The following is a 56,419-nucleotide window of genomic DNA, read 5'->3' on the forward strand; positions in this document are numbered from 1 at the left end:
AGGGTCAGAATTTTTTTTAACAACTGGCAAATACAGGAAAGACTTAATCAGGTCACTGGGGTCAAGAGGCCAAGTGGAAGCACGAGTCATTAGTGTTGAAGTCACATGTGAGTTCCTTTTTTTGTGTGGTTTTGTTAGGTCATGTCTAAAGGCATTAGGATAATGACTTGAGTCCACGTCATGTGACCAGAGTCCACATCCTTGCAGCATATTTGCTAAACCACGTCTTGTCATCACGTGTCACAGAATAGTGACTTTTTCAATGTACCAAAGGTAATATTAACAATTTGATTCAGTTTGTTCTGAAATGAAGTCTCTTCTGTGTATTTCAAATGTTCATCCATTGTGCTTCTCATTATAGTCCCACTGCTGGCTTTGGGAGGGCATATCTCCCTACAATACACATTGTGACACCACCCATTTCTTATTACCTGCCACAGTATTAAAAACAGAATTGCCCTCAACTAAACCAAGGTCCTTGCTAGGGTAAATGTTTGTTCCCTGTGTCTATAATATCTCCCATTGAACAGAAGGAAGTGAACAATCAGACTGAAAGTGAAGAGAATTTTATTTATTTTATTTTATTTTATTTATTCTTTGCTGTTTAATTTCATATATCCAGCTTCAACCTTGATGTTCCATGGTACGGTATTTTTTGGTGGCAAACACATTCACGTCCTCAAAGCCTCGCAGTGGCCATTTGGTGTGTTTACAGCCTGAAGCACTGATTGATTGCAGCTCTCTGTGTTTACTTTTGTTGAGCTGACTCCAGCATTATCAACAGCACCGAGTGGACTCCAGACCTCTGCAAAGCAGCCTCTGGTGAGCATTCAGTTTGTTGCTGTGTTCAGCTGCTGACCAGCATCCAACAAACTGAAGCCTCCTTTCCTCCTCTGTCTCCAGTCCTCCTCTGCGGGCAAAAAGAATTCCTGAACGGAATGCGCTTTATTCATTTCAAATGTTTTGTATCACCATCCTTAAACATCCAACTTTCCTTCACTATATTATATCAATACGTAATGATGTAAACTGTATACCTCTTAGGTATTAGGTCTTCGGTATTAGATGAGACATTCTGATCAAGCAACAATTAAAGCCTAAAAATGATCAGCAAAGAAATGATAACTAAACGTCCCTGTTAAATGTGCAGAGATTTAATCCTTTGCAGTGATGGAATGCAAACTTGGTCGACGTAGGCTGTTTCCAAGGGAAATTACACTGAATAAGACCTTCTGGTTTTAGTTCTACTGAAGAGATGCAATGGCCAAAGCATGCCAACTTGGTCCGAGTAGGCTGCTTTTTGGGGAAATAACACTAAATAACCCTTCTAACATTCTGTGAATCAGGGGTATATCACGAGTAAATTATGCTGTCCGTGGTGCCTCAGGCTTACATTTGAACTCCATAACATATAGATCAATAGTAAACCTTGTAACTTTTTTCAGAGGTCATGGTCATATACATTCTAAAGTGAGACAAAGATCTTCCTGATATGCAGAAAGTAGTGACTTATGTTGATTACTTGCCTCTTGGAAAAACGCACACACTGATTAAACGTTAAATTGCAGCCTGATTAAAACAATTACAAGGTCAGGTTTTGTGGTAAAATGCAAAGGCGAGTAAGAGCGGAGTAGTCTCAACTCACAGCAGAATTAAACAACCAAGGACTTCATATGTACAACATCAGTAATCTTTAATTGTGACTGGGGTGTCAGGGGAGGACTAGCCTTGATTACCTCTGATTGGTGAGGTTGAAATGATTTCCATTCCTCCATCAATTAAGGTCAGTGGTAGCGGGCCCATCTGTTTGTGGTTATAATGCCTTGCTATGAAATATATTCGACCCTCTACTATTATTGTATCTTAATGCTCAATAGGCTTGGTTATTATCAGAGAAAGTTGCGATCCATGCTTTTGGTTATAAAATACCACTCAGTACAGTAAGCATGTATGTGTGGGTGTGCATGTTCATGGATGAAATGAACCTCCTCCTGCATGAGGTTTCATCAAGTGATTATAATGTTTACCATGCTTTACTTTTGCACAGTGCATAAAGCAGTTTGGTTCTGGTCAGAGAAAGATGTCTTGTAAATCAAATACTAGGATTGTTTAAATGAAACAATCCTTGGCTGATAAGAGAGGTCATGGTTTTATTGTGGGAAGGAACATAGCTGTTTCACCGTTTTAAGTTTATTGTGCTTGGATGACGAAAAATAACAATGCAACTTGTTCAGCTAATTGTGAAACTGTACAGAAACAGAATTTAATGGTCAAACATGACGAAAAAGTGTGTAAAACACCAATGTCAATCTACAACTCTATGTCTCCGTGGGTGGGTTTTAAGTTTCCAAGTTTGCTGGAGAGCACACATTGTGTCATTTTGTGTCCAACAACTTTTTCTAACCGCATCTTGTGCCAAACAGAACTTGCTGTTTGTATCAGTAACTTGGAGACAAGAGTCGTGCAAATGGAGATGTTTTGAAAAAGAGCTTAAAGTGATTGAAGTCATGTTATCCCTTTCTACATTCAATGCTACATAAATGCATAAATGCAGAATAAAGGCATGTGACAAGATACAGACATAAGCAATCTTGTGTCTGTTGGTAGTATACGTACTATTGTCTGCAAGCATTTCAGCAGGCATTGGCTGCTGGAAAATAGTCTTTGTGGAGAGCAAAGATCTGCTGTAATGCCATCCCAGCTTCCATAGTTGGTCATCTGAGGATGATTTAGCTTTAATTCATCTATTTAAACGGATATCTTAGTGAAGCAAACAGTTTGCTCATAGACTTTAGTTCTTAACTTCCATGCCATTCTCGCTTCTCAACTTCCTAGTCCAACTGTAAACAATGGCAAAGCAATGGAAAGGAAGTCTTAGTTGTGAGATCTTTCAGGGTAACTGAGGGAAACTGCTGGCAACACCAGAAGTTCCAAAAGGTTGGCAGTCACTCCAAGATGCAATGCTGTCACCAGATCGTATTCACACCTGCCGGCTGAGTGACAATAACCATATTTACTTGGTAGTGTTGTGATCTTTTGGGGATGCTTAGTTGACTTATAGCGAGGTAGTTCTCTAAACAGATGGAGTTTTGCGCATCACTTTTTAATCCTAGGGCCTCTATTTCATACTGAAGTTGGTGTTGTTTTCACGATTTTAAAAGCAGGGTTACATGAGTACATGCTACCAGGAGCACTGATTCACTGGATGAAACACGGCATTTTTGGAATTGTTGGCTCTTCTCCTGAAGGGATGGCTTTCATTTGTATGCACACAATTATATAACTCATTGTTATGTGTCATCAACTAAGCTCCGTGGAGGGGGGTGGGGAAGATTTTTGATTCTGGAGTAGTTTGTGGTTTTCGTCGCTAATATAATAAAGGGAGAATTTCAACAATGGAACTTTTGTAGTCTTACTATTGTTTGTGTCACGGTAGCTCAACTATTTCTGTTTGTTTTTTTTCATATGTAAAGAAGTAAGAACTAAAAGTATTTTTTTCAGCTCATTTTGAGAATCTTTAAACCTACACAACACTTCACATAGTGGCAATTGGGTGTTGAAACACATTTCTGTTGAGCAGATATCACACACATTAATATGTTAACAATTTGCACAAGCACACATCCCCGCAGCTGTTGATTTGCAGCTCATCCATATGGCAGTCATATTGAGTGAGAGAGGGATCATAGCAGTGCAGAGCTGTTATGCTGTGCTTGGCCAGTAGCCTGTGTTAGGAGGAGCTGTATGGTCCTGTAGAAGTGACCAGAGACTCTTTTGCTGCTTTTCATTTGAAATTTGGCTTTTTCATGTGGCTCCAGAGCTTATGTAACAGCCTGGCCAGCAGCTGCCGTTACATCAGCAGCAACAGGACAACGATGTCCTTGGAGTTGAATGCAGAGCTGAAGTCACTCTGAACAGCACATGTCAGGGCAATACACAGGCTAATTGGCACTCGACTGTTTTCTAAAACCATTTGGAGCCATCATTGACGGATTGGATTTGTTTTAGTGGGCATCCACCTCCATCAGATAGGTCCAAAGGTTTAAAAGCCAAAACTAATGGGCTGGCTTTGGTGCTTGGCTTAGTAGAACTTGATGTAACACAGTGATGGAAAGTACAACTTCTGGAAAGCCTTGTCATGGCCCTTGAGTGAGGTTAATAAATAAAATGGCAAATAATCTGGAAAGCCAGGATAGCATCTGGCTTTGTTTGACCAGCAGGCCACAGAGCAATCCTGAACCTCAAGTACCTCTGTTTGTCCGTCCAGTTTGCCCTCATAAACAGCCAGCTGTGTAAATAGTTTGGACTTCTTGTGGCTGGTTATCACTGGCAATGGGTCAACCGGACTCAATAGTGCCAAATGGCTTGATTGTCATGTGAATCGCATTCAATATTATGTGAAAGTACAAGGGAACAATGTTAAAATGGTTTACAAAAAACGCTGTCTTAATCAAAATCTAGACTAGATGTTTATATGAATCCTGGCTTGACACTTTTGTGTAAATTTGACCTTTAAAGCATTGAGTTTAGTCACTTTTCCTGACCTGATGGTGTATTGACAAAGGATATCAGAGGTGGAAAAGGTAAACTGTGATTGTGTTAAATAAAGAGTCGCCATCTATGGTTCCCAGCTGACTGATTCAAACAATGTAAGTAATTAATAAATACATGCATGACACATTGAAGGTAGAATTTAATTATTGGAGTTTGATTGGAGTTCAGTGCATAAAATGCTGTGTTAGAGCAAAACTCAAGAATAAATTAAACATTACAGTAGAGTTTTTGAAACCATTACAAAAATGATAGCTTGGAGCTACATAATCTCACACACACAGATCAAAACACAAGACCTAACTGAGTCATACAAAAAACTAAATTGATTAAGGAAGCCTGTGTCTATTCATGACATATCTGAATCAATTTCATGTTTTAAGGGACAAGTTAAAACCGTTGACACACTACAACATACATAGTCTATAAACACTCCCCGTCCCTAAATTAGTGATAGCGCTGCTGTCCCTTGAAGTTTCTCATTTGCTTTTTGTCTTTCTTTTTTCTTCTAAAAAAGTATGGCACAATGTTGAATTTGTTCAGGCATTCTTTTTATATAACGTCTGACAGTTTTTTTTAGATCTAATCATGCTTAGTCTATCATTGTGGAAACAGCCTCTGATGTCACCTTAGACAGAGCCCCATTGTGAAATATAAGCGCCCAGAATAAGGTTCCCACAAGGAGTACTTCAACGCTGCATTGCCCTCACACTCTATTTAAGAACAGAAGTATACGTCTTCTCCTTTCATCACACAGAAGCCAGGCCTTTCTGACATATTAGATAATGATGAACTGGGGCTCAGTTGATAGTACAGGCCACAGTAAACACTCATTTATCTGAATCCAGTCACTGTTGCCCTGAAACGCAGCACAACAATGAAGCACACCCTAACCGTAACACAAAGGCTGTACGGCCAATATTATTCAAATAACCTCTCCAATGTGCATGCTACCTCCTTTGTGACAGAATATTTACTGTGTGTGTGCACTCAGTCAGACCTCTATCTACTCTGCAGCCTTTCAATCTACACACACATGCATACAGCTTCCCTCACTTTTGCACACACATACTGGAGCTCTTTCTAATCTCATTGAGAATTTGGGAATACAAGCTGAAATAATTAAGTATTCCACTTGGCAAGAGGCTACTCGGATGCAGGAATATAGGATAATTACGTCATCATATACGGGGACTTTCCCTTGATGGACAAGCTTAAAGTCGGACCTCGAAAAAGAGATCACAGAGGAGCATTGCAGTCAGAGAAATTCACACCATAGCAACTCCAAAAAAAGGGGAAAAAGAAGAAAAGCAAAACAAAGGAGTGGCACTCAATTGTCCACCAACAAGGTCAAAACAATAGAAGGCCTTTAAGAAAAAGAGAGAAAAATGATGGCCAGTGACAGAGAAAGGTCAAAGGTTAAATTAAAGGCAATGTAACACCTAAGGTGAAGAGGGACATGCAGGGTGAAGTGTGGGAAAGATAATGAAGACAGAATACACACCAGGGACAAAGGGGAAGTAAGAGAAAGAGAGGAAAGTGGCTAAACTATTAGTCAACATTCAGGTCAAAAGTCAAGACGGTGACTGGACCTTGGTGGTCCCAAACACAGAGAGGGGTGCTCAAGAGGTCATCTCTGTTTGCCATGGAATCCAACATGGCGATTTGCTTTAGTGAATAATTAGAAAAATGAGGTGCATGTGTATGGTTGCAGGGATGTAGAAAGGATTGTCTGACAGATGAAAAAAAACAGCTACTCAGGTCACGAGTTGTTTGTGAGTCAGTGAGCTGTGTGACAGTGAGTCTAATAGCCTCTCTGCAGGACAGGTCTCCACCTGTGACTTTGATATTAAAGCAGCTCAAAGTCATAAAGACTTCTGACCTTTAAGACATTGAGGGAAAGCATAGTAGGAAAATAATAGCGAAATCATTTCTTGCAAGGAAAGGAAACCAATTGGAGGCCTTGGATTCCAGGATTCACTGGGGCTCAAGGAATTGCTGGTTTCTGAAGCGACAGGAAGGTGCAAATCTAGCTCCCTGGCAGGATGTGCATGCAAGTAAAAGAGGGAAATGTGATTTGCATCTAGTGAGTCTATTGTCCTGGCTGTTTTCTTGCCTGCAAAGTGAAATTGATAAATGAATGCTGCAGCTATTGTGCACATTCTCACATTTTCATTATTTTGGGACATATTTGAAGAAATAGACTCTAAGCTTTAAATCTCTGGGTGTGTATTCCCCTTTGTAGGGAGTGCCTGATATTTGATGTCAGATGTTGCTAAGATACGACTGCTGACTTCATGTCTTGACCTGTAAAGCCTTGAAGCGTTGGTTAAATGTTACATTTTTCCCCTTTTACCGTAACAAGTCTTTTAAAGTGTTGGTAGTGAGCCATTTGGTCATTTATCTCTTTGCAAGAGTCAAAACTTTGGAGAATCCATTGTACGGTTTCATAATGAGTCCACTCCTGACTTTCAGAAGGCTAATGAAAAATTAATAAAATTATGTCAATAAAAAGGGTAATTAAGGGGGGGTTTGGGACTTATTGGAATGTTTATGTGTAAAAAGTAATTAGGGATGGTGTGCATATGTACAAAACCCAATGCTGTCACTGTGCCAAAATTGCTTCATGTCCCAGCTTGGTTCCTTGGGGTAATGTCAAAACTCACAACATGAAGTAGACCTAAAACCTCAGCATTCCATACAGTCTCTGAGTATATATGGGGCTTCAAGGACCAAGAAGCAGTGAATGAAACATAATTTTGCTGATATAAACCTTTCTTTTTCTTTTTTTTTTTTTATTGGGGGGGGGGGGGCTCTTTTCTGCCTTTATTTATAGATAGGACAGTGGATAGAGTTAAGAGAGTGCTGAATGACATGCAGGAAAGGAGCCACAGGTTCTGGGTGTGACAATGGCCTCCGTACATGGGGCACGCACAGTAACCACTAGGCTACCGGCGCCCCATGCCAAACTTCTCCATCAAAAGTAAAACATCAACCCCTGTGTCTGTTAAGTCACTCAGGCTTTCTTAGTTGTGCTGACATTGTGTTGGGTGGTCTTGTTATGACACTTACCCAAACAAAAGCCCCCTTCAGCAAGACTTAAACCATACACAGGAATTGCATTGCCTCAGCCTTTTCATTGTTGCAAGTGATTAATATGTACTCCTAGTGAGCTGTTTACACACAAAAACAATGAGTCATCTTATTGGACAGCCTCCTGCCTGAATGATTTTTGATTATTTGGACAGCACGCTGTAACAAAACAGTAATTTGAGAATGACATAATACGTTAATGTATTGTCACCGGAGGGAAAAACGGAGGGAAACTGGAAGATGGGTTGGAGCGCAAATCAGTGTGGGAACCGTAGAGAGTAACAGAGCAGGACGAGGTCAACCAAAAAGAAAAAAAGCTCCCCTATCTTCCTTTATTTCCACAAAAAAAAAAAAAAATGGGGCTGAAGCTGTTTTTCTGCTACATTAGTATCCATGAACTAATTTTATGTTCCAGATTTCATTCGGTAGGCCAACCTAGTAGCCTGTAGTGCAAACAACATTCCACACATAATTTTAGCCTAAGGTACCAGTACCTCAGGGCATTTGTCAAGCATATGGAAGCAGTATGTGAATAAAAAGGCCTTGGATTGTTGGCCAGACATGAGACAATAAGGAGGATGAAATCTGAAACATTAATCTTGCTGTAAAATCAGAGTGCGGATAGGTGGTTGTGAAAGGTCATGAAGTTGAGCTTGGACACCTTCGCCTGGAATCGCTGTGTCACATTTCACACAACGGAGATTTGTGAGAACATATTCAACTTTATACAACAGCAAAAAGATGTATCAGATGTCAGGAAGCAAGGTTTTGTGTATGGAGATATATGTGGTCTTTACTAATGTCTCTTTTTCTCAAGAGACCGCAGACATATGAATCATTGTATTTTGTTCATTTATCCCTGGGTGGATCCTGATTTCTGGCAGGGATCATAAATATTGTTCTCTTAAAAAGACTGAAAGCCAACACCACGATCCCTGACTGGCCACAACTTAAACCCCCTAAAGATGAGAACTGTCCATGTGAACTCCAGCTTGTTGTTTTCTTTTCACAGTAGGACCTGCTGGTTTGGAATTTCTTTTATGTGCCAGAGCAAAATGATATTCTCTGCATGCCCAAAAATGTTAATCAAATTATGTCCACAGTCAACATCATTTGAAACCACGTTAATGCTCATGACATGTCTAACCCCATTTTTGACATTTGGTGTCAGTGTGATGACGCAGCCAACGCAGGTGCAAGTTGACTCTTGGGGGCAGGTGAATTAGTAGTTGGATCTAAAAAAAAACCCAAAAAAACACCAGAGGGCAGAGATTTCTGACACATTTTGAAAAGGCCAAGCGTAAAAGGATTAAAGGGTACAGACATGTCCAAATATCCTCATCATCGCTGTAGGCTCCAGGTGTCAGTCCAAATTTGAGTCAATCCCCTCCTCCACCTATTAAACACATATGTCCCCCTGCATTAGGCTCCAGATCTAACCACAGAGGTTTCCAGGGCATTAGGACAAGCCACACCTGGTTTAACCTGGTCACAGATGTTGACTCTGATTGGGTGATGGAGGAGTTGAAGCTGCTGAAAAGTGAGACTGGACTCATTCATTGGCTGAGTCCCAAAGTTTGACTCTGTAATCTAGCATTCTTCAGCTACTGTCTGAAGGAATTTAAGGGTTCAGTGGCTTCTCTTCTGACTGAAGTTCCTTAGACAAATTAGAATTTAGTTCCAAAGAGGAGGACTTAAGTTCTATTTAATATCCTTGTCAAGTTAATCACTAATGTGTCTGTTTGAACAGAGGAGTTAAATTAGTGGGACTGTCTGTCCTGAAGTCATTTAACCTTAGAGATAAACTGCTTTGAACAGAGCTCCCAGAGGCAAGTTTACTGCAGGACGACTTGGTTTTAATCAAACAAAGCCTTAAGTGGCAGACCTCTCTGTGTTGAGTTTTCATCTTAAGTTCACCTTTAACAGGTATTGGACAGAACGGAATCACGTAGAAACAAGTCCAGTTTACAATTTGTCAATCATTCAATTCATTTTTATGTATAGCCAAAATCGAAAAAAAGGATATCTTCACAGAGCAGGCCTAGACATGCTCTGTACATTTTTTTTTTTTTTTTACAGAGACCCAACATTGATCCACAATGAGAAAGAACTTACAACACTGGAACAAAGATGTTCTTTATAACAGGCAGAGACCTTGAGAAAAAACAGACTAACTGGTAGACAGCCATCTGCCGTTACCAGCATTAAACTACAAATGAGATTACTGCACTTGTATCCTAAATTTGAGGCTCAATTCTGCATTATTTTAGTGTAGTTAAGTGTTCGACTTTTTCCCCCCCTAAAGACAGGATGACTTTAGCACAAACATCCCAGGCAAACATGCAACTCATTATTTCCTGTAAGCTGTCTTAAAACTAGCGCTCTCCCAGTAAATCAAAACACAACAGTTTACTATAGTTTCTAAACAGAATTTTAATCATCACCCCTTCCTGACACCTTGTCGTCATTCCTGTTAGGTATAAGTGGATGAGATTAAACCTGGGGACATTTCGGATTCCATACACACAGAGAACAGATCTACTGATCCTCTTTGCTCAGATGAGTTCCAGCCGCCCCCTCTCTCTCCTCTCTCACGGGTCCGATGCATCCCAGATGTCTCATACTGAATGGCTGGATGGACTCACAGCTGGCGAGAAGCACAGGGTAAGAAAAAAAAAAGAGAGCGAAAAGAAAGAAAGAAAGAAAGAAAGTGAATTGAGTTTACCTGGATAGCTCTGTTGACTTTATGGTTGATCTGTTTCCGCTCAGTGTAAATGAAACACAAACAACACAATATGGCAGATAAGAAGCTTTCACTGTTGTCGTTGTGTACATTTTAACGGCAAACATCTGTCATGAGCAGATAAGTGTGCATACTGTGTTTATTTAACCATGCTTAGTATGAGACAACAATTTGTCATGCATTTTACCACACAGAGAGCCACACATGTGCACAAAACAACACAAATCAACTTTTGTTTCTTCATTACCCATCGCAGATGCTTCCCCATGTCTTTGATTAACTGTGTATGCTTCTGTGGTTTGTGTATTGGCACTGTTTTCTTTAGGGAAAGTAAAGGTAAGTGTTTGAAATACATGCTATCATTGTCCTTGGAAAAACATTTCATTAGTTGTTGCTGCCACAGAGTCTGCAGCTAGCCAGCTAGAAGAAAAGAGATGGACCCCAGAGACCGCCTGCTTCCAGAGTCCCGTCACTACGACACTCCCTCCTCTCCGATCTGCCTCTCCCCTGTGTCACATACAACACACACACACACACACACACACACGCACACGCACACACACACACACACACACACATAGGCAGTCTCTTTCAGGCAGCCTCTGTCCCAAGCGTTTCAGTCAGGAACAATCTATTAAACGGTGGAACACACCTTCAAATTGGTCCTTTGGGGATGGTGAGGCACATTTCATTAAATGTTATGACATGCTGTTTTCTTATTTATTTCGGCAGTCTTACAAAAGTGTTGGTCTGAAAACCTCTTCCAAATGAGAAGGCAGATGTGTGCATGTGTACGTTAGTGCACAATGAATGCATGCGTTTGTGTAGGAAAGAGAAAGTTTCAATATTTCATATTGTGTCATATCATATAGCTCAATTTCCCACTTTTCACAATCCCTTCACTCAAGAAAGTCAAATCAATGTATGCCATTATATTAAACAAGTCTAGGAAAACTGGTTTAAAAACATGGCCTTATTGTTCCATTACAAAACAAAAATTAAAAGATGCTCACTCTTACCCGAGAGTCATTTATAAGATGAATATTTCGCAGAAACAGAAAAAAGATTTGAAGTGAACATATAGGGCTTTCACTCTTGCAGAAAACTCCTGAAAAACTCCTGATATGTTCAGGAGGAGCTGCATGTGTGACCTCAAACAGCCAAATTTTTCACTCGGACTTCACCCCGAGTTTCTCCTGCCAGCCACATCGTAGTATTTTTTCCGCAGCAAGTCCGAGTGAGCTGATGTGAGTACGCCCCAGGATATTATTAGAATTCACCTCGAGCCAGTAGGAGAGGGTGGTGACGTTTTTATACTGTGACTGGAGTCAGTGCGCAGACAGTACAATCTGCATGTAATTAAAAGGCAGCATTATGTTTTCTGTTTGTCAGCGTGTTTGATATAAAGGCAAATATTCTCATTGTAGCATCGTATAGCGGACTCTGTTGCTTCGCCCGCTACTCCGGCATTTAGCGTCACGTCTTACCTCAGGATAAATGTGAAAACGGCTATCGAGGACTTTTTAAACTTGAATCAAATCAATCAATCGATCATTATTCGTATAGTGCCAGTTCATAACAACTGTTATCTCGAGGCTCTTTACAAAAGAGCATGTAGGATAATATGCAGGAAGGATTTCTCCTTTGTATAAAGTTTTGCTGAACCTAAAAATAATTCTCCCTCACAGCTTTTCACACTTCATGTGTTAGAGTTCCTGTGAGGTTTTCTGATAACCACCGTTTTACAACAATGCATACTTCACACGTTAAATCATGTGTTTAGGCTTCGACTAGGTGGTGGTATTCACGTGAGTGTGACTACAGCGCTCCTCCCTGGGATCTCCTGTGGTCTTAAAACAGAAGACATTTGATGTCAGAGGCCCTGTCAAACCAGATGGTCTCTTTGTTACGTCTCCCAAACCAGCTTCAGGACCAGAGATGGCAAAACAAATGACAATTAGCATGAGGTAACAAGAAGGAAAGCAAATCCGTTTCCCCTATTTCATGTTTAAAACAGACTTGTTTATGCCAACATTCTCGCACATTTGGGGAACTCTTGGGTGGCTTCAAGCGTAAGGTTTTAGGAATTCATGTAATAGCAGCAATTCTCTTTTAATGTATCCAAGTTTTAATTTCAACATGAATGCAATAGAACAGAATAAAAGTAAGAAAGTGTTGTATTGTGCCAAATCAGTATCTTTGCTGACCAATCAGAGGATTCATACAAACAAAATCAATTGGAAATTGTAAGAGAGTTCTGCATTTGTTGTTGTTCCTTCCTGAAGTTTGGATTGGACTGAATGTTTCAAAAAAATAAAAAATGTTTGTGAGGTCAGCCTTTTGAAAAGTCATTCGTCGAAAAGAAAAACTATCATCTGAGTTTATGTCTGGCAGCTTCAACTGCCAAGAGGATATGAGGTTTAGAAGATGATGAATCAGACTTTAAGCATCTGACAAAAGGTACCTATTATCAGCTTGAATAATGGGAAGGGAATGATCCAATTACTTTTTAGCTCAACGACCAGGGACTAAAATCAGGATATCTCTCCCTCTGCTGCATACATTTTGACTGTTGTTTTTCAGACAACAAACTTTAATGGAGTGAAATACTAAATCACTAGAGAAAACATGTTTCCTAATCCTGTGATAAATCTTTCTTTTGCAAAGTGTAATTAGAGAGGAGGTTGGTAATAACTGAAGCTTTAGTTTGTGGTTTGGTTCATTGTAAGTAGTAATTTGTTCATCCCTTGTTTATGAGCCAGAACCTGTTTTTCGTGTAAATCTTCTAGAGTCTCGGGAATAGGTGATGACTTTGCAGAAATGTCAGAAAGAAAAACATGATACTATCAAGTCAGAAAAACCGCAGCAGCCTTATCAGAGGAGGCGCGAGAGGGAAACACAAACAGTGAGAAGGAGGGAGGTGGAATGTAGAAGAATGTTTTGTGATGTACAGATTCCTGAGATCACATGTAGCTGTAAGCAGTGGCTGCATGTGTGAAAGAGCTCTTTGTCTGCAGCCCAGGTTCTTGGGTTCAGCTAATCAAATGGATTAGAAACGGCTTTGAAAGTCCGCCCATCGGAATTGGCCATCCGCACAAAAAAACAAACACACTGTAGTAGCTGCAGCAGTCGACTTTCACTTATAGGAGCCTGTTTGTGTTTGTGCATGTGTGTGTCTGCATACCAGTGCACTGGACTGGATGGTTTTTTGTATTCTGGACTGTGTGTAACAGCTTTAAACCGATTGTTTTTGATTACTAGGCTCATGAGATTGTCCTCTAAATGCTTACAGTATAAGAAACTATTTGTGATCACTTTCATCATAGCTTGATAATAACATTGCATGTTTCCCTTTCCAATCACATCTGTACTACAGTCCAATGTGTTTTCTGTTTTATACTATTGCATTTTAATGAGACCCAGATCTAATCTGTTCGTCATGAAATGTCAAACCCAATCAGCGGCTATTTTGCACAGATCAATCATGTGAATCGAAATGTTTCTGGATGTTTTATGCAACTCCTCACCTTGATCCATTTTATATTTGAGAGGAAACACTGAGTTTGTTCCAAATCTAACAACCTAGCACATGCATAGCTAATACAGGTTCAATATGACAACTACTGATAGGCCAGTGGCAGAAAAATACTTCCCAAAATCCGTGATTACTGACACTGTTTGTGAACCAGGAGGTCCAAGCACCGGAAAAGAAAGGCCCTTGCTTATCTGTGGGGATGCAGACGTCTAACACTGACTCTGATCCTGAGGCTTGATTACACAGCCTCCCACACTGGGACACACTTTCCACTTGATACTTCATGTGTGTTCATGTGTGTTTGTATTTTCTTTCCACTGTGTTGAAGAGTTTCCACTGGGTGTTTGCTTAAGAGAATAAAAGGTCAAATCGCCAGGACTCAACTTACCCTCTGGTTTCAGTCCTTGAATCACAGATGTCTTTGTGTCTCTGCTGCCTGCGTTCAACCCTGCTGTGTTTTTACATGCTGGACACCCACACAAAGTGCATGTATACAAGCTCGCAAACGCAAACAAACCGCTCAACGCCACGGAGCTCCCAGGTGGTCAGCTTACTGCCTGGAAGTGATAAAGTTGGGAGGCCCCTGGAGACACTGAGAAGAAGAAAAACAAGTTTTTTTTTCATCCCAGAGATGGACTGATACAACACCAAATCATTATGGTCTCAAAGGAGATCACACACACACTAACAGATTGCCCCTGTGGGAGGTTACAGGTATGGCTCTGTTTACAAACACAACCCTTAAGAGGAAATAGTTGATAAGATAAAGGCAAATGCATGGAACTGAGGATGTGTTTATGTGGTTGATGCAAAGATAAGAAGAGTATATTCACTCGCTTGAGATCCCACCAATAAAACCTGTAAAATTCTGTCTTGACAGTGAATCATTTCATTTGACTACTGGGTCTGTGTCTCATCAACCGCAGTGTTGATACTCATCTTTGTGCAATGGAATGATTTATGTAAGATTTCAATCCAGTGTTTTTTGTTGCCTTGTTTATTTCCCGTACATGATGCAAGATTTTAATAATGAAACCCTGCAGGCACCACAGGCTACAAGTTTCACATGTTTTTACTTTCACTTTCTGTTTGCCCTCCTATTATTGCATTAGGAAATGTAAACGTGTCAACCTGCCTTTCTCCCTGATATTTATGCTGTGTTTACTTGTATGTATTTCTGGTCCACAGATGTGAATATTTGCTGGTTAGGGATTCATTGCCACATATTGCTGTCAACCTGTCAGAGAGCAGAGGCAGGACTAACCAGATTACTGGAATGATAAACTGTTGTCTTGACTTTGTATCCTTATGTGACCACACTGACCTTTCTGCAGAACAACCCTCTGGATGAATGCTGCATTGAATTATGGTTATGTAAAGTTGTGTTTGAAGGGGAGGAGAGAGGACTTTAACTATGATAATAGGCGGAGAGAGTAAATAAATCATCAAAGGTCCGCTAATTTGGAAAATACGTCCCATTCCTTCCAGATGTCTCTGAGGACAAGGAAACAAAAATGAAGATATGGCATCTGGTGTCTCTCGGATGAGCTAAGTCCTCTTTGCGGCATTATGGCTGATATGTTAAGCTCCTGTTCTCGGCCTAAAGGGACAATTAGGCATCAAAAGAGTGCTCAAATTACTCAGACACACATTTAGCAATGATTTAGGCACATGTGACCATGTTTTATTGGAAAATCACATAATTTTTATAACAGAGATGAAAGAGAGACAGATGAAACAGCAATCATTAAATGATTTTGATGATTGTGGCGGCTGTGGCTCAGTTGGTAGAGTCGTCTCCTCTCAACTGGAAGGTCGAGGGTTCGATCCCCAGCTGAGCAACATGTCCGATGTGTCCTTGGGCAAGACACTTAACCCTGCATTGCTCCCGCTGCTTCAGTATCGGTGTTTGAATGGTTTAGTGTTGTACTTACTCTCTGATGGACGTCGCTTTGGATAAAAGCATCTGCTAAGTGAATTGTAGATTTAACCTGACAAACAGATTTTGGTACACATGAATACGAGTCCTAAGCACTCGTGCAAAAACACACTACACAAGTGCACTCAATGACAGACAGTCAGCACTGGGCTTTAGGGGCCCTCAGAGGCGCCAGATGGGACAATCTGCTGTAATTGAGGTCATCTGTAAAGTCGCCCACTGATACTGATGCAGCACTCTGGGTTGGAATCCAGAGCAAGAGCAATAAAATATCATAAAAGCTGTCACTCTTTGGCCTATTGGGCCTGTTTTCTCCAGATTCCATTGGACTTCATATCCCTTTCTAATTAATCTCATGCTGAATTGTCTAGCTTTGTTCCATGCATGGAAATGTTGCCAGCTTATTCAGTAATAACTGACTGTATCCTCAGTTCTCGCAATCAAAGAGGTCCCTAATCCCCTGGATTCTCCGAACTTTGCCTTCGCTGCTACAAATTCTACCAGGAAATCTGTTCACAGGCTCCCTGGCTCGTGTCCCTGTGGTCCCAGTGGCTCCAAAGGCCTCACTGTTTTCAGCTGGCATGACTTTGAAAAAAAGGGACAGCTGAGATAATGACCACCAGGACGACAGCAACCCAATCACCATCATCAACAGCCCATCTAGACAAGAAGGTTTCTTCTTCCAACCCTTTAGAACTCTCTCCAAATTCCCAGTCATCACACCCTCGTTAATTTTTTGGACAAGAAACAGAGCTTTTATCAAATCCTTGACTTTCCATAACTACTCTCTCCAGTAAGTGAATGGTTTGAATGTATTTTTTTTCACAACATTGTTAGCTTCGTTCCCATGAGTAATTGGTTTTGGACTGAAAACCATTTATTGTATATGTTACAGATCAATCAGCTAGTACCCAATAAGTTGGGATATAATGACTATTATTTACTATTATTTGCTTATTACTTAAGCTCTATCCAAGTCAATGTATGCCCACATACACTATAAGACTTGTTCACTTTTAAAAAAGGACAATGTCTGACAACATTTTACACCGAAAGACATTTTAGTGTCATACTTGAGGATTCTGGAAAACCAAGCTTATTTTGCATGGTCACTAAAAGGACACAATAAGATTCCTGTTGAGATTATGTTATTCATATCACGTGGTGTACCGCAAGGTTCAATTTTAGGTCCCATTTTATTTTCTATCTACATCCATACACTTAGCCAATTAATACTTCTCCCTTCATTTCAATGCAGATGATGCATACCGTCTATAAGACATCACAGGAAAACCATCATTGTTGTTTTGAGTTAACAATATATATCAGTGGAGTAACCCTTTAAATGACATCCGTTAGATTAAAGTTACATGAGTACATTATAAGAACGAGAGCAGTAGACAGATAATGTTCCCATCATATATGTCATTATTACTGCTGGAGTCTTTTTGTACACACGTTCCTATTGGTGGTAACACATTGGCAAAAGGGTATAAATGAGGTGACCCCGGGCCCCTGTTTGTTATGAACAGGGGCCTCCCTGTGCAGACAAGCAGACTCCTGCCTTTGATGATTACTGCTCTGTGAGAAAGCCTGACATTCGGGGTCTGAATGTTGACCCTACACGCTAACAGCAAACAACAGCAGAATGCCAAACAAACAAAAGAAAATAACAGCAAAGAGTTCCTAAGCATTTTCTGTAACGGGCCCCTTTGTTTCTATTTTTTTTTTCACTCCGTCTCCTCATGTCCCCAGGAAAGACTGTGCGGTTAGTGTGCTAATTTAACATGGGAACATGGACTGAGAGGCCAGCAATAGAAGAAAACAAAAGATCACTCAAATGTTGAATGGAAATCTGACATAGATTTGTTTGCATTTTCATTCAAGATCTTTTAGCTAAATACCATTACATTTTCTCTTCCATGCTGGGTTTTGTTCACCCTTTCTCCTCCAACTGTGAGTGCTCTGGGAATGATATGGACTTGAACCAAAGCCTCCATCCCTTTGCCTTTTCAACCCTCTCTGTTCCCATGTACACGCTTACACATCAAGATGAATGTGTGGTTCCACAAGCTCGGGCGCAGCTGCTATGGTGGTTAACTTTCCATGACTTTGCCTTTTACCCTTGGTCTCTTTTTCACTCTCTGTTACACACACACTAATCCAATGCCAGGGTAACCAAGTCAAATCCTGGCTATGAGGTAGTCTGTGGCAAGCTTCCATTTGTTTTGGACCAAACGATGCCACTGTGTTCCAGCCTTGACCAAACAACATCGGATCACTGACCTCTGGATCAGTTAGCAGACTAATGCCTTCTGGATTTGCACTGATTGACGAGAGTAACCATACTCTCTCTACATTCCAGTGTTTGCCTGTAACTGACACTAATCCTGTAAGCCTTAATAGATATTATCACTTTACTATGAAAACCACAAGTTATTTAATTGGTCCCGGCTGCTCTGATCCTGCAGCCAAGTAATGGTTTGTTCAAGAGTTTGGGTTTTTGGGTTTCTTATTCAACATGGTGTCATTAATTACCAGCATAGACAAATTTACAGTTGGCAGCACTTCCTTTTGAATAATAAACCGCATTGTATGTTGCTCTTTTCTCTTGTTCTGTCTCCCTTCTTGTTGCTGCCCATTCATAACTTTAAACTGGCCATTCTCTGTCTTCCTCCCAATGTTTTTCTTCTGATGACTACGCCTGCTGTTTGAGAGCTCTGCTTTTCATTGGCTTTATGAGACCAACTGTAAATTCCTGAGTGCGTTGTGTCTCACAGTGGAGGCTACCCAGTTTTTCCTTCACCCCACTAAAATTCTGCCTCCTTTTTACTTAACTGCCTGGCAACTTTCCCTGGTACACCTTTTATATTTTTCTTTTTGGCCCCTTGAAAACCTGGACCACTAATTATGAGGTGATAATTACTGAGCACAGCTGATGAAGGGTGTGCTGGTTGTGGTGAAGGAAGCAGTGTTCCCTTGCTGTCAATTTCCCCTAAAAAGGTGTACAGCCTAATGAGCTCAGACTTACTCAATGTGTTTCACAGACACAATGGCACGACACCATTAATGAATTTTAGTTGATTACTACAATTTAGAAATATTTTGTACTTTGTTAATGTTGAAAGAAGGCATTGATATTCCTCTAAAAGTAAAAAGTTGTACTTATAATACAAAGATAAATAGAAAGAGTCCTTATATGAAGAGATTGTTGAAAACCTCAGCAAGTAATGTAGAATTTAAGAGACCACAAGAAAGTACTTTAGCGAAAGACATATTTTTTTTGTGGAATGGTATTAATCTCTACACACAGGTTCTGCATGTAATAGCAAAATATGTAAACAGGGGACAGGATTTTTGGCTCTCTGGTTTCTATGTGTATTTGGTTTTATTCAGGAAAACAGGCAGAACTCTTCAGATGGAACGCAACCACAAAACCTTCTGCTCTCATTGGATGATGATTTTGCTTTTTGTCAATTTCTTTGAAGACACCTGTATGCAACTGAAGCCAACCATCGGCTCGTTTTAACGTCTCTCAACTATAACTCCAGTCTCACTTTACAAGTTGCTGGCAGGACTGTTAACAACAACCAGCACACAGAGAAATATATCGACTGAATGTCCTTTATCACCAACCACTGGCTACACTGGAGCTCTAAATTCTGAAGAGAAAAATGGGAAAACTGTTTTTCTTCATTTAAAAAAAAACAAAACAAGTGTTTGTGACCTAAGTGCATCAGCATGGCAGCAGTTGATATGCAAAGGAAAATGGCCAGAAATTAGGACTATATAACTGGAATAACAATAGACAGTGAGAAAGAGCTAGAGTGTTTGTGATACGTTGGCCAAAGCAGGCTGTTTAGACATCTGTTAATGATTTTGCAGATGTGTTTTAGGGACAGAGAGGGGTGAGTTTCACTGTAACAACAGAAGCTGCATTGTGCTTTGTCTAAATTAGTTGCATTATATTCTTTTTTTTGTTACCCAGGAGCTCCAAGTGTTGGCTTGCAGTGCTTACTGAATGGTTACCATCAGTCAGAGTAAAATGCACCGTGCTCATATCTGCATTCGAAGCAATGTGCATGTGTGCAAACGTAAAAGATTTTCCGCATGAGCACACATATTAACACAAACAAAACAGTAGCCTTCATATAGAGCTAATGCCAGTAATGCCTTAGGTATGTCCTGTAGCCCTTTGAACTTGCTGCCACAGCTTCTGTCTATTAGAAAGACGTCAAGGGTTTTGCTGAAGTCTTTTAGCAAGAGGATATGACATTTGAACTTAGAGATTACATTTGAAGTCTCTGTTGCAGCAGACGGGGTGTATACTGTGACTTGAAAAGAAGTTTGACCTTTGCTAAATCTGGGCAAAATTACAGCAAAGCTATACATCTTAGGTTGGGTTTAAGCATGAGAACGATGCCGTACTTAACCTTGAAAAAGAGAGGAAGAGGCTTTGAATCGAATTCCACTATCAATGAACTAGAGTCAGCCCTTTCTCTCTACTGCATGCTGAGGAGGAGGAAGGGAGAGCATCAATGAAAGAGGTATAGAAATAGAGGCACAGAAAGAATGTCATAGACAGAGATGGTTGTGGGAGGGTATGAGAGGCGTCAGAAAGCGAAAGGACTCAGCATTTGAAGGGTTGCCAGGTTTAGGTCTGATGGCTCGTTGTGCATCACTGATCAAGTCCACTCTGAGTCCATACACACTTGTCCCACTTTTCCAACTCTGGCATTCAGATGCAATTTCCCACTGCGAAGGTCAAAGACCCACTAAGAGAGCATTTTGCTGCTATTTTGTGATGTTGTGGGGAGACTGACTGGAAAGGCCAGTCTGTTGAAAGAAACACTTACCTTCTGCAGCCTCTCTCACAACAAATTCAGTTTCCACTTTGGCTGTCAATGTGCTTACTAATCAGGATTCTATATTTGTCTGTACAGAGCCAGTTGGTAAGTCCATGTGGAAAGTGAGTCCTCTATTTTAGGGCCATTCTAAAACAAGTAAATAATCAGGCTAAAATGTTTTTATTTTTCTGGATCTATTGTGTCACAATGGTAAGTGAAAGCTGGTTTGTCCAGTCTCAATGCATTTAACATTTAACACAACCTTTCACTTTTGTCTGCCCTTATTGCCACCATGGAAATCACCAAACTCATTTCTTTAACACTAAAAATGTTAACGCCATTGGTTGGGCAATGTGGTGTAACGCTGCAGGCTAGTAACCTCTTTCTTGCTATGAAGCAGACAAGTGCACTGTTAGGGTCTCTTTTTCTAATCTCCATTTAGAGATTCTAAATACAAATCTAGAATCCATACTTGGGGGTGCTGAATTTAGTATGAAAAGTGTCTTTGTTGCTGTTTGTAGAACATTAGCCCTCAACATTAGTATTGACCAACCACGTATAAGCTGGCTTTGGTGTATGCTGGGGAAAAAAGTCTGTATAGAGAGCGAAAGCAGACAGAAAGCATTCTGCCAAAATGACATCGGCTCCCAAAAATGTCAACTGTAGTGACAAATCTGCTTGACGACGTGTCGCTAAAGCCATTCAGCATTTGGGTAACTCGACTTCCTGGAATGCGTACAGAATTATTGAGCCAACTTTTATTCACAAATAAGTATTTTAAAAGTTCATATAATTTCCTATTCAGGACAGAACTGTTAAAGTTTGCAGTTTTACTTGGCCATCTTTCTCAGAAGCATATTGCTGCCAGATGATAGCCAATGGTTTCAGAGAGTAGCTTCTTAATCTAGCCCTGAACTGCAGTGTGTTTCCAGAGACTTCCAGTGTAACCAGTGAATCCATTATCATAAATCCAATACTAGGCGTCTTGTTATAATCATTTATCCATTTTCTGTTTTAAAAATAGTTCTCCGGTGTCTTCAACGACCAATCACAGGCGTTGTTCCTAACTTTCTGCCATCAAGAGGCTTTGTTACTCATGTGGCACAAAGCAGCTTTAGCATGTCTGGGGCTATTATTGTGAATTAATTTAGTTTTGATAAATTTCATTATGCATCTGGATGGGGAAATTGACTGAAAGTGTTTTCAGTAGACAAACAGCTCACTCAGACAATAAATGGCTTTATAGAAGTGTATCCCTTTCGATGGATGTGTTATGTGTTACATATAAAAGCTTAGCAAAAAAACATTGCAATTTTCAAACTTTTAAAAAATCTGCCAAAAAACCATGCATTTAAGGCTGCAACAATAACAGAAAACGCCGGCTAGATCCTGGAAGGACTTGTAAATGTTCAAACATACAGGTATGTGCTGGCATGCGCACACACATATGTACTGATGTTATGCCTCCATGTTTATTGGCACAGGTGCTTGTGCGGTGTAGTCCAAGACTTTGAAGATGCCAGATCAGGAAGTCAGAAGAAGTGGGAGGGGTCCTGATGAAAGGGAAGCGGAGGACCAGTGAAAGGTGTATGTGAATGTTTTACTTACACCAGATGGAACCTACAAGTGGTTTTGAGTATCCATGGTTGAACCTCGTATCGGACTTATTCTATCATTTAACATCAGCATATGACTGCAGACAATTTTATTAAAATGTATGGTTAACAGATCCTCTAACTTGATACCTATTCTGTCTACAGTCATTAGTGTGACTAATAGTATTTTTGTTCGGATGGTAGCTCTGCTGTTTGAACCCCATGCTGTGAAACCGTCTAATTGCAGTTATATTGTGACGGAAAACAGATGCAGCAATTAGACTCACATTGAGTTTAGGTGGAGGAAGAGCTGTGGAGTATTTGGAGTCAAAGTGAGAATGTCTGTTCTGACTGCTGTAAAATCCCCTCAGAATGGGAAGAAAATTATCAGGTCTGTAATCAAAATGTCATAAGTGTCTTAGATCCAGTTTTACTTCCAGAATGCCAATATTTATATTTTGTTATGATATTTTTAAAATTGTGGTCGGAGTTCTCTGTTGCAGCCACTGGAAACAGGAATTGATGGGGCAGAACAGAGGAAGTTCTATATTAGTTGTGGTTTGTGCTTTTTAAACAAATAGACAGAAATACACCCACACCCAAGGACCTTGCTGCAGGAAATGCTGCACGAAAATGATGAAAATGTCATTGCATTCTTAAGAAATGTCAACATGTATGCACGTCCTCTCCCTGGTCTCCATCTCCACTCCTCCCCGGGGTTTTACCTTTATTTTTTTGCAAGCCCCCTGTACCCTTTAAGGTTCCTGTCCTCTCTTTTTACAGTTTTTATTTTCGCTATTCAATCTGTTATATGAATTCTAACAATTCTAACAAAGTCTATAATTAGGTTTGTTAATCTAGTAGCAGTGGTATTCATGCTTCTTTTGTGTGCATAGGTTTGTAATTGTGTATTTCTGCCTGTAATTGCACCCTATCTCTGTTTGTATGGAAGTTCAGATCGAAGGCGAACATCCTGAGATTATGAGAAATAAGGACTTTGATTGCATCTAGGCTCAGCCAGTTTGTTCATCAGTGGTGGACATAAACAAGACTTTGATGTTCTAAACCACATCACCCACTGAAAAACGGTGATATCATTCATTTCACGGACCCAATGCCCTGGTTTTAGAGACATTTTCCACTTTCTCTGGCTCCCTGCTTCAGTCTCTGGGTCACGGTCTCTCTGTGGTAAAACTTAACGTAGCAATAGCTGCTGGCACCAGCCAGTGCGGCCTCTGCAGGGTTTCCTGCTTTTCTTTTTTACCTAATTGCTCACCACATATGTGACAAATGACGCCAGATGCCACAATGGAGAAAAATCCAGCTCTTAGATTTATGGGCTCCAGAGAAACAGTTGGCCTTATTTATAGAGGCCTTTTTTACTAGACTTGGCCCCAGGGAGTGGAGAGAGACTGGACCAAGTGCCAATACAGATTAGGCACGTGTGAGCCATTAAATAGTTGGATAATCCAGTCAGGTGTGTGGAGAAGCAGGTTGTGACTGAGTATATTACAAGTGTGGAAAATGGGAGAGGGGAAGCAAATCCATAAATTTCCAAATCAAAGGAATTTAAATCAAAATGTGCTATGGTTTTAATTAAAAAAAAGTCATTGTCACAGAGCCTATTTGCCCCTTTTCCTTGCTGACTGCAAAACAAATTGCCCTCTAACCGGGATGAGATAGACAACTTTGACCTTGTATTTAATTTCCCAATTTTGCTTAAGTTTTGGTTGATTCCAATTTCATTCTACACTTGATAACCAAATAATCAAATGTACTGTAGGTGTGTAATTTGCATCTAGTAAGGGTTCATTCTCTGAATATTTCAATATTTCAGTCAAAGACCATCTGAGTTTGATTGACCTGCAAACGGGTGGGGGGTGCAGTTGAGAGGATTATAAATGCTTTTGAAGACAACAAACCGGTTGGTCTGTTTTCTCCACTTTCCAGAAAAATGAAGGGGGCAATCTTTCTGTAAATGTTTTTTTTGTAGTAATTGTCTGCAAAGGACCCTTACTCTTTCTCTTTTGAGATTACAATTTTATTTAAGGCTTAAAAAAATCAAAGCCTGCATGCTGGTTAATTCCTGCACTTGTACTACCAACCCTGTTATGATTTTCTCTGTTTCGTTTGATTATTCCTTGTTGTTTCTTAGTTTCATTTTTTTTTCATTTGTATCCTTGTGTTTTAAGGTTTCCTGTGTATTTTTCTGTTGATAGTCCTTAGATTAGTTTTCAGTATTTCCTATTTAAGTTTGTGATTTTTTTTGTCCTCCTGTTTCTGCTTCCTGTCTCACCTGTGTCTGATTACCCCAGTGTCTATTTAGGCTCAGTGTGTCTTTCCTTCTGTGTCAGTTCATATGTCTACCTGTGTTCCCAGTGATTGCTCTTTGTTATTCCTTGTGATTTTGCTCCTCTTCCATTTGGAATTTTCAGTACACCTTTGAATAACTTTGTTTTGGAACATTAGAAACTAAGCTTTTGTTCTGACTTTTGCCTTTAGTAGTTCTGCACTACGGTCCTGTTCCTCGTCATTTAAACCTTGTGACAAACCCTCAAATACAAAATTGTGGATTGTTGCAAAAATAAATCTGAAGTACAAGTTAAAGCATCAGTAACCACCCCACATAAAAATGCTGCCCTATCCCTTTAAGTAAATTTGTCTGAGTTTTCAACATTTTTGTTAAACAATGTTATTATTAGTTTGCTCAACATAGAACACATTATCACGAAACACAAACACAGAAATACTCAAAAATGAACCAACTGAATGAAAGTTCATGAAATGAACTCAATACCCTCAGAATCCTTTGACATTGTCAGTTGTAGATGTTCTTGGAATTTTCCATCTAAAACTGAGTGCATTAGTTAGATTATAACATCAAACTACTTGATAGCTTAATGCTCCATTTCATTATCACCCTTCCATTCGTGGTCATTATTTCCCAGATGACAGTAACCTACTTTAAAGACACACAACACGTACGAAAGATAAGATCAATGCGGCTGTTTCTGCATCAGAGGCTGGTGAGGAGCCTCTGCCTGGTGCATTGTTTCAACTGTCGGGCGGCTTGTTTGATGCTTCTCCCTCGTCTCCTTTATCCTGTCTCAGCTCCTCTTGGTATGCAGGCCAGGGGTTCTTGGCATCCACAGCTAGAGACTGCAGTCCAGATGAGCCCTGCTTTGCTCCATGTCTGCCTTGCTCCGCTAACAGGAAATTATGGGGGGGAAGAAAGTGGGGCATAACCTCAGAGACACTATTTGGACATTTAATTTGAAATTCACTTTCTACGATCTCAGTTGACGGCATTGATGATAAAGTCTTGAAATATTAAACTCCTTCTAAGATAAGTCTTGTTGAACCGAAAATAAACACACTCAGTGTCCAACTTTTGCTTTGAATGCTCAGAGAGTCATTTATGGAACTTGTAAATGTCACTGACGGGAGGTATCTCTTTTCTCTGTTTAAAAAATGCTCGCATATGTTCGAATGTGTGTGTTCTGTGAGTGCTATGTTGGCAGTGAAGGTCAAGAAATAAAAACAGATCACAAGCAGCGATAAAAGCCTTCATCGCGAGCCCAGATCACAGCACGGTAAATCGTCCCCTCTTGGCCTACAGCTCCTGCCAAATGCTCCTCTTTTCTTCTTTCTCTCTTCTCTGTCAGTGGTGTTTGTAAATCATATAGCCTACTCACCACACAGGCAGAGAAGCAGGACTGCTGCACTCCATGGACACTTACGTATGCATCCACTGGGACTCCTCCGTGTCTTCATGCTTGGATGTGACATGTTCACTTTCAAAAAAGGCTAAATGGACCTATCTTGTGCCTAGAGCATGAGCATGGTGGAAATGACATGGTATATCTATTTCTTCGACCAATTGCCTCTTTTCGGTTCTTCTTACATCACTCTGAATGGTGTTTGTCAGACATGGCTCATATTTAACAAGGATCAAAGTCTATACTAGACGGTTGCGAAAACTGAAATCTGCTAGCTGGTGATGTCGCCCGAAGTGGCAATGATTTCCCCAGTAGATGACACAATTGTATGCCTGGTGGTCCTATTCATTGTCTCCTGTCAATGTCCTCAATTTGTCTTGCTTCTTTTATGATTTTCCTTTTTTCAGGCTCTAAGTGGGGGGTGAAGGCTTTATTTATTGGTTTACAATGTGATTGTTGTTAACGCTGTAAGACTGCGACTTTGATTCGAGGCTGTGCATGAGCCTGGCATGAAGGGGCAATGGATTGGGAAGATTGCTCAAAACACATTTTCAGAATACCCTTCACTGCAATTGATGGTCTGTGTGGCTTTTGGGTGGTATTTATTTCTACATCGTTTTATTGTATGCTTGATTTGTATTTAGCAACTTCAATGGCGTGGTTCCAGGGACGGCAATGATGGTCTGTTCGTCGAAAACCATGACATATAGTTCAACAACCGTTGGTCTCATTCCCAGGGAAACTCGGAACAGATACTCTTGGTTCCAAGAGGATGTGACCACTGTCACTGGAGATCCCATGGCTTACCTTAAACACCATCATGGTCTGATTTAGTGGGTATCAGTGAAATGGATTGATCACTATGTTTGGTACAACATGTGTTCCAGCGACACACACATTAAATAAAGTGATAACCTATCATCTCCGGAAGGTGGAATTTAGGGGTGACAGGGATAGTCTCCCGCTGTCAGGTGCATACGCGAACAGCCAGGTCAGGAGAATATCCAGACACACACACTCGTTGACTAAAGTAAAAACCGCTGGGGTGGTGGAGTGAAGACGGACGGAACACGCATTTGCACTTCAACCATGGACTTCATGGCTTCAACTTTGATGGAAAATGTAGCTTGTAAAGATTCCGTGGCACAACTTAATCAATAAAACAGCTAGCCTACTGAAAAGCTGTTTCAACTCTTTCACCAAGCTAGTGTAAAATCTAGTTAAACCACTGACGTTGCTATTTGAAGTGCTGTTACTGGTCAACACTTAATGTAGCAATAGAAAAATGTCTACTAGCTGTTCACCAAGCAGGCCTGTTTCTGTCATCAGTTTTGGAACTTGTGCCTCTCACTATTGCATTTAGAGACCATTAACCATTCGTAATTTGGGCTCCAGTGTTTAGGAACTTAAAGTAAATGGCTGGGTGTCTGAGTTTTGTTGTTTTTGACTGAGAGCTTTTCGAATGAAGGCTTTTTATACAGAAGGGCCTGGAGGAACCAGTTGGCACCAGTCATTGATGCTTTGGAAAAAGTAAAAGCTAATTGTAATTCCCGGAGCCTGGTCTCATTGTAAAGAGTTGTTTTGGACTGTGTCCGAGTGTTTCAGAGGGTGGTGACACCGGCACCAATGGCAGTTAACGCAGTACAGAATCAGCTTAAAGCCAAAGCCAAGCTTGCGGCTGGATAACTCCGCTGGTCGGCCTCAAGAATTAAATTCCTCCATTATGATGGAGCGATGTAGGAGAAAGGGGCGGGGGAGGGAATAAGGAGAGAGATTACTGTCAGTGTTGCACCGTGAGCATTTGTGAACAGCGGAAAAGAAGTGACTGAAGAATGAGACCAAACAGGTTTTTCAGCCGATGAGTGATATTTAAGGATATTTGCAGGGAAAGGCAATGATGGCTTTCGTATTGTGAGTTTATGACCCTTTTAAGTGTTGACCTCACATGAACCATTAACAACCCCCTGGTGAGTGTGGGAAAAACACACACTCACACATTTCAGCTTGCTCAAATGGGGGCACACACAAACACATATCTTTCCACACACACACACACACACACACATACCACACAAAGTTGTAAGAGTGATTGGCTGATTCCTGTTGTTTTCCCCACAAGCCAGAGGAAACAGAACAAACACAAGAACACAAGGCTCCTATTGTATGATCCGGGCTCTACCAAAGATAACACGAGCAGATATCACACCTTTTAGTGCAATAACCTAATCTGAAGTGATATGCGAGTTCATCTTTGAAAAGCAATGCTCAGTTTTTCCTACTTCTCATTCCATCCCAAACTATAAAAATATAGAGAGAAGAAAAATAATGACCAAGAGTTCTTCCAGCCCATCACCCACTTAAGCCCAAGCAAACTAAACCCATTGACCCTAAGTGGGCCAAACGCTGCACCCTGTTTCAAGTCTGTCCAAATAAGATTAATCCTTCCTTTTCATTTGTGTCTATTTTGCTGTTGTAAATTTCTCAGAGGCTGAAAAAAAGTTTTAAGACCTTGTCTCACACAGATGGAGAACGTTATGCCCATTCACACACCCTGCAGTGCTATCATAAGTCACATCAGCCTGATGCAGTATAGTCTCAGCCTGTTCAGTACATACCAGTGCTGTGGATACCAGAAGACTGAAAACTAATATTTAACCTCACACTCAAGAGTCAAAGATTTGCTTTTGTTGTAACACTCATCTTTGTTTGAACTGTTCTTGTTTAGAGAGAGGGATTAAATGTGAGCCCCTCGTTTCTCATAAATTAATGTTTTGCTAAAATGAAAACCTGTGAATCATTTCATCAGTGCATAATAAATAAATGTGTAGAAAGTAAGCAGTAAGACCTTGCATATCAAAAGCCCCTTGGTATATTTTCTCAATATTCTACAATCATTTTAGGGCACATTATTCTGTCTTTTTAGGCCGTGTGTAAAAAAAACAGAAACACAAGAGCAGTTTTTCAAACCTCAGGGCAGAGTAAAATGAAAGAAAAATATGAACAATGAGGTCTTTCAGGAAACATTGTAGAGGAAATGGGGGAGAAGTTTGACTTGGTAAGCGTAATCCTTCGACTGTTTTCTTTTTTATTTATCTACAAAAAAGATTTAACAGGTGGAAGTTGGCTTCACCATAAGAATGACTCCAGCCTAGCTTTTATGTATTTTGCTGCATAAATATAACTCAGGGGTTTGTGTCAATAAACCTATGTTAAATCAACACATTAATGACTGTGACTTCATGGTTAAGTTGCTGTCAGTCATGTTGATGTATTGTCATTGTAAGGTCGCTAAAGCAAGAGCCTGATACAGTGCATGCCTTGTGCAGCAATAACGTAGCAAGTTTACCTTCTGCCAACTCTGGCTAAGCTTAAATGAAGTGTATATGCGCGAGTCCACGTGTGTCTTTGCCTCCCCCTCTGTGTACATGTGCACATGTGCCTGCGATTCTGCTCGCCGGCGTGTGTGCATGCCCATCACTCAGCCATCAGCGAGGCAAACTTGGGAGGATTGCGTCACAGGCAGAGAAAAAGAGCAGCCCTGGCCAGTAAACTAGTCTTTAATTGCTTTGCAACTGAGAACACATTGCTGAGGAAACAAGGGGCTCATTGTGAGTGCGTGTTCATCTTAACACACCTCATATTTTTCTGCAGACCGCTGACCCCCACCAGCTCCAGCACCAACATTTACAATAAAACACAAAGCAGACAATTAAAGTACTAAGTGTTTGCATGCACGTTCACATGCATATGCTATTAACATGTGTGTCTACACTTCTATATGCTGATGTCACCTAACAGCAGGTCAGGATGCTGCGTGTTTAAGCACTGAGGATTAATGTGAAGTCAGTTTGATTGCTGGAGGATGAAGTATAACATCGTGCTGCTGTGTTTCACTCATGATGAGGTATTAAAAATGAGTGAGATTGAACTGTGTGTGCATATATGTGTGTATCTCATGATAGATATGGTTTGGGTGGTGGTGGTGGTCTGGCTATGATGTAGACCAGATGTGGAATGGATGCGGAGTTTTGTACCCACTGCAGGGAGAATAAAGCCTGTGCGTGCATGTGTGTATGTCGGTGCATGCAGAGCGCCAGCATTGATTACAGATCTAATGTAAGTTTGCGTCGCACCAACCACATTTGGCAGAGCTCGGATACTGTGCTGGCCTGGAATGAGCTCATGCTTCATATGACTGAAACATAAATCATATAGACTGCATACAGCCGGCGCTGTCTCAGGGCTCAGGGCTCAGCAATTGGAAAATACTGATATTACTACAGCCATTTAAAAGCTGTATAAGATCAACTTTATGAATACATGGGGGTCTGTTTAACCTGGTAACCTCCAGGCCTTCATGCTGCTTGTTTCAATTGATGTAGAGGTTTTGATGGAGAAATAAGCTTGAGATTTATTTCAAAACCACTTTCCCAGGAAGGAAAAAGTATCTGAAATACTCAACTTATGTAATGAATGGGCTGAAATTGTTTGCAGAACATCTGAATCAGTAAAATCTAATCAATCCACCGCTGAAGGCAGGGAACACTGGGTTCATCTTGCTAGCACAGTCACCAGTGGATACCATGATGTAAATACAAGAAGATCTAATTGCAATCTTTTCAAAAGATGTGTGCTCTTTTATTTAGACTTTCAGAAAATACTTTTGGAGGCCAAAAAAATCAACTCATCTGAGTCAGATGCCTCAAACTTATAACAGGACAAGATAGCATGAATGGATCTGAAGAATTGGATAAGAAGAGGACTTCAGTAAGCAAACTCACTCAAAAGATCTATTTATACCAAAATACAGTCTCTATTAACTATATGTGGAGTCTTTTCTCTGACCTTATCCCCTCCACTAAGCCAATTCTGTGTGGCCTGAGCACAAGTTGATGTGTGGCCAATCTTCAAGCATCTCCTAAGGAAATGAATTGTATACAGAATTAAAAAGGATTAATTTAAACACGCTCCACTAACATGCAAAACCACATAGAGACACATCAGCTTTGGAACATTTCATTATTAACTCACATATATTGGATTAGTCTCTACTTATTAAGTCTTAAGTTGGATTGATAATAAGCAGATGGCCATTACTAAATGGATATGTGCTCAAAGGTAGAGTCAGTAGCAATGGTTGCTGCAGCTTGTAAACACAAAATTCAAATTGGGCCCCTCCTCTTTGGCCCATCGCCACCAGCACCCACTGCAAGACTTTTGAGTGCACATTTACTGCTTGTACCTACACTGCATGCTACCTGAGAACATTGCATTTATTGTAATTTATCAAGCTAGCAAAAGCTAACTTTGGCACCTGCCTCTCCAACAGAAAGCAGGCCAACAACAACGTATTCTTTCCTTTCTTTCTTGAGTGCTTTGGGTTCAGCTTTTCTTGGATACAAGGGTGTGTATGTGTAAAGCCCATTTTCGACCACAGGAACTTTCCCCCAGAACAAGGGACCTTTTGAGGAACTATGTTCTATTCAACCACAGGAACCAGGGTCTAAATTTCGTTCTGGGGTATGAGATCTACCCCTAAAAAAAAGACCCTGCTAGGGGAGTAGTACTTTCTAAACTTGCCTAAAGGCCCTGGGACTTTTTTTGGGGGGGGGGGCCAGGACATGCAGCCCCTGTAGTGCTAGATGTCTCTGATTAGTCAGGCACAGCAGGGTTTTAGATCACCCACTGTGTTAAAAAGACTGCAGCTGAAAGCCCACTGTTTCAAGGCTTTAAGGAAAAAAGATGGGTGCCACTGCAATACATAGCCGATCAAGGAGTGTGTTGTTCTCAAGTGGCAACCTCCGGTCTAGAAAAATGAAGCCAATGTGGAAGTGCAAAATTCTACAAGGATCCAGTGTCCGCTTGAGGCTTGCTCCAAGAGCCCAGCAGGAATTAACTTGTTTACAGCCTGGTAGAAAAAAAAGTAGGTCTGATTAGTTATAGTCTTCATGGGCACACACTGTACAGGGGGAGAATTGTTTTAAACTGCTCCGTTTTGATTTTATGAACAATACTCTTTGCAAGTGCGTGCATGTAAGATGATGTAAAAGCAAGATGGCCAAATTAGAAGAATGGGCATGATTCACTCTCTGATACTTTAAACCGCACAAATGATCGCTATCGTCAATTTAAGTAGAAAGAAGCAGAGGGTACGGCGGATGCTCAGTTTATTTCTACCACAGCATCTGTAGCAGCACATGAAGCAACGATGTTTTTCATTACACAGTGCAGAAGCAGCCCGGGCAGGGCAACCAGTACAATCAGCTCAAGCAACTGGCTCTAATACCAAAACATCAGTTTTTACTGTAAGGCATTCTTGTATGCAAGTTATGCAATCATTTAACTGTTTGCTTGACTTTAACCACAATTAATTTCTCAGATTCCAGCAGAGTAATGCTAGATTGCTGTAAACAAGATGCAACATCAGTAAAACTCAGATTGCTGCTGCGACTGAAAGAATGAGAAGAAATAAGAGAGAAGTAGAAAAAAACAACTGTGAATAACAACCACCACTCACACCTAATGTCCAGTAACCGTGCAGAAAGTAGAATATCCTTTCGAGAGGAACAAAGAGGACGAATGAAAAGAACTGAAGAACTTCTTGAACTGAAGAAGCCTTTTGGAGGAATAGAATAGAACGTTTATTTATAAAGCACATTTCATTACAGATAAGCTCAATGGAGGAGAGATGAAACGTCTTCAAGATCTTCAATCAAGTCCAGTTGCCTTTGGATCAATCTTTGTAGGCGACCAACATACAACTCAGTTTCAGGCGAGGCAATAACACAGTGCCAAAGCAGTCTAATGCCTTAAACGTAACACTGTCGTAACAACTCCTGTTACAGTCTTTAACTTAGAATACTGTCATCTATATGCATATGCGATAACCTGGATGACGGAGAACCTACACAGACAAGTTTGGAGTTTTGCACCTCATCACATACCTGTAACTTAAATATTCCCTTTTGTGTCAATATAATGTTTTGATGCTGTATGTTTTCCTTGCTGGGAGTGGGACTACGTTGCTTAAGTTCCCTTCTCATATCTAAGCCTTCCTAACCACAATCTTTATCTTTACTATTACATAGCTAGATATAACAAGTCACTAAAACACTGTCATTGATGTTATGGTATGGAATTATGCCTTTTGCAAAATTTTGTGCAAGAATTGTGAATGATCAAGTAGCACAGTTGGTTCCAGAGTAAATCAAGCAATTCAAACAAAGAACCACAGATGCAGACAACAACCAGCTTTCTCTTCTTGCCAGGATGAAACAGGAAGTGTGCAGGTCAAATCTTACACTGGGTCTCTGTTTCAGCCGCAACAGTTGTCACATTCTCACGGACAAGATGCTGCTGCCGACGCTGACTCAATGAGATACCTCTCTGTCTCACGAATGGCTCTTCCTCACTCTGTGGAACACCCCTCACCCCCCTTTAGTTCTTCTATGAGGCCCTGGTTAGACAGTAAACACCGGCATACCTGACATGAAGTGACAGCGACATTGAGAAGAGCTTTGGGACTTGTGTGGCTGCAAAACCAAGAGGAAAAAGTGACGGCAGAGCGTTCATGTGTACATACTGAAAGGCCATTCCATTCCCACACCTACGTCTTTATGAGCGCACATCCTTTTAGCCCTATTGTGGAAAAAAGAAGCCGTTTCCATCACAGGAAGGCCCATATGACCTTTGTGAAAATCCTGTGTTTGTCCCCTTTATTTTAGGGTCTATAACAACCCATTCTATTACTGCTACACTTTGTGGAAATGTTAAATAAGAAGTTATCTTAACAACACGCAGAAATCGTGTTAAGAGTTACATTTTTGCAACATTTAAGATTATTTTTATTGAATGGATATTACATAATAAGAATCAGCAATAATCTGATTCACACTTGAGGTATCATCTTCTAAATAGGTATAAAATCCCGTGAAATCCAATGTGATCAAGTTATTCATGACACCTATAACTAGGGTCTGTCAACAATGACAAAAAAAGTTGTTTCTTGACGGATATCGAAGTGTTTACATTTCTAAAAAAAACATAATAAAAAGTTGATGACTCATCTTGCACTCAAGCAAACCATTTTTTTTGTTTTATGGATCATCACAGTATACGTGTTTGAATGTAAGAATAAGAGTTTTTGCAGTGTGGCTGCTGTAGGCCACTTTTACACGAGAGCGATTCACTGACAACTGAATCGTTTGTTGTTTCTTTTTTTTTTTTTTTTAAACGTTTGATTAACCGCTGTGCACACTGATTCGAAAAAATGACTGAAAATGCTGTAGTATACAGGCCAGTCCAGTAGTTGGTGGTGTGACTTTCTAATGAAACAACACATGCGCACATACTCTTCCTTCTAGATATAAAGTTTAAATATACAAAAATGGTAAATGCACAAACATTTGTGTGGAAGAAAGATCAGTTTAATTTTTACTCCGAGTGACCCTCAACGACAAAGAGAGTAAATTAAGTAAAATAAACATGTCGACTAGACATTTTCAAAAACAGATCTCGGGAATCCACTATTGTTGTTGTAGTCCACCTACTCGCACCTGGCTATTGACTGGAAATTTGATGTTTACACAGCGACTGAAATGTTGCAGTTTTCAAAACTTGCAATCTGGTACTGATTTTCAAAACTTTACATTTTCAAGCACCCAAAACGCAGATATGGAACAGCCAAAAAACAAAAGGAGTTTACCGTTTTTGGATGAAATCATTGTCGTGTAAATGGGGCCTTATGTGCCTATCATATAAGACCATACAAGGAAACTTGTATGGTCATATCTTGTATGGAAAATCATAAAGTAGTTTTCATCCTTCATCAAGACTACATGTGTATGGTTGTCTTCAGATTCTGACTGATGCACAAAAGTATATGACATAAGATTGTCCAAGTAAGGCCCGCCCACTTCCGATCACTGAGAAAAAAAAAAGTATGAAAATCAAGTAATACAGACACTTTGAATGTGAAACAACCAGAATTGTCAGGCGAACAATAATTATGAGTTTGTGTAGTAGTGCATCAAATACCATCGACACTAAAGAGAAAACAAGTTTCAGCACCTTTAAGTTCAAACTGTGTTCCTCATGTATGTTCATGAAAGCCTCTCTCATTTACAGGCCACGTTTTCTCTGCTCTCCACATGAAATCTACACACACAGAATACTTCCCTCCTCCTTTGGTCAGAAACCACCGGTGGGTCTTTAATGCCCGCAGAGTGGAGAGAAAGTGTAATTTATCACCGTCCGTGATGAATTGTTGTAGATGGAGGTCTGATTTTACTGCTGGTGTCACATGTTAACGAGCAGAGTTTATGGTGGAAGTGATGGAGGGTCACACCACGTGAGAGATTAACATGCCAAGTGGCCTAAATGGAAATTAATGTACTTTCATATGGGTTTGTTTTTGGGTGGTTTTAGATCAAACTTGCAAGATACATAAGGAATCTGTTGTTAATATGAACATCTTATTGCTTCTTTTAGCTTTTCTTAAAAACTTGGAATTATTTAGTTTACAAAGCAAAAGAGACAAAACTTTCTCTGTCTCACCTTGGGAAATAGGAAATAAATGACAGCTATTCTCCCTGGCTTTATGTCTTTATGTCTTATGAAGTTTGGGTCACTTCCCAGGTCACTACTGTAAAGAAGGATTGAGTTTCTTTCTAGCTGCTAAATAGCTGATGTCACTGAACTGGAATCTTTCCAGTTTTTCACTACTTCTCCCCCACTCTGTCTGTGCCCTGGTGTCTAAATCTGATAGAAGTGTGTCCTGTGAAATCCCAGGAGGACATTGATATATAGGACAGGTTTAGTTCATTTAGAGGTTAGTGCAATGAAACTTATTGAGTGGTGTCTTGTTTTGCTAAAGTGTATCCATTAACTTCTGCAGGACTTGTTGCAGAGACTCTACAGATTGATAGCTCCTATCAGGAGGGACAAAACGGACCCAGACTGTTTCTCAAGTGGAAGAATGTATGACATGTTGTATTCAAAACCGTGTTAAATTGAGTAAATTGCACAATGTGTGCTTAATTTTTTGTCTCTGTTACTGTCTTGTATTCAGTATGAAGTCCAAGCGCTCAACAGGCTGCAGACTTTCAAATCTTTGCATGAACTTCACATCAGATATTCACTCAGAATATGGAATCAGTCAGGAGCAGATAGAGATACATATCTGAAACTACTCACAGATGTAGCACAGTAGACATAAAGTCTTATATTGGCAAGTCTGGCCATTTATACATAAAACACAAGTAAACTGAGAAATGAAATAGAACAATTTGAGTACGCACGAGCCAACAAAAACTATTATGGTTCACTAATTGCAATAATAATTCAAACAAATTGCAATTTTTGGCTTACCTCAAATATTCCATTATAACTGAATTTTATGTTTTGGTTGGATTTTTCCCCTCTCCACAAGGCCGGTGCGATTCTATCTAATACTCTAAATTATCATAAACTAGCAGAAAGAGATTCAGAGATAGCTTTCATTTCTCCATAAACATCTGGACAGTGTGCCTGGGTGGACTTCTTTTAAAGCTCTGCCAGTCATTTCTTTGAAAAATGGCATATAAGTTCAGAGCTGACTTCCAGAATAGACAAAGACTTGGAAATGGTTTCCTATTCACTGTCTCTCTCTGCTCTTTTTTTTTTTTTTTTTTTTTTTTTTTGAGTTTATGGAGCAACAGGATGGGTCTTCAGCAGGAGGTTGAACACTTCAGCAGCTTCACTCACCGTAGACTTTCTAAATCTGGTCCGCAGGAATAGATAATACTAGATACTTTGCTAAAGTGCAAACCATGGACTCGGACAAAAGTTTTTAAAGAACCATAACCCAGGAATGTTTTTCTGGTTTTCTTCCAGAGGTTATGTCCTCAAAACATTGTCTGATAAATTTCATTTGTGCGGTATAAATATCTTTGGGGCTGAGCTAAACCCTTTTCAATCAGGAGAGACTTAAGTGAGAGTTTGCAATTCTTTATTTAACAGTTTAGGAAAGAAAAATATGCAATGTCTTTGGCGTTTAGACGCCGTCATGATGACTTCATGCACTCAGAGCGGTAGCGAGGCCGACAGCAGGATAGGATACCCCCCTGATGGAGTCTAGACACTGGTGGTGGTGGTGATAGAAGCATGCAGGTTGTGATGAGGATGTGGGTTTCTGGGGCTCTATCTGGACTCTGCTGATCTGGAATGGAGGTGACATGGGGCGGAGGAGGGTCGCAGCGATCGCACTGAAATGACAAACCGACTGCGGAAGAGAGAGAGAACATTTAAAAACTTGACGGCAGCAGGGTGATTGGTTGAGAGAGGTTGTGGCAGTATCTGGTCGGATTATTACGCCCAGAATCGGCTGATTCCACAAGCGTGTCTCTTTGCTTACCTTGAAGCTGTTTTTCTTTCACACTCAGCTGTAAATGAAGAGTAAATACAGCAGGGTAAATGGTGCGTAATCCACACACAGGTAAGAAGGACACAGTAAACTTGCAGACCAAACAAAGACGCCTAATTCAGACAGTGGCCTTTTCCTCGAAGTCTTTCTCATTAAAGATTTTTAATTATCAGCCACAATCACAGATACATCATGCCTTGTCTTTGTCCAAGTACTGATAACATGAGGACAAGAACAGGAAGCATTATGATCCAGCCTATAACTACTTGGCTACTGGCTTAATCTGTCAAGAAATTAAAACAGCAAAGAAATAGATCAACAGAACACTATGATCATTGCTTGTAGTTGCAGAGGAATGGATGCATAGTGATTTTCTGTAGGTTTCACCAAAGGTTTTGTTTAGGTTTCCATTTTGCTACAAACAAACTAGCTCTAACAGATGTTGGCCCTGCACAACAGTAAAACAGTAACAACATCAACTGGCTCCCAGAAACAACTACTTCTGGCAAAATGAGAATACAATAATGAAAAAGCTGAATAAAACTTTAACAACTGACAACAAACTCCTCTCTAGAGAGGGTTTATTAAGGGCTCAATAAACATGAATTTACACACTGATCAAAGACTAACTCTCTGATTATTGAAAGAAATAATTATGCCTAACTCCCAGTTGAAACTGTCTGAAAAACACAAGAGAGAAGCTATGCATGAGTTCAACAACTACATGGAAGTGCAGCACGACATGAGCAGGGGGTCTGGGTGTGGATCGCAACTGAAGCTGTGGCTGGGATTTTTAATGAGTGACCGCGGTGAGGCAAGGAGGAGGTCCATTGTGTCCCGAGCTGCAGCGTCTTGGCTGGCAGCGACCGCAACCACACACTGGTGGGGCTGCACTTTGATGTACAGCTGCTGCGGGAGCAGATGGAGGAAGGAAAAGAGAGGGTAGAGAAATAAAAGTGTTGGGGGATTAGAGAGAGAAAGAACTAAGATGGTTGGAGGTTTGAGAGAAAGAGGAAAGACAAGGAGAGTAGACGACAAACTGAGGCAAAGCAGAAAGTCCTACAGCATCATTTTTAGTTCTTCAATTCTGATTTAAAAAAAGAGTTTATGTGTTTATTGATTTGTGATTTGGAAATAGGGTAAAAAGGAAAGAGGGACCAAACCATATTAGCCTTCACTCCCCCAACTTTCGTCGGGTTGGGGTGGGATATGCAAATCCAGGCCGTCTGTCTGCCTGCCCCTTCAGAGGCAGCAGAGCAGCACGCTGCTGCTTGCACACACACCCTCCCATGCAGAGTGCAGAGGACTCAGATGGTCGAGCATATATAGTCTCTCTACACTCTTGCATGTGTGTGTGTGAGTGAGTGTATGGAGCTGAAACTTTCCTAGAGACACACTCTTCCCTCCTTCTTTCTCCCCTTTCGCCTTTCCCCTCCTCCTGCACACCTTTGTGTTGTTTTCCTTGCCCCCCTCTTCTTCCTCTCCCCTCCCTCTTCAGACTCACTAGTTCTCCCTCTGCTCTGTCCTGTGTGCTCAGACTGTGGTGAGTGTGCGAACCGAAGGCGTGCATGGCGAGATGCTGCTGATGCTACAGCTGTTTGGGTTCCATGTCTCCTTCAGGGCCCGCTGGGGAAGACAAGACTGCACGTGAGCTGGGGGAACTTTGACTCAACGCTGTGAGAAACCTGCAACTACCGCTTTCGAGACTTTTCTCCTCCAAAGAAGTGGCATTTATAAGACTCTGGAATTAACTGAGCTTTTGAAGAATTAGAGAAAGAAAGAAAAAATGAGGACCAAGCTGTGGCAACTCTTTGCATTAACCTTTCTCTTGGGAATGTTGCTCTGTGTGGTGGACAGTAAAGGAACTTTCTATGGAGGGCCCGTCCACCCTTTCTATGGAAACAGATACAACCTGTACAAGGCTGGACTCAACCCTCACCATCTACCAAACAAGCCCATGACCCGTCACAAGTAAGTGCTTTGATTTTTGGACTTGTCACAGGCATTAATGCACGTTTTATTTCCCCTTCCCACCCTGCAGGGGATTGATCCAAAAAGCATTCCAAGCAGGACCCACCTCATACTGTATTTCCCCCGGGAAACACATGTCACCGGCAAGTTGCAGAGAAATATGGTTTGAGTTAGGGGCATCGGGGTCGGTAACAGATCCCTGAATTGACTCTCTGTTTCTGTCTTACTCACCATCAGCTCTTTTCTGCGGTTCACACCTAAAACCATCTGTAGCGGGGGATAAACACTATAGGGCAACAATGACATGCTGCTTTATGAAAACAAAGCCGTCATTATGGTCTTTATGGTGCTGCAAGGGGAGGTGTTGAGTTGATGACAACAGTATTGATCTCTCACGGGCGCTGGAAGTAAGTGTGTGCGTTTGTATATTATGTGTGTTTGGGAGGAGCGCTCAATTAGTGGCAGGACTGACAGCACAGCTGGGGACCTGCTGCCAGAAGGGAGTGGTACAGCTAATCTCTGATCGATGTAAAACAAATAACAAAGAGGTCTCAAGTGGCTTTGCATTGAAATTGCTATTGGAAGCTTTTATTTTTCTACCAAACTCTCCATGTATCAAATTTGGCCGATATTGTCAGGGCAGTCAAACCATATTATCACAGAGAAATAATGGTCATAAACTATGCATTCTCTTTCCAATCCATGCAGCTGTGACATGAAACAGAGGCTTGCAGATCTTTCTTCTTTTTTTTTGCCGGGAAAGAGATGGCTCAGTGTTGTTGCCTGCAGGGCTGTTTCCTTTTTTTTCCTCCCTTTCCCCATCTCTTTTTGCTTGGCTTCCCCTGAGAGCGGTTATGTCTTTGGACAGCTCCCCAGCTACCTGCTGCTTCACTCAAACTGCCACAGTGCACCGCTGATCGCCCGGCCCTGCTCAGTCTGCCATGCACCCTCTCCTCCAGGGAACGGTCTCTTCAGCACCGGTCCTCCATCCCTCCCCTTAACATTTCTAATCACATGTCCCACTCTTCCCAACAAGTCTTCTAGGATCAAGTCGACACATTTTTTTCCAAACATGCTCAAGCTTGGGGAAATTATCACTTTGATTTCCTACAACTTTCCTACAAGTGTTTCATCACTCTTTATTAAACATGCGTCATGCAACCCTGCTCCATCAAATGTGTTCTCAAATAGATAAGCCCTCACACATCACGTTTTCTTTAATACTTGATATTGACTGATCAACAGCTAACCGCACCACTCCAGAAGTCCTGTCATTTTTGAAAGTGGTCACAAGCCCTTCAGCTGGCCAACTAAACTGAGTGTAGCCAAGAGATTGCACGTAGGCTCATCCAGGTAAATAACCATAACAAGCAAACTATGAACAACGTTGGAGTTACCACGATTTCCCTTAGAAACCATTGCAGTAAACGTGTTGTCGTTAACAATCACTGAATCCCACATTGCACCACTTTGTTGCAAAAATGGGCCTTGTGTTATGTGCTCTATAATCAACACTTTGTTTTGCCTTGTGGTAGAAAGGTACTGTCAAAATAGAAACAACTTCCTCCCCTCTGATTCTTTGCTGTTCTTGTCTTCATGTCCTAGTGGCACATGACAGTGGCATCACCTTACTGTCCGTCAGCGGTGCCAAAGAGGTTTATTTCCAGCCATCCAGGCCATTTAATGCCACACACATCCAGCCTGATTAATAGATTAAGCAGATGGTTCTAGTCTATGATCTAAGTGATCAGCAGTGACAGTTGCTCTTGCTGGTAGCTGCTTGTTTCCCCCAATCATGTGTCTGTGTCCAACTATAGTGTTTATACAAGCACTGCTGACCTGCCTTGGACCCAGTGGGCCCCCAGGACGTGTCAGTGTCAGACCACCGCCACAGATATATGAGCTCAGTCGTTGTGGCCTTACTGGACAGTGGAAATAGGGACTTAAAAATAACACACGTGCCATGACGCGTGCATGGATGGGTCTTCGTCTATGTTTGTGTGTTTATGTGAAGGATTCAACCCATGTGCTTTCACAGCTTGTAAATACTAACTCTTTTTTATTTTTATTGGCCACACACTCACATGGACAAAGCGGAGGACGTCACGTTTTTTTTGTTTTTTTTTCTCCAGCGAGATATTTAAAAAATTCTCAGCTGTCGGTGTACCACAGACTTTTTTTCTTCATGTCAAATTATTAACTGTGTTTTGGCAGCAGCGTCAACGATTTGATTTCACAGTCATTCCTTTCACTCAGTGCGACCACATGCTGCAGAGAGAAAATATCTTGGCCTTTAGCCTACGACTGACTATGACATCTTAGACAGTTATAATACTCTACCTGTCACAATTTCATTTCATAGAAGGTTGTACTGAGCCATGGCTGTAAATCTTTGTAAGAGTATAGTTTGGCCAAGAATTTCTGGTCACCGAGTTGAGGTCAAAGGCTTTGGCAAGAAGGCGATTTAATTCCAAAGGATGTATGATCCAGTATAACAATGTTACATCTTTACATCTTTATCTCTGAGGGCAACTTAGAAAAAGGAAGATTGCATTCATATGCATTGCATGTAGCACTCCAGAAAACAACAGGTGAAACTTAATCCCACAGCCTAACACTCAACCCCTTAGTGAATAAATCAATTAGGGTCCCTGCAGATGCCTCATGTCTTCGCTGATCAGATTAGAGACATATCCGAGGGCTTTTCCATGATGTATTGGACAGAGATCAAAGTGGAGAGGTCAGTGAGTTGGTAGAGGTCAGGGGTTGTGGGTTGGTGTTGTAAGTTTGTGTTGAGTGTCCAGTGGAGGACAAGAATGGAGCCAGTCTCCTGCCAAGGGTCACAGAGGCTGGGCAGTGAATTCCCAAGCTTCTTACGGGGACAAATATATGTAACGTTTGGCTTTCTCTGGAATAATGTTTTGGTTCTTTAAACCTTTAAATCTCTAAAAAGTCTTTAACTGGTTATGAAAGACTTCATTTCTCCTGATGCCACTACATGACCTACAAATGAAAAGGAGAGCACTAGCTAAAAGATGAGTACTTCCAAACAGTTATTTAATAAGAGATTTTGCTTGAAGTTCCAAGTTTCACAGTTATAGACATTAGCCAGTTAAAGCAGAATCAGCTTCCTCAAAGAATACTACTCACAAAAAACAGCAAAGTTGAATGGACGTACCGCTTTGTCCCTTGGGCCGCCAAATTCAACACAACATGAAAGTTTGTTATTATTTACAGTCTATGGTACATGCTCAGAAAACGAGACTTCAATCTAGTAAAAAAAAACCAATAAAGTTAATCAAGATTTGTGACTTTGGGCAAACAACTTTTTATCTTCACTGTCAATGTTATATTTGTAAAGGATCATTTTAAAAATATTGACCAATGTGCTTGTTAGCTCATCAATGACATTTTTTTTACTTGCATCCTTTCTACTGGTTACAAGACGTAAAAATCTGCGCATTGCACTAATTGGCTTTTAGTATTTATGCTATATAAGGACAACTGTATGAATGAAATGTAGGTACAGTATGGACAGAGGTGTGCTGGTGACAGAGATGGACTTATGACATAACGACATTTTTTTCTGCGTTTTATGTAATTCAGAACAAATTGAAGCACATCCTTTCTCCCTGGGTGCAACATTTAAAAAAGCTCTCCTGCTTGGGTGCTGTGCACTTTGCCAGAATGCATTGTACACAAGAAGTCACAGCCTCTGCCGCACTCCACTGCATTTCTCTTGGACACAAATACGTACTACACATCGTCAGAGTCATGCAAAGTCTGAACCGTTCAGTCATTTCATGTCTGCTTTCATATAAGACATCTCTTAGCTCTAAACTCACCTCGACAGGTCTAAAGCATATTGGAAATGGTGTTGATGGAGGGGTATTAAAAAATATTTTTTTCATAATCAGCTAAATTGATCAGCAATATTTACTGACTTTGTCTAAACAACTGGAGTGAGCAACATGACTAAATGCTCTTATTTGAGGCTACATGCAGATGTTTTCTTATTTATGGAACAGGTGGCTGGTCAACATTTAGCTCTCTAGATATTACACAGGGCCTGTTGTTAACTGAAAATGTGTCTTACATTATATATAGATATATTAGTACTTCTGAACTTTGTTGCTTTGGTTTCTTTAGAATCCACCTGCTGTGCAGCACATTGCTACAGTTGCTTAATTCCCATGCATGCACTCAGCACATCGGGCCTGACAAATGTACAATTCTGTTCCAATCTCTTATTATTTTGAAGAAACAGAGAGATATTCTCACTCTAAGCAGATTATGTGCTTTGGGAAATGCCTGAGGATAAGTTAGTGATGTGTGTTTTTCACTACTGTTGGTTAAGTCGCTGACTGTATGAGAAAAATACAACTCCATTTAAAGGACAGTGACTGATGTTGTAAGTACATTTTATCTCCAAATGAAACATAATGAAAACAAGATAATAAAAACAGTCTCCATGAGTGCATGTTTTTTTTGTGTGTGTTGAGGTTTGGAGACTTATGGCCAAAATGTTAGCATGCCAAAGTAATATTCTGCCTTCAAGTTACAATAACCAGCACTGGGAATGAATGTCAGTGTGATCCCTTTTCTCCCAGAGCTGGGAGTGTCACATCTTTCCTTTAACACTAATCAGAAACCACAAGAGCAACGTCCATCAACCCTGCACGAGGACTCCTTCAAGACCTGCCAGTTGGCTAGAAAATATGTTTCATTAAAGCATATATGGAAAGAGAAGATCCCTGAGGAGAGTTACTAGCCCGTAGACACGGTTGTTAAAGGTCCTAATAAAGATTGCATGGCTCTCTATCTGGCCTGCTGTGGTCATAAATCTGTCAGAGGCACCAGCAGTGGCCAGAGTTCAAACAGTCAGGAACCCTGCAGGTGAGAGAGCGGTTAGTAATGAGGGAGGTGAGCCCTTTAGTGCCACAGTGTCATAACAATGGAGGCAAAAGTGACGGGCTAGAGGGCCTGGAAAAGTCAAGGTCATGATGAGGCAACACGGAGGGGCTTCATATTAGAGAGAGAGAGAGTGGAAAGAAAACAAAGCATCGGCTATAGATGCAAGTGCAGCGCTGCTAGGCTTAGATAAGTAAACATAGATTGCATGCACTTTGCAGATTTTGGAGGGAAAAAGGGAAAGAGGCAGGTTATGAGAAAATGGGAGATTGAAAGGTGAGTTGTTTTGGGTCCAGCAGAGGGTGGAGGTCCAGCAGCAATAATATTTACTGAAAAACGCTCCGCATGAGAATCTGAGAAGGGAATTCCACTTTCCCCCTGGGAGGCTTTGAAGCGATTTTGGAGCTGTAATGCTATACTGGACATATTTACAGTGTGACCAGTCAAAAAAATGACACTGCAATGACAGAAAGGAGACAATGTTTTGGGATTAAACGAGGATGTTTGTTAGGAGAGAGTGTGACTTTCCTGTCTGATGACTGTGAAGATATTGATGGAAGAGGGGCGCGGGAGCCTAGTGCTTTGTTTTCGTGCCCCATGTACAGAGACTATTGCCTCAAAGCAGGTGGCCTGGGTTCGAGTCCGACCTGTGGCTCCTTTGCCGCGTATTATTCCCCACTCTCTCTCTCCCTGATTTCGAATCTATCCACGGTCCCATCTCTCTAATAAAGGCATAAAAAGCACAAAAAATCATATTTAGAATATATACATATACATATATATATATATATATACACTTTAGATGGACGTGGGAGAGAGTAATGTTAAATACAATGAGTTAAATACACTGATGGATTTAAATATGTGTTATGTCAGTTGGGCTGGGTGGTTTACTGAGGGTGTGGATCATCTAGAGACGTGTTTTCATGCTGTTTACAATGGGATTGGACCTGTAAGGTCATTACAACACAACAGAAACATTTGTTACATGCAAAAAGTTGGCAGAAATAGGCTGAATATCGTCAGAATTATCTAAATCAGCAGTTGTAGAGATTTCAATTAATAATAATAATAATTTGACACCAAATACCGTCAACAGTTATTAAACTTTTAAACTAGAGGAGGTCTTGATTATACTCCTTTTAATTTCATATTTACAGAGAATCAACATTAATCCACCTGTGAGCAAGTACTTGGCTATAGTGGCAAGCAAAACTACATTTATCCAGCAGAAACCTCAAGCGGGACGAGACTCTGATAAACTTCCCATCAGTGTATAAGTTAACATGTTCATTGTTAGCATTTGGCCAGATTTCCCTCAGCCCTACATTCCCTCTGCCCTATGTTCCCTCAACCCTATGTTTCCTAAGCCCTATGTTCTATGTGCGTCAAACAGGGTTGGGGGGGGAACACACATGATTTGAATTTTAGAAGGGCCAATGCTGGGGGAATGTTGCTCTTAGGGTACAAAGGGCTGAGGGAACATAGTGCCCAATTTGGGGAAAAATAGTTGAGGGAACGTTGTGATGAGGGAACATAGGGCCTAATCTTGATTTCATAAAAAATGAAGGAACATAGCGCTGAGGGAACACGGGGATGACCCCCATTTGGCCTCAGATGCAAGCATGGCTTCAGATTCTCTTTAGGATTTATAATGTATACAGGGACGTCTTCCACTGACCTCCTTTAGGTTCTTTGACCAGATGCTTTTTGCTGTCCCAAAGGACACGTTTGTCCCAAGGCTGAGAAAGGGTTCCCCTGCCCTCAGTGGGCATCATCAAATCTAAATGAGTTTGAAACACTTTTTTTTATCCTTAATTTATCAATCCGAGAATAAGGATGTCTCTCATTGGACAATAATGCAGATGTCTTTTTGTATGTGACACCATAATTTCGTATTGCAGTTGTGTGGTGTTTTTTTTTTTTGTCCAAGTTGTACCCCGTGTGAGTCATAAATAAAGTTGACCTGACCTGAGGGACTTCTGGCACTGACTTGGTTATCCTGTAAGGTCAACCGCCCCCATCTTTCAGCTATGAGTGCTAAAACAAACATCAGAAGTATTAGTACTGTCTAAAAGCAGTCTCCTCATGCCACATTGGTCGAGGTAGGAGGTGTGAAAATAGCTCTGAGGAGTCCCCTATCTTGTTCTTCCCTCCTACCCCCTTTTTCTCATCTTTTTTCCTCCCAAAGTGTCTCATTTAGGCTGAATACACTTAAAAGGCAAACAAAGCAGACAAAACAAAGTAGTCTCTTACATGTGGCAGCTGGATGAGGTTGAGACATTTACAAGTACTACAGAAAGCACCTTTTCCTCTCACATACAATAATTTACACATCATGAACTCATATTTCTGGCAATGGAGCTGTGTGGTCTCTGCGGATGCCACATAAAATGGCCATAAGCTACATTGCATGTGTATTAAATGTGCAGCACTATCCATATCTTAAAAGTAAAAAAAAAAGAAAAACCCACATTCATCCTAGGAAATCTGTTTTTACACAGCAGAGGAGGTGACCTGCAGTTGCCCTGACTGACACTGCGGCACAGGGGGACAGGATTTATCTCAGCGCTCCACTTTGATTTTCTCAAAGCCAGAACCTCTTCCGACTGTACGAAACTGAGGATAAAATATCACTCACAGACCCAAATGACATTGACAGATCTGTGCAAACAGGCAAAGAGGGGAGCAGGGAGGGAAAGGCCGAAACAGAAACCTAGAGATTGTTTTTTTTTCTGCCCGTGTACATCTGGATTCCTGCACTTCTCAGACATTGTGTGTGACTCCGAAGGTCAGTGGCTCCCCCCCCCCCCCCCCAGATGTCCACCTGACAAACAAATGGGTGAACATGGTCACTTTTCACCCCGTTGATCAGCTCTGCATGTAATGTGAGAGGAGTCTCCCTCTCACTGTACTGTATACACAGACGCACTCATGCACCGAGTCTGCTCTCCATCAGCTGTCAAATCTTTGAATGCCTGTAGACGCTTTTCTAACTCTCACATACACACAAAAATAAACTCATAAAGACCCTTTGTGCAGACAATGAATTTATGAGCTATAGCCAATAAACACTTTGGAGCAGTGATTCCAGAAGTGAGAGTTGTGGGCTCTAAAATACCGTGGGCTGTGGGAAGATGTTTAAAAAACACAGTATTATTTTTTGACACAAATTTGCATGCTTAAGTTTGTTGCCTAAAACGGTCTTAAGATGTTTATGTTTATTAGATAGGTAAATATTTAAATACATATACAATTCAAAACATTTCTGAAAATAGGTCACAGAATGTTGTTAGATTTGAAAACATTTAAGATAATGACCATAATCCAATCACTAGGGCGCTGAAATTCTTTGGATTACAGGATTATCAGTCTACTCCAACAATCTCTCTCACTATCTCCATGTGAATGTTATCTTAAAAAATATTGATTTGTACTGCTAAAACAAAAGGAAGGGTGTAATTCATTTTGTTGCCAAAGGCTCTGTGTGTTCTGTACGCAGCAGATGAGAGCGGAGGGAGTGACAAGTGTTACCAAAAGAGCCTCCAGCTTCAGCTGAGCAGAAAAACACACACAAAAAAACAGCATAACAACAGTATTGTAACAATAGCCTTAGTAGACCGAGAAGAGGAAGAGTCAAATTGTGACTTTGGAGGTTTATTGAAAGAGAAGCTATCAGGAAACACCCCTTTCATTTGATACAAGCAACTTCTGAGACATAAAAAACAATGCTTCCAGCCAAATTTTCCCTTTTTTTTGGTTGTTTCTCCTCCTGCAGCAACTACTAAATTGCTAGGGTTTTAAAGTGCTAAAAAAGTTCCCAGCTTACCACATCACTTCAGGTCATAACCACCATTTCCTTAACAACGCCTGACCTGGCAGCAGGTTGTCAGGCTGGTATGAAAGGAGCTCTGTCATTCTGACTCCTGGCCTTTTCCTTCCACCGCTATTTAACATATGTCAACACTGGGAGAGTGGTGACACACACACAGACACACATAAAAGCTGTGAATGATTTAAAGAGAGCAGCAGTAGAGCAGCGGTTTCTCACAGACTCTGACAGGCCGTCCTGCCTGTTAGCTCTCTGAACCTGTTAACTTGGCACGCTGACTCTACTCGGCCCTTGTGTCCCTCCCTGCTCCTTCAGACACTTCTATTTGTCCCGAAACAGCTGTGGTGCAACATTAAGTACCACATGTGTTGCTAAATGCTCCCTTCTGAAAGAAAGAAATGCTTCACATGTGAGCCTAGAGCGCGCAGATCACCGTTTCCTGTGTTGCACAGGGGCCAGGGGAACATTTAGCAGTTGCTGTAGCTGCACTGGCCATGAAGTGAGAGATGGTCCAGCTCCAGCATGATGCAACAAATACTCAAAGTAGTTATTAAAGTTGAGTTATTATGTGCGGGGCTCTGGACATTGAAACCAGTCTCAGTTATATAACTTGTGTCTTTAATGATTTTAAGTTCATGTTTTTATTGTGAATAAATGAATCTGTTTTAAGTTTGAAGGATGACAAAACACATCCAGTAAATTCCCAGGAAACATCCTCTGACATCAAACTCGCGGGAAGTCGGAGGAATCCATGACATTTTTGGTAAATGTTATTAATCAGGGAAATGTCAAACAGAAAAAATAATTAAATTTAAATAGACGTCAGATAGAGGACAGAATAATCAATCAAGTAAACATTTAAGTAAGGCCTTTGTATCAGATCTTTTTTAAAGGAAATATTTGGCAGATACAAATGATGTCATCACCCAGCTGAAGGTGGAGTCGCAGCAGTGCTTCAAACAGAAATATCAGGGGGAGGATTAAATGTTTCTTTATGACCTGTTTGCTTAAAGTGATAGTCTATTGTTTTTGAGAGAAGATATTGCCCATCTTTCTTTAAAAAGTAAGTAATAAGAGAGGCCGCTCAGTGTTGCCCTCACCTAACATGCTCGGATATTATCAGTACATGGTAGACCAAGATAAACTTAGTTTAGAAATGACTTTGTTACTAAGGGGGGGGGGGGTCAGTAGGGGGGACTCCAATGAAAAAAGATTGGGAACCCGTGCACTACACAATATCAAGTCTGTCTGGACAGTCCAAATTAAGGGCTTTTGTCATCTTGAATGTGATTGGTCTTGTTATGTTATTGATCATTGGTGTAACCTGTTAAATGTCATCCTTCTGTTTCCACAGAAACCACTGTGCCTATGTAGTGCAGAAGAACATCACATGCACCATGCAGGACGGAGTGTCTACTTTTGTGAAGGCTGAGTACACCACTAAGTGCATCTGGGGTCAGAAGTGTCCTGTTGTTATGTAAGTTATTCAAACAAATAACAAAATAAAATCCATAAACCACACTACATTTTACCACAAAACAGTTGACAGTTTAATCTGAGTCTAAGGAGTTGGGTTAAGAGTTTTAAAATGTGTTGAATGAATTGTAACTCGGCTAATGCGAGCTATGGAACAGGCAGACTATATCAATGCTGCCCTCTAGTGTTCACAGCAGGTGCTGTCCATATTATGAAGAGGCGCTCCACAGCTGCATGCACAGCTGTGTTTATGGTCAAGGCTCCTCTAAGGGCCAACCACACTGGGGGGAAACAGTGTTAATTCAGCTCTAATAAAAAAAAGCATCACATAGTTTCAAATCACCTTGGCTACTACTACTGTGCGAACCATTTCCTCTCTCTAGCTGTACGAAAAGCAAAAACCTTCCTCCCATTGAGTATTCTCTTCTTGTCTCCTACCTGCCTACTTACCTGGGTGAAAAGATAAAAGTGACAAGGACAGAACGGTAACAGAAAAAGGTATTGCTTTTATTGGTCAAGTAACAAACTGAGGTCTGAAGTAGTACTTAACCTTGTTTTGCTACAGGTGAAAGGTTGTGGATTTGCTTTGTAAAGCTCCTACACAGGCAGAATTAAAGTAGGGGATTTTCTTTTCAACTAAATGAGTTTTTGTGTGTTAGTCAGAGAATGAGAAAAAGAGAAAGTGAGATTCACAATCAAAAGGAAATTTAACAAGATAACACTGACTTTGGGGCTGACTGTGATTCAATCCTCTGATGCCACATTTATACGTTACATTTATCTTAATCTCCTAATCTCCCTCTAATCCATGTGTAATCCCATCAAAAACAACTTCATCCCTTTATCTCTGCTCAGCGCCTCCCATCCTCCTATCCTCTGCCCTGGCTCTGTGCTCCTAATTTGTAAACACAAATGCAGCATTACTGATGGTACTTCTTACATTACACTTGCTGACACACTTCACATTACACAACCTCAGATGGTAAACATTGATTTTATGTTGCATTCAGGTACAGGACGTTCTATAAACCAAAGTACAAGGTAGGGTATAAAACAGTGACTGAGCTGGAGTGGAGGTGTTGCCCAGGCTACTCTGGAGAAAACTGTTATGATGGACCCACGTCTCTGCCTGATGTCATGATGCCACCTTTCAAGGGCCAGGGTTTGCCCCACCGCCCAGGAATAAAGGGCTTCCCCCATGGGCCCAAACCCCCTGTGGACCACAAACCTGGGGGAGGCCAGCTGGAGCCTGGCAGACCATTCCCCAGCGTTCCTGACCAAAGACCAATACCCACAGGACAACTGCCTGCTGGGAATGGAAGACCGAACTTTGGTAAGAACAAACAAATTGATTGAAAGCCTTGGAGATTAGGACTTTCTCTACTGCATGGTTTTGTGCACCTGAGTGAGCATGATTCCTTTCTGTTTGGTTCTCAAAAATACAGTGAATAAATTTGGGATTTCAGGAGTGACTGGAGAACGTTTGGACCGCATGGAGGACGATCTGCGTCGCCTTACCCAGGGGCTAGACACTCTCAATGGGGTGGTTGTTGGCCTCGAGGAGCGACTACGCACATCTCTCCGAGAAGACACCAACAAAATCCTGGTGTCCTTGATACCCAATGGTCCTCGAGTGCCTGACTCTACATTAGATGGGGTGATTCCAGCGGACACTCCTGATGTACTGGAAGGAGGGGAAGGGTTTTTCAGTTTAGGAGACTTAGTAGGAAGAGTTACAGAAGTGAAGGACGAGCTGCGAGCCAAAACTCACATCTTAGAGGAGATTCAGGTACTGGACCAAAATGCTTGTACAAAGATATGTTCATACCGTGTCTGTACCGCTCAATCAAGCCTTTTCTTTAATTGAATGCTACCTTTTTTCCTCCTTCTTCTCTTCATCGTCACTTTAGGGGATGGTGCTGGGACATGATGGTCAGCTGAAAAAGCTGTTGGACGGAGCAAGAGGCAGACCTATCCCTGGACCCAGCTCCACCTTTCACACAAGTGAAATCGTTGATGCTAAGATTGCTGGCGTACAGGCTGAAATCCTGGATGGCTTTGAGCGTCGCTTGACTGGACTGAAGAACCATTGTGACTCTAAGATCGGGGAGGTGCAAAGGCAATGCCACAGGGAGCACATGGATGGCCAGGAGCATATGCAACAGTCTTTGGATGGAAAAGAGACAGGGCTGAGGGAGGAGTTGGGCTCTTTACAGGCCAAGATCCAGGGCCTAACTCTCACTGAGAGCTGTTGTGGAGAGGTAGGGCATGAATGGGATTGTTACAAGATCTGCAGTGAACCCCTAATTTATCAAAATTCCTTAAGAGAATGTAGCCTACTTCAGGTTACTGTGTGATGCAAAATGATCAAGAACTTCATGTCACGACTTAAATATAGACGGAAGGATTAAACTAATCGAGATTGACATCTTAGACAGTTGTGAGTTTAATTACAAGAATAATTTTCTGATTCTTCGAAGAATTAAACAAATTCAGTACATGACCTTTACTTTTGGACAGACCTGTATGCTAACTGTTTACCACTGTTTCCAGTCTGTCAACTAAACGAAGCTAATCCTAAGAATAAAAAAAAAACCTAGCTGAAACTCAATATTTGAAAGTGAAAGTGGAATCAATTTTCTCATCCATGTTTCTGCCCCATGAGTGTGGTTCCTAAAATGCCAAACTATAACTCTATTGCTGTATTTTCAAGTCTATGCTAAAAACAAAACATCATCTCAGAATCAGAATCAGAATCAGAATCAGAATCAGAATCAGAATCAGGTTTATTGGCCAGGTATGCTTACACACACAAGGAATTTAACTTAGGTGAACTCTGCTCTCTTATGTATAAGTATAACATTAAATATCAGCAATAAACACAATAATATGTAATGACTAATATGTACAAGACTAAAAAAGATCTCTACAATTAATTAGTGCTTGAAATCCATTAAACTAATATGTTTATTGTTTATTGCAGGTGAAGAGTCTTTCCCTTCGAGTTCTGCTGCTGGAGGAGTCAGTGAAAGGTCTGACAGAATCTCAGAGACAGCTCCAGGCAGCCCTCACCGACCAGAGCATACATGTGGAGACTCGCCTGGTGGACATAGAGAGCCACTTTAATGTCACAGAGGGGGGAGCTGATGGAGTGGCTGGGCTCCCTGGTGGTCTGGATGGCTTCAAGACCATGCTGGAGGACAAGCTGAAGACCCTGGAGGAGAGAGTGTTTGTGGCAGTGGAGGAGCTGAGTAATGCCACTGCTCCAGCTCTCTTGGAGGGTCAGGTGGTCCCCGCGCTGGAGACGGAGATCGAGTCTGTGAGGAGGAGAGTGGAGGGAGACCTTGGTGGCATTCAGAAAAAGTTAATAGATCTGGAGCTCCTCTGCACCTCTTCCTGCTCACCCTCCACCCCGTCAGCAGGGGGCATCAGTGTCCCTGAAGATGAGGAGGACTGTGAGGGAATGGAGAAGAAGATGACTGTCAGATTGGACACTCATTCGAAACAGCTGGCCGGCTTAAACAAAACCTTAAACAACCTGCTGTTCCATATCGCTCGAGAGGAAGCAGAGGGCTCCGTCCAGGGGGAGATCACCCTGCTAAAGGTCAACATCAACTCTGTGAACCGGACCCTGAAGGGCCTCAAGGACTCCATTAGCTTCATTGCGAGTGAAGTGGGCCAGGCTAACTCTACCTGGGAGCAGAGAGAGCACCAGCTTCTCAACCAGGTGCACGGAATCACCAAACTGGTTGGACACCAAACTTCCCTCCTGGGTGCTGGGGAGAGGCGGCTGGCCCAGCTAAAGGTTGAGCTGGTGGGTTTAAGGAGAAGACTATCTGGAGAGCTGCAGGGCTGCAAGAGCACAGCAATAGAAGTCCAGAAGGAGGTGAAGGACGTTGACAGCAGAGTGAGCCAGGTGGAGGGCCAGTGTAGTAGCCTGGGGGAGCTGGCGGAGCACCTGGAGAGGATCAGGGCGGAGCTTGAAAGACACTCAGATTCCTACCTTGCTGAGGTGAATGGCACCCTTGCTGCCCATACAGAACAGCTAGCCGAGCTGAAAGGGGAGGTCAAAGACTGCGCAGGCACGGGTGCAGCCAACCAAAAATGAGACCAGTAGCATCTGAGCTACAGATTTTTTTGAAATAAAGAGACTAACAAGTGCTTCTCATTAGGCTCATGTGACGTCCCCTGCTTCTCTCCTCTCTCTTACAAATCCCATCTGCACAGATGCAAATTAACTGAACCGGTGAAATTCATTTCCCATAAGCTCCCTACCCCAGTGCCTCCAGATGTCCCGGGTATTTAGTTCATTGAGGAGAGAAAAAAAAAACAGAATACAAAGACACACCTATGGTTGTATAGCTGGGTAATATTTTCCCCTTAAGAATTTATCCTGTAGGGCATTTTTTTTTTTCTCTGATCATGATTGTTATGTTCTGACATTTTACCCTGTTTTAACTTATATGAAGTGACTGCATTGCTACTATGTTAGATTGTTTGTATTAGAGCAATGATAACAAAACAAAGTGGATGATATGGGACTATTGCGCTGCTACGGGTTTCTGCTGACAAGCACACTTGACATCCCTTTGTGTGGACACTTGTCTGATTTTTTTGAGAGAAGAAAAAATACTGTATGTCATCTCGGTGCTATTTACATTTTTGTAAACTTCAGTGTTAAACATGTTTAAATATGGTATGTATTTCTGCTTTGACAGCTGTGTTTATTTCCTGCTGCTTTGCTCCAGGTTGCAGAGTAATTCCCAAAGTCTCCATCAGGGGACAGTGACAGCACATTATATGGAATGGTGGATAACTAGAAATCAGAACCAAAACACTCCAAGGTGGAGGTGTCTTTTAGGCACTCATTTGGAAATGTAGGCCATCTTTCAAAATGCCGGTCGGGAGTTTATTCTGAAAAGGAAACTCCATAAAATTTGATTACATATAACTTATCTCTGCTGGGGGAATTTTTTTACCCCAGTTTAGATGTTGGGTTATTACGGAGTTTATTACAATGTTATTAAGGTCATCGTTTAATGTTGGATGCCATGTGCTTTGCATTTCTTTCTTTTTTAAATCAATGGACGATGAAAACTCTCTGGCCTTAATCCAGTTATAGTGTGACAAAAAATACACACAATGAATGTGAGAACAAAAGGACACTGTTCTGTTTGAGGTTAAAACAATCAAATAATTTATCACATTTTACAACCATGCCAAATTGACTATAAATATATGTATAAAAATATGAATAACCAAAACAAAGAGACAAACCTATGACCACCCTTGTCACAAAGGACTGCTGTAAGAGCAGAAACAAGGCTGTGTAGGTCCGTGTAGCCTATATACACATGTGCATCAACCATTGCTATCCTGTTTACTGTTTGCCTTTTTCATGTAGTCATTCTTTCTGTGTCATACATTGAGTGCACCAAATGTGTTATTTGTGACCCTTCTGTATATAAATCATTTTGAGACACCATGGTTTTGCAACAGCAATAAGACTCCTACAGTAACTAAGGGTGTTTTCACACATGCACTCCAGATAACGTCTTGAACATTTTAGAGCAGCCTGCCTTAGAAATTTTACAAAGTTGTTATTCACACATAGCTCACAGCGTTAAAGGCTTTATATGCGTATGTTTTTCACACTTAAATGTACTGAGTAATGACTGTCTACAATGGGTGTAACACCCGAGTCCCACTGTCTGTGATGCTTTCCGAGTTTTCAGAGTCCTATCTTCAGTTTGTTGACATCGTCCGGACGGCCGGCCGACCGACTCCTCCCCTCGCGTATAAAAGTTGTTTAATTGAGGGACTAGAGAAAAGAAGAATAACATACTGTACTCACTGCTTAACTGCATTTCTAGATCACGCTCATTTCGGGCAAATTTACATGCAGTGTGACGATACGAGCATAATAAAGATTGCTATCATTAGCATGCTAACACAACAATGCACCGCGAGTTGTTTTGGTTTCATGCTGGTGCTCAAGGGCGACATCTGCTGGATCAAAAAAATCGCATATAAAGCCTTTAAGTTTGCCCTGTTGTAAAAGAGGAGGGGAGTCTCAGGCGAGTGCAAGGCTAGAATGACAGTTTTTATCTTTACATCAATGCTACTGTATGCTACGTGTGATCGGACAAGATACTCAACAGAAGAGCAAATGAAGCCTCTGCACTAAATATGTGCACGATGATCACATGAATTACTTGCTGGTCAAATATTAGCAATGTTCCCTCCCTCTTCTGCTCGCCCGTGGTGAATTTTCCAGAATATCCTGCTACGTTCACACATCAGCTCACCCTCACTTCATGCAGACGTTTTACTAAGCGGCTGGAGGAAAAAGTCCAGATGAAAAATGCTCAATTTTGTGTAAGTGTGAATACAGCATAAGTGTGATGGAAATGTAGCAGGCTGAAATTCTTTTTAGCAAATTGAAGCTAAACTGACTCCTTTAAGGCAGGATGAGCATATTCACTTCAGGCTGCAGGTAAAACTTACTGGCTACATGTTGTCAGTTTGGTAAAATGTGCTCATTTCAATCCCAGTTAGTTCTTAGTCGCATAAATGTTCAGGTCACTCTCGTTCACTCCAGTAATCTTTGAACAGACGTTGTTATTATTATTATTGTCCTGGCTGTTCCTGGCCATGGGGTGAGCTAATCACTAAAAATGTGTATACAATTGAATAAATGAGTTTGAATAGAGTTAGTTGCAAAAGAGTACAAACTTTTGAAGAATGTTAAATCTCTGCCCTTGTAAGTAATTTGGAGTTAATGGACTTGAGCTTGTATAGCACTT

The 56,419-nt window shown here is 41.1% G+C and overlaps 1 protein-coding gene across 1 annotated transcript; it reads left to right on the forward strand.

Annotated features, from left to right (window-relative positions):
- The first annotated feature begins 38,748 nt into the window (after positions 1–38,748).
- On the forward strand, positions 38,749–55,098 carry LOC132989509 (EMILIN-3). Its single transcript, XM_061057195.1, has 6 exons — positions 38,749–39,394; positions 49,492–49,614; positions 50,624–50,946; positions 51,080–51,402; positions 51,524–51,874; positions 52,597–55,098. Exons 1-6 carry the CDS (start codon positions 39,210–39,212, stop codon positions 53,719–53,721), a joined length of 2,430 nt encoding a protein of 809 aa, XP_060913178.1. The 5' UTR covers positions 38,749–39,209; the 3' UTR covers positions 53,722–55,098.
- The last annotated feature ends 1,321 nt before the right edge of the window (positions 55,099–56,419 follow it).

This window comes from Labrus mixtus, chromosome 15 (assembly GCF_963584025.1).
Source record: "Labrus mixtus chromosome 15, fLabMix1.1, whole genome shotgun sequence".
Classification (NCBI taxonomy): domain Eukaryota; kingdom Metazoa; phylum Chordata; class Actinopteri; order Labriformes; family Labridae; genus Labrus; species Labrus mixtus.

What these genes read in the sequence shown, in the direction of transcription:
- LOC132989509 (XM_061057195.1), top strand. Translation starts at nt 39,210, where the DNA reads ATGAGGACCAAGCTGTGGCAACTCTTTGCATTAACCTTTCTCTTGGGA. An exon ending in CAGAAGTGTCCTGTTGTTAT is followed by an intron (nt 49,615 to 50,623) that starts GTAAGTTATTCA and finishes TGTTGCATTCAG; the next exon opens with GTACAGGACGTTCTATAAAC. An exon ending in GAATGGAAGACCGAACTTTG is followed by an intron (nt 50,947 to 51,079) that starts GTAAGAACAAAC and finishes TTGGGATTTCAG; the next exon opens with GAGTGACTGGAGAACGTTTG.